Below are 72,089 nucleotides of genomic sequence, written 5' to 3' on the forward strand. Positions count from 1 at the left end.
ACTCTTCCTGATGTCTAATCTGAATCTACCTCCCTCTATTTTAAAACCATTACCTTTTGTCCTATTGCAACAGGCCCTGCTCAAGAGTCTCTCCCTGTCTTTCCTGTAGGCCCCCTTGAGGTACTGGAAGGCTGCTATAAGGTCTCCCTGGAGCCTTCTCTTCTCCAGGCTGAACAGCCCCAATTTGTCCTCATACGAGAGGTGCTCCAGCCCCCTGATCATCTTTGTGGACCTCCTCTGGACCCTCTCCAACTGGTCCATGTCTTTCTTATGCTGGGGGCTCCAGAGCTGGATGCAGTACTGCAGGTGGGGTCTCACAAAAGTGAAGAACAGGGACAGAATCCCCTCCCTTGGCCTGCTGGCCATGCTTCTTTTGATGCAGCATAGGATGTGGTTGGCCTTCTGGACTGTGAGTGCATATTGTCAGCTCATGTCCAGCTTTTCATCCACCAGTACTCCCAAGTCCTTCTTGACAGGGCTGCACTGAATTCCTTCATCCCCCAGCCTATATTGATACTGGGGGTTGCCCTGAGTCATGCACAGGACCTTGCACTTGGCCTGGTTGAACCTTATGAGTTTCCCAGAGGCCCACTTATCAAGCTTGTCCAGGTCCCTCTGGGTGGCATTTCATCCCTCAGGCCTGTCAACTGCACTGTGCAGCTTGGTGTTCTCTGCAGACTTGCTGAGGGTGCACTCGATCCCTCTGTCTATGTCATTGATGAAGATGTTAAACAGTACTGGTCCCAGTATGAACCCCTGAGGGACATCACTCGTCACCAACCTCCATCTGGACATCAAGCCGTTGACCACTCTCCTTGGGATGTGACCATCCTAACAATTCCTCATCCATCGAACAATCTTCCCATCATATCCATATCTCTCAAATTCCAAGATAAAGATGTTGTGTGGGACCCTGTCAAAGGCCTTACAGATGTCCAGATATTTGACATCTGTAGCTCTTGCCTTGTCCACTGATATAGTCACTCCATCATAGAAAGCCACTAGTTTGGTCAGGCAGGACTTGCCTTTGGTGAAGCCATGCTGCCTATCTGAGAGCCAGTTTATCTCAATTCATGGTGAAGCCTGTAAAGACCTCATGGATCCCTTCTAAAAACCTCTTCACCCACCTGCTCTAAGTATTTTTTCGGAAACACTGCTTAGGACTTGCAGCTACTCATGCTGCCTTTGGGGAATTATCCCCTCTAGAAACATGTTTATCCTTTTGGCCCCTGTTAATGATCAAGGATCTTAGGAATTTTAAAAAAGCCTAAGGCTTTTGATTTTAAACACTTATTAATAAAATGTTTGTTCTCGAAACTATGGAGGCAGATCAGCTACCGCCCCACTCCACCCGTACCAACAATAGCTTTATCTGGAAGCTAGGATTGGGACTAGAACCCACTTCCTATTTCTGATAGTTTGTGTGCACTTTTAATGAAAATTTTGAGTTGTCATGGTTGCAAAAGCATCAGTCTAGAGGTAATAACAATGAGAAAAGGCCTAAACTAAACTGACAAGGGGTATCTGGGCAAGGGGGTTGGAACAGATGATCTTTAAGGCCCCTTCCAACCTGAACCATTCCATGCTACAAAGCACTGGCCTCCTGTTACCGAAATCCGGAACAAAACTCCTTAACAGCAATGAGAAGTTAAGAAGCAGGCACTTCTTTATTGCAGCGCTGGGCGCACGGGGGATCGCTCCACCTAGCGTGCGCACCCATTTGATCAACAGCATGGGTTAAATACACATTAATTATACATATGTATTAAATTCCAAGAAATAATATGCATAAACATAAATTTTCTGAGAAACCATTACATCATTTCCCCACCCACTCGCGCATGCCCAGTCTTTTGAGTCGAGGGTCTTTTGGTGGTCTTGGTGGTCGTCAAAACGCCCCCTCCTCAAATTCTCTGGTCAAACTCCTCCTTGAAATCTCCATATATGGTCTTGAGAACAGGTCACGATGCTCCTTGATTTTCCTGGCTCCAAAGTGATGGCTCAGGGCCTATTTCTGCAGGTGGTGTTTGGGACTTACCATTGTATTAAAGATATGCTAGGCTAGCTTCTAACAAATGCATATTATAATATCTCTAGGGTCCCACTCCCTTTAGGAACAAACAAATTTTATGAAGATTTAACCTATGTGACTACAGTTCTACAGTTAGCAAGAATCACCTCATATTGATATTTAATTTTCAACGTTTATGTCATGTAACACTCCTGCCATGCTTACAGCACAACTACATGACCCGTTGGTGCAAACTGTGAAATGCAAACAATAACAAGCTGTGCTAGTTTGCGTGAGGTTGTATTGACTATGATAACATTTTAATGTTAATAAAAATCATTATAAACAGAAAGGACAGGCTCAAATAGGTAACACGGGAAGACACGGCATGAAACCACTTGTTCTGTGACAGCATGCTTGGCCTATTGCAGTTTGCAAAGGCTGCTGAAAGCCATCTCCCTTCACACAGCTGGGGTCAGAAGACCCTTTCCCCACCTCCCCTCCAAACGCATGTCATTTTGGTTTACTACAGAAGTTGTTGCATACTTGTTTAGATGAAGCTGTGGATGACCCATCCCTGGAAGTGTTCAAGGCCAGGCTGGATAGGGCTTTGAGTGACCTGGTCTGGTGGAAGGTGTCCCTGCCCAGGGCAGGGGGGTTTGAACAAGATGATGTTGGAGAATGGATCGAGAGCAGCCCTGAGGAGAAGGACTTGGGAGTGCTGGTGGACGAGAAGCTTAACATGAGCAGGCAATGTGCCCTTGCGGCCCAGAAGGCCAACCGCATCCTGGGCTGCATCAAGAGGAGCGTGGCCAGCAGGTGGAGGGAGGTGATTCTCCCCCTCTACTCTGCCCTGGTGAGACCCCACCTGCAGTACTGTGTCCAGTTCTGGAGCCCCCAACACAAGAAGGACATGGACCAGTTGGAGAAGGTCCAGAGGAGGGCCACGAAGATGATAAAAGGGCTGGAGCACCTCTCTTATGAGGACAGGCTGAGAGAGTTGGGGCTGTTCAGCCTGGAGAAGAGGAGGCTCTGGGGAGACCTGATAGCGGTCTTCCAGTACCTCAAGGGGGCCTACAAGAAAGATGGGGAAAGGCTGTTTAGTAGGGCCTGTTGCAATAGGACGAGGGGTAATGGTTTTAAAATAGAGGGGGGTAGATTTAGATTGGAAATTAGGAAAAAAATTTTTACAATGCGAGTTATAGAATACTGGAACAGGTTGCCCAGAAAGGTGGTGGAGGCCCCATCCCTGGAAACGTTCAAGGCCAGGCTGGATGAGGCTCTGAGCAACCTGACCTAGTCAGGGATGTCCCTGCTCCTTGCAGGGGGGTTGGACTAGATGACCTTTGAAGGTCCCTTCCAACCCTAACCATTCTGTGACTGTATAACTAAGAATACAGCCCCTCTTCAAATCCCGACGTTGGAAGATGGCTTCAGCAGGGCAGTCTGGATGCAAGCATGTTGTGGTGTAAATATACTAGAGAAATAAGCAAAATTGTAAAATTTTCTTTTAAGTTTGTTTGGTTTTTTTTTTTTTCCTTTTGCTTGGACGGCTTTTAAAAAGCAGGTGTTTAAAACAGGAGCTGAGGTTGTTTTAACCCCCAGTCCCCAGCGCTTCGGACCAGCGCTTGAAGGGAGCCCCAACGCTCACCCCACACCCCCCAAGCCGCCAGGCCCTGCAGGGAGAAGACCAAACCCCACCCCCCGGGTGAAAGAAAGGGGAACCGGCGCTTTCCTCAACAGCGCCCGGGGTGCCGCGGTCTGGTCTGGGTATGCAAAGCCTCCGCCGCGCCCCCGCCGCTGGGCGCTCCCGCGGGCACGGCTGGCGGCTCCCGGCGCGGTCGAGGAACCCCTGCAGCCTGCAAAAGAAAACAGCCATTTACGAATTTATTTATTTTTCAAGCGTTTCTGTTAGGCACTAGGGACCCTCCGCCCGGCCCTCTCTCGCAGCCCCACAGCGCAGAGCCAGCCGCCCGGTGAAGGCCCGGCCCCGGCGGGGCCTCCTCTCAGCGGGGCCGCAGCCCCGGCTGGTCCCAGCTCCAGGCTAGGCCGCGGCGGGGGCGGGGCAGGGCCCTGCCGTCGACCACACAGCTTTCCCTCGGAGGACTCGTTTCTGCCCCCCTCGGTGCTCGGCTGGCGTGAGGGGGAACCGCAGTCACCGACCCCCCTCGGGAGCTCCCCAATCCGCACGGGAGCGAGTAACAAAGGGACGCGTCTCCTTTAAGAACCCCCGCCCCCTCCCACGTGGTGCAGGGCGGAGGCGGGGATTCCGCGGTGCGTCACTTCCGTTTCTCTCGTGGAGCGGAGGAGCCGCGCGCGGAGCAAGACGTGAGTGTTGGGGTCCCCCCCGTCGCGCCCCACCGGGGCCGCCGCCATTTTCTGCGGCCCCCGCCCCCGCTCGCTGCCTGTCGGGAGCTGGGCACCTCCCGGCCGGCGCGGCGAAGGTGTGCGGCGCGGCGCGGGCAGCCGTGTGGCGCGGCTTCCCCTTTTCCTCGAGTGCCCGCTGTGCCCCGCGGGAGGGATGCCCCGCCGCAGAGCGGGCCTGGGGCGGGAGGAGGAGCCGCCGTCGAGGACAAGCTGCCATGTTGGGGGGGCAAAGAGGATTTGAGTGAGGGAGAAAATGGCGGCGGGGAACCGCCCGGCTCCGGTCCCCCCACGCCGGGATCTGACCCTGCCCGCTGGCGACCCCCGACCCTTATTTTTTTGTGCTGCCTTTTCTCTCCTCCGCCGCCTGTGGCCTGCAGCCCTCTTGCAGCCACCGTGCCCCAGGAGGACCTGGGCGTCCTTGCCCACACTCCCCTATTCGGGTCCTGGCTCCTTTTCCTTGGGGGGCAACACGAGCCGTGGAAAAGAGGAATAGAGAAGGAAAATGGCGGCTGGGATCCGCCTACCTGGTGTTCCTACCTCGTCCTCGCATGTCGTGCTTCTCTCCCTTTCCTTCGTCCTCGCTTGGCCCGTCTCCTTCCGCCCTTGCTCTCACCGGTGCTTCGGGGTCTCCCCGCGCTCTGCCTGCCAGCCTCTCCCGAGGGACACTCACCACCCCTCATTTCTTTTTTCCTCCAGCTTCCGCCCCCGCCTTCCTCCATATTGTCACTCCCTCGTGCTGGTGGACCCTGGGGTTATCCCCCGCTGTTGTCCGCGCCCCCATCATGCCAGTCTCGTTCGGCTCCCCCATTTCATGTCATCGCTGTGCTTAGTTTTGCATTGTCCCGTTTCAGCTTTCCTCTGCCTCCATCCTGCAGCATGGCTTATGTTTGTTACCTCATACCGTGTTTCATTTTCAGTGCTACAGCTTCCATCGTTGTGCTCCAAGCTATTACGACAGAACTTGCCCTACTTTACAACCACGTTGATCCATTAGCTTTATTCAAACTCGGTTTTTTCTTTATATGCTGTTCATTTCACTGCTAGTACAAAACCGCTGCTATTCCTTTTTCTTTCCTGCGATATGTTTCTTTAATCTTTTCTTAGCCTTTCCTAGCTGTAGTTTATTTTATACAGTTTCTCTCTGGGATGCTTATTTTTATTCTGAAAGAACAAATGCACTATTTGTTTCTTACAAAGAGTTTCTAGTAGCAGGCAAGATGTGCAACTCTCTATCTAACCACATGTTTGCATACTAGAGAGATGTAGAAGCACACCTGGCAGCATGCATTCTAGGAAAGTTGAATGTCCACTTGTCTGGCAAATGAATAGACTCTAGTGAGTGGTGTGTTGAAGCTGCAGTGGAAATGTTAATTGCAACAGTGTAGTTCACTGTAACTGAGGTGTTTTTTCAGACTTTTGTAGTACTGGTGGGCACTTCAGCTTCATATGTGACAAAGTGTTGTTTCCAAATCTCACTGGGTGAAATGCGCATGTTGGAATATAGATAATGCACGTATAAGAGTATAGACAATGCTAGAGCCTTAATATTCAACTGGAGAACAGTATTGTATTTTTTACATTATGATTTCTGTTGTACCTGGCAATATATGGTGAAAAATTGTCCCTTTAAAAACAGTTCAGAAACTAAAACACTGCAGTTAATGCAGTTGCAGCAAAAAGGGGAAGAGATATAAGAGGGAAGGGTGTTTGAGATTGCATCTACAACCTGTATTAACACTTATATGAGAAGGCAGGAAAGTCTTAGGAGGGTTTTGAATAAGATGAGCCTTTACAAACAGATGTGAAGTTGATTTTCCAGCTGTAATGGAACATATTCCTTGAATAATGTTCTCAAATTATTTTTCTCTTCCTAGAATGCCTAAGTCAAAGGAACTTGTGTCTTCAAGCTCATCTGCCAGTGATTCAGATAGTGAAGTTGATAAAAAGGTGAACATTATATGCAGTTTATTACCACTGTGTTAACTTTTATATTTCAGATTGAGGTTAAACGAGTATTACGTCACAAACTGCATGTCATTCCATATGATATATCAGACACTTGAAAAAAAACCCAAAACTTCCCCTCACCCAAACCCTGCTCCCCAACAACTACAACAGCAACAACGACAAAAACACCCTCAAACTACTCCTCAAGATTAGAATTTGTGTGGATAGAATGTTTTTTGCCTTGCAGTAAACTTTTCCCCCCTTAAGTTCCATTTTGCTTTCTTCAGGATTTTCATTTGATATGTCTAACCACAAGCTTCCTGGAAATCTTTGCTGCTTTGTGGCAAGTGATAGAAGGCTTCTGTATAAGCTGCCCCTGGTGGCAAGAATTTGGACTAATTTTGAGAACAGCCACCCCCAGATGCACATTTTGGTATCTGGATTATTTGTCCAAATCAAAACCCTCCATTTGCCCTGTTCTCTGTGTGCCACTTGCCAAATTTGGCATTATGTCAAATCTTAGTGTAAGAGAAAATGGTTGGATGATTTTCTTGGCAGGGAAAAAATGTGTTCCTGAAAAGACAAAGTCTAGCAGTCTACTTTAGTGGGCAGTGAGATGCTTTTTTGTTGTTGTTTTTCTGTTAAAACCTCCCATATTTGTTGGAACTGTTTGACTTTAAAAGACATTATCCACTATATGGTTCTAGCAGGTGAGACTAGTTTTTGGTATCATTATATCACTCTCTTTTTTTTAGTGCAGGCGTGGTTACTATATGACCAGTAGCAGAAGTAGTAGCTTTGTAGCATCTGCAGGTAATCTAATTTACAGATGGTATCATCTGGATGTTTTAAAAACATATTTCATTTATCATGCTGTGGATGGAAATTTGACACTGAGTTTAAAAAAAAAATAAAAACCTACTCTGACAGATGTGATTTCCAGCTCCTTTCCTCATTATCTCATCTTTTTTTTTCTTTTTTAGAGGAGCTGCAAACTGTTGGGCATTTTTTGTTGTGCTCGGTTTTTATTAAAACTACTGAACCAACAGTATTACTGTGTAGAAACAGTAGGCTTTTCAAAATGTGTTTTAATCTAATTCAATTCTTTCTAAGCCAAATGATTATGATAAACTTAACTGGGAACAGAATAAGGCTAATTTGAAGTTGTTTGTGGTTTTTTTTTAATTCTGGTCTAAATGTATAATATTGCATTCCTGCTTTTACAGAAGGAAGGTCATAATGTGCATTGCGTAGTAGTAGTTTGTGACCTCTAACGTAAACTTTTTTGTAACTTATCAAATGAGTTGTGATTCATGCTTTTCTTCTGTTATTCTTGCTCCAAGGCAAAGCGGAAAAAGCAAGCAGCTCCAGAAAAGCCTTTAAAGAAACAAAAAACTGGTGAAAGTTCAAAAGGTGCAGCTTCTTCTAAGCAAAGCAGTAACAGAGACGAGAATATGTTTCAGGTAAAACTGATGAGTCTTAGAGCCTGATTAAGGTGACATGTTATGTCATATTCAGTATGAAGTGATCTGAATATTTTGATCAGCATAGTGCTTGGTGTCCTGAAGCTTTGGCTGTGGGGGATTGCGATGCTAGCATGCAGATGAGATGCTCAGAAAAAGCATTGGCGGGTTTTACCAGAGTAAAAGAATCTGAGTTGTACCAACTGAGCTAACCCTCATGTCTTTGCTGATGGTAAGTCTCTGGGTAGTCATTTTGTCTGTATGTACAGCACTTACTATGAATATAATATAAATACTGGATCAGGACTATCTCTACATGGAAATGTTTTTTTAATTAGGGGTCTTGAAGTAAAGGTTCTTGGCCACCAAAATTTGGACTCTTCATTCCTATTTGGAGCCAGCTTGGCTCCTGTGTTGTAAGACAGTGTCTTGGAATAAGTTTTGCTTATTCCTTTCTTTCATGATGCAGGTTTTTCTCACTGAACATCCAAAAAGATTGTGATTTTTGACGTTGTCCTTGTTTTTAAGATGGGATGAATGTAGATTTTTTTCAGTAGCAAGATGCATTTATGAATTTAGGATATTGCAGTTCCTGGGGTTAGCCAAGGCAGTAGCAGTATGTGCTGAAAGCTGTGCAAGAACATACATAGCTCAGAATTACCTATTTTAGGGGTGTGGATCAAGACTTACTAAATGTCTCTGACTAGCTGGCTGGAAAGGAACTTACATTCTTAGAGACTTTGATTCTTAAGTTTGTGAAAGGGTGTGGGAGAGATGCCTAATAGGATGGCTTCAACACCAGCCAAGGCAAAATAAATGGTTTTGGGCTACAGCTGTGCAAAGTAATATGGCAAACCCTCCTCCTTTATTCTAGAGAAGACCTGCTTAACGGATACCGTAATACAGAGCAGTTATTTTTAATTTATCAATCCTCACTTTCCTTTTCATGTGAAGCTGAGAGGGAGAGCCTGGACTTCCCATTGAAGGAAGAATATAATATTTTTAGTTCTGCTGGGGCGTGCTTTGAACCATGTAGGTAAAATGAGTTAGTGTCTTCTGCACTTAATTAGGTGAGCTGCAGTTAGAACTAGAAGGCAAAAATACGTGTGAGCTCTAAGCTCTGTTTGTAATAATTTCAGCCTCGGGGAAAGCAGTTAAAATTTGTAATGCTCCCCTGATGCAAAAAAAAACCCAAACCCTTTCAAATAAAAGCAAAAATATTTGTGTGCTCTGATTTCTTTCAGCCTTTTTGACCTAAGATAATAAAATGTTACTAAAAACAGACGGTAGAAGACTCCTACTAGTCTGATAAGAACAGGATTCTTCCACTGTTGAGTGTAATTCAGAAAAAGTATTTCAGTATGACCTTGACCTAAAACATCAGTCTTACTTAGTCTTTGCCTGCCTTGTAGTAAAGAAATTTTTTTTTTGGTTGCTTATTATGTTATGTGAAGCATTGTGAGTTTTTTTTTTCATGTTACATCAGCTTATATGCATTAACTAAGATGCAACTGTTTCGGTGTAAAAATAGCACTGTAGGTCTGAGAATACTTCCATTCTTCTCACTCCCCCCCAGCCCAGGAGAGCATGTTCTCTAGTTGTATATTAATTGTTTAGGTATGGTTTTGTTTGTTCTAGGGCTACTAGTAATACTGTGAACTCTCCTTTCTGCTTTCCACTGGCAGTAAAATGATTTGTGATGTGCAAGTTACTTTGCAGTATAACTTACAAGTGTGACTTTAATTAATGGCAATCGAGCTGTAAAGCATTCATATGATAGTGAGTTCTGTGTCATTCATATTGTGTGTGGGAGTGGCAAGAAAGGATGTGAAACTTAGAGGCTTGTTGTTCTACACCTTCAGACTGTGTTCTTAAAGTGTACAGCTTTCTTTAACGTAAAGCTTATTGTGTCAGCTGCCCTGAGAAGAATCAGCATTTTCATGAAGATGTATGTTTTATTATTTTTGTTTGAGACTAATGTTGCTGTAAAGATATTCTTGAAACAAATTATGAAGAATAGTGTAAATGTAAGAATGGAATTAATAGAGTGTAAGAGACCGAGTGTATTTTATTTATTTGCATGTCTTGGCCTTTTTAGGTTTTATTGGTAGCCTGGGATACTTTGGAATTTGTTAAAGGATTTGGGTGCAGTTGGGATGCAGAAATTTACGTGATATATTACTAGATGCCCTAAGGACAAGCATTATTCATGTGAATGTGGAAGGGTTTAGTGTTTATACATTAGATTGTGTTCTTCAAGCCAACCTGAGCTCTGCATCATGTACTTTGGTTAGTTTAACAAATCCTGTCATCTGCCTATGCCTGGTTTGGATAAAGTTTATTAATGCTGTCAGGATACAATATTAATGACTATCCAGAGTGAAACCACATTGGATGATCAGGCATTTCACTGAACTTATTTCTTCAAAAGTGGTTTGTCTGTATGTTATTCTGCCCCCCCGCCCTATTTTTTTTTTTTTTTTTAAAGTTCACTTTGTGATTTCTGAGAAGTAAGTTCTTCAGTTTCCCACTGTAGTGTTTTTATCTATTGTAGGCTCCTGAAAGTAGATAAATACATAAGTTTGTGATGCTCTGGAAAGGTGATTGGTTTAGCCCATTAATTCTGAAACTTAGGTGGTCACTGATGCATTTCGCAGTCAGTTTGCTTGTTGCAGATCTCACTGTTTACCGGACTCGTTATTGTGCTCCTTCTAATGCTATACATATAGTTACTAGCTAAGAAAGAAGGATACATTTTTACTGTTTCTACTTCCACTGTGTGTATATAGTTTAATCAAGACAAACTGGAAATAGGAGGAAAAATGGCGAAGAACATGGTTGCTGAAACTAATACAGGAAGTCAGTTGCATAGCTGTGAAAGGAACTGAGACACAGTTCAGTGCGTTTTATTCTAAGAAACAAAAACCTGGAAATGATGCTTTTAGTATCTTCTGGATTATGTAATTCAATAGAATAGTATAATCTAAGGGGCTGTAATATTTAATAAAAAGCGTATGAACTTGTCTATGAAGGTTGAACTCTAGTTAACTGATACAATAAGTCAATACAACCCTGTGGCTATAGAGATACAAAGGTGTCTTAGATCAGTGAAATTATTCTATGACTGTTAGCTGCTATGTGAAAGAAGAATTGTTCAGAAATGAATGTGTGCCAGAATTGCAGGTAACTGACCATCAAGAAACATCAATTTACTTAAATAATTACATCTAGGTTTTTGTTGAGGTTTTTAGCCTTAGATGTTAATTGAAGCAGTACTTCAGAAGCCTATTGAAAACTTTTAGCAGTGATAACTGTTTTGCATAGAGTTCAACTAAACATTCAAGATTTAATGTGAGCATTCAGCTGAAATCTAGACAGTGATGTAAAACCTAATTTTGGCATTTTCATATGGAACTGTTTCTATTTAAGGTAGACTTACTGGTTGAGTAAATGTGAACTTTGCTTTATTGCCGCTTGCCTTACTGTAGTTGAATTAAGACCTACTGTCATATCCTTAAAATTCAAATCTTAAACCTTTTAACTCTATTTGCAACTGTAATCCACTATATTGTATCAGATTTTTCTTCCTAGAGCAAAGCTGGAATTACTTGGCAATGTACTAATAATCTCTGATGGCCTTAGGGAAAAAAAAAAGATGTTGCCGAGTACTACTACTTGAAGGTGTTCTTAGAGGTGACCTTAATATTCACTGAAGCGTTAAAGGCTAAAACTAATAAATTAAATACTGTTCATGTAAACTGTTTAGGATATCCTTTGCCAGCAGTGCTGACAGACTTAGTCACGGTACCAAGTTTGGTCTGAAAGAACTAAGCTGTGAAAATATTTAATAAATCAATCAAAAATGCTATCTAAGGAACTCTAATGTCTTATTCATTTTAAAGGATACTTTAAAGTAGGAAAACAACTGCTTCAGGCTTATGGTATCTAAAGATGTCTTAATTGTTTAAAAATCAATTTGAGAGTTAATTTAGCATGATGTGCGTAAGAAGAGAAATTACTTTAAGCAAACATAAGGCTTTCTTGTTTATATCTACTTTGTGAAATAACAGCTTATGACTTAAACATCTGTGGTTGATTTTATTTGATTAGAGAGTTCGAGTTAGACTTACTGTTAGTAAGATGTGTTTGGGCCCTTGGTAATTGTATGAAGATGCAAGATGCTTAAACAACTAAAGTTAATGTTTTATCAGGAAGGAATATCCTATTTAAAATTATTCACTTCAGAACGTATTCATTCTTCATAAAGTGTATCTAGAAGGTGCACACAGAATTCTAAGAATTTCTTACATGGATTGTATTTGTGTTTGTATTATCTAATTCTGATTCTCAAATTCCATTAATTTGATGGGAACAAATAGCTTTTTATCAAATTTGAAAAGATGTTTAGTAAGCCTAAATATGGAGTGTAATATATAGTCGGCAATGTGCCTGCTGCACCCCCTCACCCCCCCCAGTTTTTTGTTTTTATTTAAAAGGGTCCTTATAATTCAGTTGACCTGCTGCGGTGCAAAAATTATGGAATTCCAAAGTAATTTCATGCTATGCTATATGCTGGTAAACTTTGGACAGTGTTTTGGAGCACCTGATAGGGTGAGAGAGTCTTTTAACCACTGTTCCAATGAAATGCTGTGAGGACTTGGGAGCAGGCGTGGGGACAGCTGATGGCTTGCTTTCATTTAATTCTGCATTTACTGTGTTTGAAAAAAAAAAAAAAAACAACACTACAAAAACCCCCCCAAAACCAAGAGACCCTCTAGAAATTGTGGTTATCTCATATGAATATCTGATTTTATTTCTGTGCATACGGAATGGACTAAAATTTAGATTTGAGAGTAGAGCTTCCTCTTTCCCTGTTTGTTTACATCTGCTGCAACCAAAGATGGTTATAACACAGGAAAAAATGTATTTCAGAAAACAGTAAATTAGTGGCTTTTTAAAGAAGTAAGCTTGTTAAGAATATAGGTATTTTTAATCTATGAGAGCTGCTTTTGCATTGAGCATTGAATGCTGAGCCCATTTTAAGTAGTTCATCCATTTATGTTGTCATTACTTGTTAGCCTACTGACGACTCTGGATTAAGCTTTTGATCTAGTTGTTTCTCTGGTGTCTAAAATAAGCTGCGGTGTGCAATGTCACATGTCTGATACTGCTGGGAAAAGCGAATGCTGTAATAATATCTAAATACCTAAAATACCCTTATATGTGTTTTGACAGATTGGCAAAATGAGGTATGTCAGTGTTCGTGACTTTAAAGGGAAAGTCTTAATTGATATTAGAGAATATTGGATGGATCAAGAAGGTGAAATGAAGCCTGGCAGAAAAGGTACTGTTCTGCTTCATGTTATTTTGTATTAAAACATTGTATTCAGTTTGCTGAACAACTTTGTTGCTATGATATTTTTAGAGTAATATTTTTACTTTTTTATAATTTGTATTTTAACGAATAATTACTTTCATCTGGAGATTATAAACAAAAGCAAGGTGCGTTCGTTGACCTGAGTCTGTTTCCTAAATGAATCCTCCATGATTTATGCAATAAAGTTTGGTATGGGGATTATAAACATAGCTATACATTTTTTTTCCTCCTCATTAACTTAATTAACTTCATTTCTTTCTTTTATTACAATTGTATTTCTTACTTCAAAATTCACTGAAAAGATTTAACTTACTTATGTTAAGTTGTTGATTTCTTTAAAATAATTATGTCCTTCAATTTCTGTCAAATTTTAGATTAAAATAATTAAAACATTTAATGTGACTAATTTTGGAAAAAATATGTCAAGATTTTAGTTGAGGTGAAAATACCTCAGTTGTGCAGGTTCTGGTAATGTGCTTCTAATCTGCAGCACAGTGTAAGTCCTTGTGCCTTTAATTGCCATTCCCATACCTGCTTTTTATGGCATGCATTTGCTGACCCATTTTCAGAACTTTACTACCTGGAAGATGAGGATGCGAGGATAGTTGCAGCATTAGTGCTTTGCTCAATGTCATATTACTTTGGTTAGAAAAGCCTGTTTTTAATTGTTTTGCATATTGTACCAAGGATAAAGGTAAGTATGAACGTTCTGCCCTGGAGATTGAAGACATGTAATGCAGGATCAGCAATTATAAGGTTTGTTACATCCTTCTGGAGTGTCCAGGAGCTATGTTTCTTAAATAACCACTGAGAATAGATTTGTATGAACAGGTGTACTGGTACTGTGTCAGGGAAATTTCTTGTTTTGGATTCGTTGTTGCTACTTAACAAAAAAAATTACTCTAACTTCTAAGGATTTTAACCTGCTGTGTTTTGAGGTAGAAGTCAAAAATATGTCAATATAAGTGGCAAACTACAAGGAGTGACAAAATGTGGCCAAGTGACAAAAATTACATGATGTAGATAGGTGTATTTATCAATGTGGTAAAAAGGTCTGAATTTTATTAGGATAAAATTAATAACAATATGATACAATTTGCAAGTCTAGTGTTCCATTAATGCCCTTATGAGCCTCTTATCTCACTATCCTAAAAATGGTATAAGCAGTTGAAATAATTTAACAAAAAAACAGAAAAAAAATCCAACTGCATGCAGTTCATCTGGTGTGTGGTTCAGGGGCATCTTAATGACATTTGATCTCCTAATAACAGTTAGCGCACCTGACCTAACTGTTTTCAAAAGTAACCTGCTCTATATAAAGACTGATGGAAAACTGCTTAGAATAGCTGAGTGAAGACTGCTCGTTAGTCAGAATTATGGTGGTGCTCTGATAAAACAGTGATGGTAGAAGAAAAAAAGGCAATGAGCCCCAAAAATGACATTCAGAGTTTCACCTGTTTTCAGATCCTGCTCTACCTACAGGGAGGAAACTATGAAGGAAGCCTGATCACTGAGCAGGGGGAAAGTGAGGGTAAATAGTAGAAGAGCCTGGCTGGAGAGAGTGTGAGAGGTAGGACTGTGGGTCTGTACTTGCGTTGAGTTGACATAGAGGTTGTAGGGAAAGAGTGAGGCTACTAAAGCACAGGGGAACGTGTGCCTGGACTTAAGCTTGACAAGTACAAATTTAGAACTGAGGGGATGAGTTGAGAGGTACTGACTGATTATTAATTGAATTTCAGTAGAAACTATAATGAATTTGAAATGAAAAAATAACTGCCGTGGTGGTTTGTGAGTGCTAGGGAGTGAAAGAGTCTCCAAAATTTTATTTATAGTAGGTGTTATTTACAGTACTTTAAGAAACAAGAGGGGGAAAAAACCCCCCAGAATTACAGTACTTTAAAAGTGCCTGTAAGTTCAGTCCACACAGGTATGAGTTTTGGGAGCCAACAGGAGTATGAATGATTTCTTATTTCTCCCCCAGGGCTTTTGTGCTTCCTTCTGTCAAGTCTCCCCTAGAGCTGTATTTAATTTCTGTGCTTAGCCTAATACTTGTGAATGGATTTGTTACACTGTGGTCATTTTCATTGACTTGTCGAAAGATAAACTAAAGTCTAAAGTTGAACTGAAGTGTTCCAAATGAGTAGTTTCACTTTGTAGCTGGGGTGGTTGTTGAGGTAGCTCAAGCATTAATAATTATGACATAGACTTTGTGTATGGAACCGGCCTTGATGGTTATTATGCAAGATTGTGCACCACAATTTTCTTTTTGTCTTAAGTGTTTCTTTTTAATGCATTTCAGGTATTTCTTTAAATCCAGAACAGTGGAACCAGCTGAAGGAACAGATTTCTGATATTGATGATGCAGTAAGAAAACTGTAAAGACAGAGCCATACAGAAAGTTTTGTTATTTTAGTTGTTTGAAGCGGTCTTTTTACATTGGCTTTTGTTTTCTAAAATATTGTTTTCCAAGCTATTGTATATTTGGATTGCAAAACGATTTGTAAGATGAATACTTTTTTTATGTGCATTAAAAGTGTATTCTGAGTGAGGCTATTTGTGTATACTTTACTAAAAAGAAGTGTGTTGCTTTCATCTCATGGTGTAAAATAAACAAATCAAATAATATGTAAAGCATACTTGTTTATGGCCTTTTGATTGATGATGTTTGCTGATAAGGCCACCTGATAGCTTTAGTCTTTGTTTTAGTTTCAGTTTAGTTAACAGTTAATATGAATTTGTTTTCTGAGGAGATTTCTTAAAATATCTCCATTTAATTTTTTCTTTCATTACATAATGTTTGCTATTGCCCTGACAGCTTTCTGCTTTAAGACTTGGTACAAACAGCAAATACTTCGTAAAACACATTTTTGTAGATAATTTTAAATACTGTATTTGCTAATTTATGCTATTTATTCAGATGTAAACAGTCCTGAGTATATAGACTTTTTTGCATTACTTGCATGAAGTGTTATGATAAACAATAACACTTGAACACAAGCCACGTGCTGTTTCTTCCCATTTTTCTATAGCTTGCTTGACTTAGAAAATACGATTAGCCTTTTTTCTTGGACCCTAGATTTTAGAATGTGATACATAAACTTTTACAGTAATAGACATATACCTCAGAGTAAGGTAGTATTTAAAAGCTCCAAATATGGTTATTAGTTAGGTACCCTTTTCAAAGTTTGCGTTAAATTTGTTCTTGAACACATACTGACTAGTTATACTATGGGAAAGAACAGTTAATTGGTCTTTGTAGGGCTTTTGTTCATTTGAGAGTATTGTATAAACAATGATGCTTAAACGAGGCTGTAACACAGGTTAAACAGTCAAACAGGGTTGAAATTGCTTCAGCCAAAACGTCTCACTGTCATGCTTCTGCCCTGTCCGTACTGCCTGCCTGGACCACTTAACTTGGCTTGCTTTATGTGGCTTACATGTGCACAGCTGTTGTATCGTTTGTACAGAAGATGCCTGGCGCTTACAGTGCAGCGCTGGTACATGGTGGATCATGACTCCAGCTAACTTTGCTTGTCAGCCGTTGTACTATTCTGGTAAGAAAAGCTTCTGTCCAGTGGAAGCTCTGTTAGACTAGATGCTGCCCTGGTTGAAGGGCTTCTTGGTAGGTGTCACAAACAATGGCACGAAGAAGGGAGAATACGGTATTTGAGTAGAACTTGGAAAGATAAAAGGCATGTCAGTATGGAAGTTAGTGGTGAAAGATCAAAGTTAGCTGACACACAGTAACTACAGTGAAGAAATGTACATCAGCAGAATTGGAGAAGAGTTCATTTTCTGACTTTTCTCAGTTAGTTGAAGGAAGACGATGAAACAAACTAATGAAAATTGACATGTCAAGACTATGTAGTGAATGTACAAATTAATTGGTTCAGCTGTAATTTTCCCATTTGATGTTAAACAATGTATTTTTTAAATTTTGTATAGATAAATAGGATTTACTACTTGTTTAATTTTGAAATATCTTAATAAAATTGTTTATATTGCAGACATGCATGGAAGTGCCATGCACAGACTGTACCTGTGCTCTAGAGTTCATAATTCAATACAAATAGGTATTAAAGGGTGAGGAAGGGTAAGTTCATCAAATTAAGTATATATTATTTAATTTAAATAGTATGTCACATACCTCCACTTACTTTCTAACTTGCCCATTGTTGACATATTATAAATAAAGTTAAGATCTGTTTTTGTATAGCTCAGGAAATCGGAGTTTGAGAACTACTTGAGAGTGAAGAGATTGTTTTGTGGTAGCAAATGCATTTTTTACCACAACATTATTTTCCGAGTGATTCTTAAAGGCATGTAGGAATGTTTGGACCAAATAGAATAAATATGAAATATCTGCTAAAATTTCACAGATGAGTGAATGAAATAAATTGCTTCAGATCACTGTCGACAGATTCTAAGTGAGGTGTTTTTTTTTTTGTGGTATGTATACATGATTTTTTTTTTTTTCCCTTTACATCTGGAATTTTGCGACCACATTTCACCCGTTTTACCTCTAAGCTTTCATGTAGCTACTCTGAAGTGCATGATTGTATTAGAGGGAACATTGTCCTCACCTAGGTTACTGTGGTAGTAGGTCATTGGATGGCAGTTGTGTATCAAAATATGACATAATTGTGTTCAGGATGGTGAAGAATTAAATTCATTCATTTAGTGGGGAGTAAGTGAAAAAGTTTTAATATAGTGATTAGTTCTGTTGTGGAAACTGATGGTAGAGGTGTTAAAGGAAATTAGTATTTGTTATCCAAGAACTGTTAGTTCCGATTATAGATAACCTGCTTGCTGAATTTGTGGTGATAGTTATTGGAGCTGTTTATCCCATTTTACTTGATAAAATTGGAGGCAATTTTATTTTACTCAGCTTACGTGTTTAAAAACAGTTTTCCATCTGGCAATTGTATTTCTGCCTGTAATAATGATAAAATAGCAGATACTTTACCTAAGCCAATCTTAATATCTGCATGACTGTCCGACAAAAAGGGTAATTAAATAAACCAGTTTCACAAATAAACTCAGAATGGGATGAGTTGAATTATGAGGGAATTCATTGCACATCAGATGACTGATGTGTTTGTCACTTGATAAAAAATTGACATATTTTATCTTATTTTGAAATAAATAGTTGGTAGTGATCTGTCATGTAATTATCTATAGCTGTAGTCTTTCTAATTTGAGAAGATAATTCAGATTTTTTTGAATAGAGACTTATTTTCTTGCAGACAAAATGGTAATTAGGATATATATAGAAGTGTCCATGGAAGGAAATTGTGCATGTATGGAAAGCCTGTGTAGTGAGATAAAAACACTGCTCCCTTTCCCACTGAAGTGGGAAAAGGAAGATGCATTTGATTCTTGATGTTTATGCAGGGCATATTAGCAATACGTTTTATAAATTAAACCTACTATGGAGCTTAGTGGGAAAAGTACATCACAGTTAGAGCTGCCAAAGTACCATATGTGTGATAAACTGTCATGTACGATGTCACTTTTATGTGGAGATGTTCATATTGAAATTAAACAAATGCAGTACTAAGTTTGATATTTCTGTTAAATGAAATGCCCCAGTTACGTACTTATGTGATCTGTTAACAAGAAAACTGATTACTGTAATTCTGGTAACTCATATGTCATATTGTTAACTATGTGGAATGTTTCATGTTTTGCTCTGGTGGTATCGACTGCAGAGAGGCCACTGGAAATAAGAGCCCTCCAACTGTAATTACCCTAATGTTCAAATAAAAAAATAATTGAATGGCATATGTGTAATAACAATTTGAACACTTGGAAATAAATTAAGACATCTCTTGGCATAGTGTTATTTTTAATAGAAATTTAGCTGCACTAAAATTTATTTTTTCTTAAATTGTTGCAGAAATTGCTGTTTGTTTCTTGCAACTGTTGTAATTTGGAAATTTGAAAACTTGATAATCTTATACTTGGTCCATGTTTGTGGGTGGGGGACTGATTGTGCAGCCTGGAGGGATAGAAGTTTTTTGTTATGTTAGAATAAGTGTCCTGTAAATATGGAAGCAGCAGTTAGAAACACTTTCAAACGTCAAACAGAAGGAAAGTGCCTGGTAAGTTGCTACTGTTAAAGTGGCTGATTAACTTTTTCAGTAGAGTTTCTTTTTTATCTGACAACAAATGTAACCATAGATGAGATAGAAACAAGCTTCTCAGCCATTTATTTATCACTGGTCAGTTAGGTCAGTGTATGGAGTGGATTAATTTACCTGTCGCCTTGAACCAAACAGATTAGTTTAACAATTTATAGCTACAGAAACAGAAATGGCTCACTCAAAGGGAAGAAATGGAGTTTGGGGCTGATGAAGGGTTGTCATGTCCTACCTATTTCTCATTTTCTGCTGTCCATTTACTGATAGGAGTCATCATTGACTGTAGCTCTGGTAACCATGTGTGGAAGAGCAATCTGAGCAATGTTTTTCCTGTTTGCATCAAGCCTCTATGTCCCCTGATCTCAACATTGTTACGTAAAAGTGTGAAGATAGCTGCTGAAGAACTGAAATAAATGGTCTGTGGCTTAGTGATGCTTTGTCAGGGATGCTGAAATCATGCTGTCTTGTGAGCAGAGGGACAAGCCATTAGTCATGGGAATAACTTAAAGGCTAAGAACTTAGCAACAGCTGTTCTCTTGGTATTGTGTTTCATTTAACAAAAACTTTGCATTTTTTGGTAAGATCTGCTTAATTTGGTTTTCATTGTACTTCCTTTCTGCTTTCAGTGAATCCATATACTTGCCATTGATGGGACAGCGAATGAGGTAGGAATTGAGGCTGGATTGAGGACTTAAGTTTTGAAAAACATCGTTATCTTTTGGACGGGGATGGCAATCCTGAAGGTGAATAGAGCTTCCTGTAAAGCTGCAAATGTTGGTGGAATGAAGAGACAGTTCTTGGAAATCTCTAGGTGTGTTTGATAAGGCTAAACATGAAAAACATTTTAAACTTATTTGGCCAGCATGCCTAGTAGACTACTATTAGTTATTAGTTCACCTGGGCAGAAATTAATGAGATAAAAACTGCTATAGTAAAGGATTTTACATAACCCTATTACTTGTGTTACCTAAAGTTGTGTTACCTAAAGAAGAACTGTTTCAGACCTTAAGAGTTTACATGTTTTATGCCTTCACTCATAGGCTAATGTGTCTTTGAAACTGAAAGGTTTTATATAGCTATAAAACTTGTCAGTCTGTTTTTGGTGTTGGTTTCAGTAATCTTCGAAGCTTTTTGCTAGCTATGTCAACATGAAATGGCTCTGCAGAGCTATGCTGTTTCCTCTGCTTTGCATTTGCCATCCCTTACTGGGCTCTACAGCTCCCTTTGCATTTCCTTTGTTATTTGTATTCTGACTGGAAGCATCCTTCCATCTCTTGGAACACAAGCATCTCTGGCTCCACTCGTGTTACTACAAGACAAGGCATATTTTAACAATTGAAACCTAATGATTGTTGGCAGATACAGCTGTTATTGCTAAGACAGACTAATTAATGGTCATGTCTTTATTTTTTTTTTTTTGCTTTAGCATTGTGATAAAGTATGCTTGAAATGTAGTTGGATTACTCTTGCTAACATGCATACTTTCCAAAGGAAGTAATTTTCTTCATATTAGCTGGGATTATTGTCTGCAATGAAAGTACTGGACAAATGCTGTTTCCCCTGAAGTGATTATTAACAACTTGGAAAATACCACAGTAACGGTTCCTGGGGTAAAAACGAATAAAATTGCTACCTGGACATCTCTTCCCCGTAAGCAAGGATATTTGTAATTGCAGTGGTTTGGTTAATGGAAAGAAAATTCAATTGCTTGGGTAGTCTGAAAAGTGCCTGAAGTGCCATGTAGGACATGAGTAGCATTTATGATGATGTAAAGATGGCCCTCCCTTTATAGAAACCTTTGAACAATATTAATTTGTAGTAAGCTTGTCCCTACATATACCCTACTTTTTTTGTTGTTGTTTTGAGATTTGTCAGTGTGTGTTGTATAGTCCTGTTTCAGTAGTAGTAGAACAAGCGAGTCACCCTGATTTACTTGTGAGTTACTCCTCTGAGACTGTGTAGGTAAAGTGTAGATATTTTTCTTGTTTTCACAAGAAAACAAGATAAGCCACATTATGTGGCTTATCTGTTAAAATGTCTGGAAATGAACATTTTGGTTTGGGGGGCAATCTTCTGTAAGTTATCTAGGTACTTCACCTGCTCATCCTGTAAATTTGTTTCTGCCTTGGTATTTTAATTTTGTGGCACTGTTTTGCAGGAAACCAATTATTTTTTTTCCAGTGATCATTAAGGACTTTTGCAACTCCTTATTTTTAACATGCTCCAGTTGTTGCAAAGTCATGCTTGGATTAATTTCTTACTAGTTTTTGTTAGATTCCTGAGACTGGCTTTGTAGTCTGAGCACCTGTTCAAATGAGAGAGAAGTGCTTGTCAGGATGAAATTGCAAGCTTGTGAGATGTCATGTGAAAAGGTGAGGAGAGGGGAATGTGCAGCTAAAGAAACGAGTTATTCTCCAAACTTTTTCAGGACATGTTCCAGAAACAATATTTTTCTCATTTTGAAGGCAAAAACTAAACCCAAAATGTTAAAAAATGCTAAACTTAAATTTGAAACTGCTTCTGCTCAAACATGGGTTTATCAGACGTGCCCTTTTTTATGCAGTATTTTTAAAAAATTTACAGCAATGACTTTTTTGAAAATAAATCTGCTTAGATAAACAATATGTTTAGCACCACAAAATTTTTAAAGCTAATTGAATCTATACTAATGCATAGTTTTAAAGTGTTTTTATTGGTGCCCTTGATCCTTTGAAGCATTAATCTTAACTGAACATGTAAATTTCTATGAAGCTTTGTGAGAACTTTGGGGCCTTCCATGGCTGGAGGTTGCATCCTTGGCTGAAGGAAGAGACCTGTTAACTTCCTGTGTGGAAGTTCTTGGTTTTGGGGAATAAGTTTGATCTGCTTTAGGTCAGTATTGCCTCAAAGTCTTGGTATTAGGGGTCTGCTACATTAACGGACATAACTGACTTTTTTAGAGTTTTTTGTGTATTTATGCTGTTGAAGTAAAATTTGGATGGATATTTAGCTTTATTAATTAAACATTCTATTTTGTGTGGTTTGTCTTCAATGGGATTGAGATTAGCACATAATCAAGAAATTTATAATTCTGCAATTGAAATATAGTCTAGATAATTTTCAGATCCATTTTGCATCTGGCTACATTTGAGTTGTTGGTAATGTGCTTCCATAGGCATCATTGATTGGTACAGCATTTAGGATGTGAGTCCTGGTGCAAGGTCAGGTAATACTGTTCTGTTGCCAAGCAGATCGTTTTTTTGTTATGAATCTATTGAATGCAGCATGCATTAAAGATGTGAGGAAGTTAAATAAAGTAACTTGTATCACTGCTTTTCACAGTAAAAGTATACAAGATCTGAATTGAAAACCTTCCTATAAATAGTTTGACAACCTGTTGGTAGGTCTTCAAAAATGAATGTAATATTGCAGAGAAATTAGTTTGGGTTTTTTTTTGTTTTGTTTTTTTTTTTATAACCATGGGTAATTACTTTTTAATAACTGTTATATTTTCTCTAACATATTCAAACAAATCCCTCTGGCTATTAAACGCAAGTTTGGTGCTGGCAACAATACTTAAGTAATAATTCAGTATAGATTAGTGCCGCTTTTCTCAAGGGCCTGTAATGACAGAACACGAGGTAATGGCTTTAAACTGAAAAAGGGTAGATTTTGATTAGATATAAGGAAGAAATTAATCATTTATCGTGAGGGTAATGAGGCACTGGAAAAAGTTGCCCAGAGAAGCTGTGGATGCCCCATCCCTAGAAACATTCAAGGCCAGGCTGGATGGGGCTTTGAGCAACCTGGTCTGGGGAAGGTTTCCCTGCCCAGGGCAGGGGGGTTGGAACCAGGTGATCTTTAAGGTCCCTTCCAATCCAAACCATTCTGTGATTCTATGTGTGTAAATGGTACTGTGATGGATGCCCCCGCTCTGAGTGAGCAACACTTTGGTTCAGGCATCACCGACGAGCAGGCCTGACTGATACCAGCCTTGTTGTGGAAACCATAAGAACAATGCGAGGCCGCATCTTCTCAGGGACTAAGGAGTCTAGGCCACATCTTCTCAGGAGATAACAGCACCGGCCCCAGCTGGGACTAGGCAAAACTAAAACAGCCACAGCTGCACGCCTGCACAAACACCAAGGGGTGGGTTTGACTGCGAGGCCATCACTTTACGCTATAAATGCCTGTAGCCCTCCCTGAGCCCACTGCGCTCTCCTGCATGGCAGCGGGCTGCCCGGCGGCGATCCTCCCTTCAGCAGAGACGCCTCTCAAGGTTACTCCTCGAGGCTGAGAGACACTGTGCCCGGCATCTGACCGCTGCTGCGAGGTAAGCGGCACTTTACAGTGACATTTATATACATGTGTATCCAGCTATAGCTTAGTTATTAGAAGTGTAGTAAGTAGCAGAGTGTTTGACTGCCATCTAAATCATCATTTGATTACGGAGTTAAATCCAGTTGGTGGCTGGTCACAAGTGGTGCTCCCCAGGGGTCAGTGCCGGGGCCAATTCTGTTTAACATCTTTATCAATGATCTGGATGAGGGGATTGAGTGCACCTGCAGTAAGTTTGCAGATGACACCAAGCTGGGTGGGAGTGTCGATATGCTGGAGGGTAGGAAGGCTCTGCAGAGGGACCTGGACCCATGGGCCGAGGTGAACTGTAGGAGGTTCAGCAAGGCTGAATGCCAGGTCCTGCATGGTCACAGCAACCCCGTGCAATGCCATAGGCTTGGGGAAGAGTGGCTGGAAAGCTGCCTGGCAGAGAGGGACCTGGGTGCTGAACATGAGCCAGCAGTGTGCCTACGTGGCCAAGAAGGCCAACAGCATTCTGGCTTGTGTCAGGAACAGTGTGGCCAGCAGGTGTAGGGAAGCGATTGTGTCCCTGTACTCGGCACTGGTGAGGCCGCACCTCAAATACTGTATTCTCTTTTGGGGCTTCTCAGTACAAGAAGGAGGTTGAGTTGCTGGGGTGTGTCCAGAGAAGGACAATGAAGTTGGTGAGGGGTCGGGAGCACAAGTCCTGTAAGGAGCGGCTGAGGGAACTGAGGTCTGGAGAAGAGGAGGCCGAGGGGAGGCCTCATTGCTCTCTACAACTCCCTGAAAGGAGGTTGTAGGGAGGTGGGTGTTGGTCTTTTCTCCCAACTAACTAGTAATAGGATGAGAGGAAATGGCCTCAAGTTGCAGCAGGGGAGGTTTAGGTTGGATATTAGGAAACACTTCTTTACTGAAAGAGTGGTCAGGGACTGGAACAGGCTACCCAGGGAGGTGGTGGAGTTACCATCCCTGGAGGTGTTCAAAGAACATGTAGACCTGGCACTCCAGGACATGGTTTAGCAAGCATGGTGGTGTTAGGTTGATGTTTGGACTTTATGATCTTGGATGTCTCTTCCAACCTCAAAGATTCTATGATTCTATCATTCTATGATAGTCACTGTTTAATTACCATTCAATTATTGCTTAATCACCATTTAATTTCCATTCAATCGTTGATTAATTATCATTTGACCATAATTTAGTTCTTAATAAAACCCTTCTGTTTAATCACATGACAATGACTTCTCTTAATAATTCACCTGTGACAGATACTAAGTCTCAATCTGTGCACTTGGATTTTTTTTTTTTGATTTTGTAGAGTAGAAAGGTTATTGCAAGTATTTGTTGTAGAAGAACTGGAAATCTACATGTGTATGGCCTATAATGACACTGCATTATTGAGTTGGAATCCTTCACTCTGAAAGTGTTTCTAAACCTCCTAGATACTTTCTTGATCTTTTAGAGGTCAACCTCCTCCATGTTTTATGGAGGACTCCGTTGTGAAAAGAGTAAAGTCAGCTCAGAGTATTGGGTTATGGTGGCAAATAGGTGTGAATAAAGCTTGTCTGAGTGCCCTGTACTGCTGGCTGCCAGTAGTGCTAAGGTGCTTCCAGCACTTAGAAATGAAACGTCTGTTGGACTGCCTTCTGCCACTTCTTGACACGTGAACCTTCAGTCAATACTGGGGATATTAAAGAACAGTTGTCTTCAGCCCTTAGGAAAAACGCTCCTGTGTCAATTCCATTTGATAACTTAATTTGCCAATGTTTTGCAGATACATTTTTATCTTGGTATGACTACTTTGAGCAATATGTTAAAAGAAGACAATGTTCATTGTTGAAGATATTTAGAATAACATATGTGTTTACTGTTGCTAAGAGTTTTGTTCCAGTCTGTAGGAAAGTTGGCAGAGCAATGAGCTGAAAACCAGCACAGATCACAGGGACCACATGTGCCTCCTCTCACTAGAAAATGGCACAACTCAATTTCCAGCATGAGGAAGGCTGACTTGCTCATCTCTGGGTTGTCTGTTTCACTCCTGCACCAGGTAAGATGCAGGATCAGCCTGTGCTCTTCTATCACCAAGTACTCTTCTAACAACCAACGCCTCAAGAGAATTTCAGACCAGCTTTGCACAACTCAGAAGAGGGGGAACCATCTCACAGTTTAGTCAGCATGTGAGGATATACAAAGCTTTCCAGTCTCATCTTTAGGGGCCTGATGTTTAAGTTATACTGGAAAATTTAAATTTGTTGCATACGCAGAGAGTGTTCTTACTTTTTAATGCATCAGGAAGCAAATGCAATGTGGGAGTCCTGTAAGGGCAGTGATGTTCATTTGTTGGAGATGTATCTATTAAGATTTTTCCGGTTTTCTGGCAGTTAAAGGGAGCAGAGCTGCAGTCCAGGGCAACAATTAGATCCACACGAGTATCTTTGCAGAACTTTCTTGTGAAGAGGTTCCTTGTATAGCTTTATTTGATTTGTAGCTTACAAATCTCTTAACAAAAAGTTCACTGTCCAGATAAGACAGGACAAGACATTGTTAATCTTTTCCCTGGCCAAGTTTCAGGCTCCTTTCTTGGCTATCTTTGGAGTGTCTCATGGTCTGTTGTCTTCTTCTGGTGTGTATAGGGGAAACATAATCCCCTTTTTTTTTAAAAGCGAAATGAGGAAGACCCAGGGAACTACAAGGCAGTCAGTCTCACATCTGTTCCTGGCTAGATTGTGGAGCAGATCCTCCTGGAAACCTCAGTTATGAGGAGGATAGTGAGACACTGGAACAGGTTGCCCAGGGAAGCTGTGGCCCATCCCTGGAAGTGTTGAAGGCCAGGTTGGACGGGACTTTGAGTGACCTGGTCTAGTGAAGATGTCCCTGCCCAGAGCAGGGGGGTTGGAATGAGATGATCTTTAAGGTGCCTTCAACTCAAACCATTCTGTTATTCTTTTATCTTCTTTGTCTATGGGTCACTTCATTTTCATTGTCTATGGGTTAGTATTCCATCTGCTTCATACCAGCTCATCAAATCTGACAATTTTCAAGCACTTGGTGTTTCTGGAAAAGTCTCGACTCTTCTTTAGTGTTCTTCAGCTCCAGTTGGCTGCAGTTTTGACCCCACCAGCTTTTCATCATCTAGCTTCTAGTTTCTTTTATCTTGCAGTAATTTCGGTTGACAAAAGAGGAATAATAATATCTTCTTCCTCTCCTTTTTTTTTCCCATACTTTTTTATTTATTTTATGATCTCTACAGAGCTAGGATGCATTTTCTTTGTTTGAATAGTGCACAACTGGGACGTGACACTTCCAGTTGGAGTCTCTTGCCCCCAAAGAGTGAGAAATTATGCTGGACACATACAAAAAACTTTTATGACCTGCACGGATGTGTATAAGCGCAGCCAGCCACTAGATGTCAGCATTAATTTAAATATTAACAGCTGACCTCCGAATCGGCCATCCCTGCTTAAAGTATGCTGATGTGAAGCTGATTTCTGACAACATAAAACTTGGTAACTAGTACCAAGAGGGTACAAGCTATTGTATTTGTGACATGCTCGGTGAAACCCATGTTGCTAGCACCATACCATGGTGAATTTTCCTAATAATTTCCCACATTTTGTCCTAATGAAAAAGATCTTGATACTTGCTAAAACAGCTAAGAACCAAGTGAGATTTAATAATAAGACTTATGCGGTTCAGCTGTGCTTGTGTTGAAGCATGGATCCATCAGAGAGGTGAGGGAGGCAGGTCTCTTCCAGCCAAAATGCTTTTGCATCATGGAGCCCCTCAGGAAAGCTGAAGAGCTTTTGTGTGCAGATTAGGGCTGCACCTAGGGGGGAAGTTGGCTAAACCAATTTAATGGCTTACTGATGCAGAAAAGATACAGTTCCATTCCTCTCTCTGTTGATCTTCAAGTGGCTAATTTGGAAGGAAAATAACCCGACAAGAACAATCAAGTATTTTTCTTTTGCGGAGATGATGATCACCCTTTCATCAGACAAGTGCCTGTGTCAGCAGGTGAGACCGTGCAGCTGAGGGCAGGCAGGAAGACAGAGGCGCAGATCTTTGTGACAAATGCAAGTCATTAGGTTTTTCCTAATTTGTTTGCTCTCTGCCCAAGAGGCACAATATCCACCTGCCCTGTATAAGACTCGATTTCCAGCCTCCCTTGCTCATTTTGCTTTTCATAGCAGTTCGTTTTCTGCTCTATCGAAGATGCTGGGTAGAGCTCTACAAGTGTCTTCTGCAGTTGTAAAACTGTGCCAGTTTTCTTGTTCTCAAGAGGGGACTAATTCATTGTTTCCCTAATCCATCTCTTCCCATTCAAATGACTCTTAAACATTTCCTTTTTGAGTATTTCCCACAGCAAGTGATTCTTAAAAGCGCAATTAACTCTTTCTGCATTTCTAGCCTTATATAATTTCTTCATTGTGGTTTTTTTTTTTTTTGTGCAGTCATTGGATTTGTGTTGCCAAATCTCTTGATTCATCTTGACATTAGGAGTTTGAGAGGACTTAAGAGTTGGCTGGAACAAATGGCAGAGGGCCTGCAATGGTAAATCCATTAGGACAAGGGCTCTCTGACGAAGAACTGAAAACAACACGAGCGCTTAAGAACTAATGAAGAATAACATGATAATAGCTCATTTCAGGGTCTGCTTCATGTCAGCATTGAAACCACCTCTGCTGACGTGCAAAGGATGTATAAACTCCCATTCTCTTCCTTTTTGGTATATTGTTATGGCTCCCATGTTGCATAGTTACTACACAGTTCGTCATTTTAAGTGGTTTGTAACATTTTGGATTTTATGTGGGCTTTCGAACACTTCTGCTAGGCAGGTCTTTTGCTGAACTCCTATTTTATCTATTACCATTATTCACTTGCGGTAAATCCCACTTGAGTTCCTGGAGGAAGGAATCCCTTTGTCTCAAATATATCCAAGATGAAGAGGTTTTGAATTGTTGAATCCTATACTCCCTGAAGCCCTTGTATGTTTTGCAAAATTGTTATGCTTGGTAGAATCCAGTAAATACCAGACATATACTTTATTCTGAGTTGGGAATTTCATATCCTTCTGGAAAAAAATACATTATTTCCCACATGTTTTGACTACATTATATTGGCGCCATTTGTGTCAGTCCACTTAAAATTGTGTCAGCATTCTCATTATAAGTTGTTTTTCAGAGGTTGTAACTTGGATGTAAAAATTTGCTTCCACTTAAAAACTTGGTCTCAGCCCAGAAGTAATTACAAAAATATAAATACAGACTTTTCCATATAATTTATTTTGTTGTTTTGGGAGGGAATGGGAGAAGAACAAAAAATTGCACTGAAAAGTGGCAAAACGTGCATTATGATTTGTTCTACTTTGACCAATTAAATGACAGAAAAATTCAGAATTTGTCACTCGTGTTAAGCTGTAGAAAATGGCGATATCTTTTTTAGTTTTATAGGTGTGTTAAGTGGAGAGATGAAAAGAAATAGATCTGAATGTGTACGACAAGATGCATCTAATTCCCACCCTTATGGGTCTGCAGGTAGAATCCCTTCAGCATTTTCCAAAACCTGGGAGGACTGGACATGTTGAGAGTCTTCCCCGCCTCACTCTGAACTTAAAATCCCATCAATTTCAAAGTGAGTTTATTACACCTCTTATGTGTCTCAGAAGTAATAACGCATGTACCTTTCCCTGGGGTGCACGAAGACATTACAAGGTATGGTGTAACTAAGCAACTCCATTTTTTGTCGTAGGTACATGTGGGCCGGCTGCCTGGGGGTAGCAGATGGCAGAAGGGATTTGGGGTGCTCCAGGTGGGCCATGTCTCTGGGTGAATTGTAGCCAGGAGATACTGTTTGTAAGGCTTCACAGTACCTCTGTTTTGTTAGTGATAACAGGTTTACTGACGTTCCACTGATTCTTGGGTTTTGTAGGATTGAAGACAGGAAAAAAAGGATTGTATTCTGTGTAGTTAAGAGTTTCAGCAGTGGTAATTGCTGAGGATAACTGGGCAAATACCTTTACTGACCAACAGAGACTTCACACACACAAAAAAGATCACTACCTTGTTAAAGTGAAATCTGAAAAAATAAAGCAGACTTTCTTCAAATTTAAAACTCAGTGGTTGTAGAGTGTTTTATCCTTTCTTGCTTGTATAGAATTCAGGGAGATAAAGGGAGAGCTGGCATTCAGTGTGAGGTCTCAGGCAATATTTGTTCTTTTTTTCCACTTTTCTAAACATAAGGAAGTACAAAAAAAGAGTATATTCTAAAATCATCAATCTGAAAAATGCACCATCCAAAAAAAAAAAAAAAGGTGAAGTTAAGCGTCATTCTGAAGGAAAATCAGACACCAGTGAAACAAAAAGCTGTAGCTTCAAGAATGCAAGTGATAATGGATGGAGCTAGAGAAACCAGTGTGGAAAGATGCCTGCCTTCCCATCCTGGAGTTCTGGATTTGCTGTGCACACTTGGGTAATTTGTTATGCCAAAGTAATTTCTTTAGATTGAAGCAAGATCTCAGGTTAACTGGTAATTACCTCATGAGTGCCCCAGTCAAGTAAATGCACTGTCAAATAAATCTACAGCAGGATCAGTTACCTGGATTTTCAGAGACTCATGAGAACAGGTGAGGAACTGAGATCAGAGGGAGAGTCAGTTATGTGGCTTTGCTCCTGATGACAATAGGAGCTGGGCATGACCCTAGGCAACTGCGATGGTTTAGCCCGAATTACCACAGTTTCTCGCTCCCCCTCCCCCTCCCTAGTGGGATGGGGGAGAGAACTGGGGAGGAAGGAGAACTTGTGGGTTGAGATGAAGACAATTCACTAAAATAACAAGGGAAAACTACAATGTTTTCTCACCACCTGATGTCCCAATGACCGATACAGCCTGTCCCGAGCAGCGATCACAGAAACAAAACCGAGCAGCAAGCAAAGGAGCAAAAGGGAGCCAGCAAGATAGAGGGAACGATGCCAGCAAAACGAGCAGGAAAGACGGATGCCAGGAAGGCAGATACCCACCCTCCCCTGCCCACACTTATATACTGAGCATGACGTTGATGGCATGGAATACTCTCTTTGGCCAGTTTGGATCAATTATTCTGTCTGTCTTTCTCCTAGCTTCCTGCATCTGCAAATTAGCGAGACTTGGAAAGCACGATGGTGTCCTTGGTCTCATTCACAATAACTCGTATCATCAGGGTGTTTATCAACATTCTTCACACAAGAAATCCAAAACATACCAGCTACTGAGAGGAAAAAATAACTCCATCCCTGCCAAAACCAGGACGGCAACCTACTCTAGTTTTCACCTTTGAGGAGGAGGATTTGGCCTAGATCACCTCCAGAGATCACTTCCAACCTCACCCTCTCTGTAAAACATCGACTCATTGAGAAGTAGATCACAGAGCTGGGGCCAGACAAGCCCCTTATGAAAGATCTAACAAGTGTAAATTTCTACTAAATATTTAGTTTCCAGAACCAGTTTGTGAGTCAGGACAACAGATTACCTTGATTCTCACTATCACAGCAACAAAGGGAGTGAAAACCAGGCTCAGAAACCATGGAGAGTCAAGGATCCTCAGTGTCATGATGCCAATAGTTTTGCAAGTTTGGCCTTGAAATAAAATGTTCAAAGTGAAGGCTGTTATACCAAACTTAAAAGAACCATTCTGCTGCTTGCACTAGAGATAGTTTTTCTTTAGAAATGCATTTTACAGAACTTAGTACAAACAAAGTTTTTTAAGCTTAAAAACAAATCCATAAGAAGTTTATTCTAGAATAGAATTTGACCATAAACATGTCTCCCCAAAGAGTCAAATCCTTGTCTGGGGAATCAGATCTAATGGCTCTGTTCTAGTTCATGAAGCTGTTAGCTATGATTCAGGCCTGGCTTAATTCACAAGTGAAGGTTGTGATGTGCTGAGGCTGCTTCTAAGCTGACCTGCTGGGGAGCAGACTGAGCTTCTAATGGGGTTAAAGAGGTGGCTGGTAATGAGGAGAAGAAAAAACTGATGAGTGAAGTATATGGCCTTCTGAGTGAAAAGATGGAGAGTGTGGAAGCCTGGACTTCAGTGCAGAGAAATTTGGGATATGAGCCTTGACTGATTGACTGAGTTGAAGAGGAGGGATGTCTTAGGGGGAGAGATAACTAAGGCCCAGCTGCAGGGAGGAGAGGAGACAGAGATGAAAACGCACTTAAGTGCAGTCTCTTAGGCTTTGCTTTTGCAAACTGATCTGTTCAGGCAAACCCTTACACCCACGCAAAGCCCCGCTGAAGATAATGGGAGTTTGTGCAGACTCACATGCATCAGCTTGCAGGAATGGGGCCCTGAGTCCTCGGGAAGAGTTTACATGGAGTGCAAGTAACACAAGAAATAATTGGAAATGGCATATCTGAGCAGTTCTTGATTTCGAACCAGAAATTGAGAGAGCTGATTTCATGAAGCATCCAGGAAGATGGAGTTGCATTTATGGTGTTGTGCTGTCAGAGCTTCTGTTATAACCCCCAATGGAATTTACATTTGGTATTGTGACCCCCGCCTCCAAATACCTTTCAGACTAAAATTTGGCAGATGTGCATTCGGCCTGGGAGGCTGATATTTTCTGAAATGTGAATGCGATTGGTTTAGACACTAATCTTTGCAGGGAATCTGCAAGGGAAAAAAATATCAACTGGTTTCTCATTTGCTTTGCGAAATAATATTTTACACTAGAAAAGCTGGATGATACAAGGAGTGTTGTTAAGGTTTGTCATTAAGCTAAACTAGATTATTCCTTGCCACAGAACCTGTCAAGACATTTGTGACTTATTTTAGAAATGCTGTGGACTTCAATGCTTTGCAATCCCTATACTGTGTATTTGAATCTCACTGACAGTTTATAACCAGTAATTTCAATTAAAGGACATTCATACATTACATTTTACTGTGATTGCATTAGCTAGTTCTGGATGCCTTGTTAGGCCCAATTGCAAAGGCCTAATGTGACAAGGTGATGAGTGAGAGATTTTATTACAATTTGATTGCTCCCAGGACAAGGCTAGTATTTGAATATCATCATCTTTGACAGCACAACTCGCGTCCAGGTAGGCAATCTGCTCCTGAGGGATCTGGAGGGGATGGCCATTCCCACTGGCTTTTTTGTGATCACAGCTTCCCAGAGTTTCTGTGGAAGATGCTCTAACCTTCTGTTTCAGCTAAAATACATCTTGTCTGTGCCTAAAAGCATAAAAATTCTTTCAATACTGGTACATTTAGAGCAAGTCCATAATTAGGAGTGATGATTTTTTTTTTTTTGTATGCTATTAGAAAAAAAATGTCAGTGATGTGATGAAATCTTAAATATTTACCTTTCAAACCTTATGTCTGTCTGCTCTCTATCTGGGTTTCATCCTGAGAAATAGGCAATTCCTGCCTATTTCTTTTTGCCACAAACCAAGGAGTTTACTAGTTTAATTCAAAGAGATGCTCTTGGACATCTAGAAAGATCTATGGGGTTGCTGTGCTGTGCTGTGCCCAGTCTGCAGGGAGATAGATGAGGAGGTCTACAATTAAGTTTAAGAAATCTAGACGGTGATGGATAAATGAAATGGAGGATTATTGTTCTCAAGTCCTGCAACACAGGAACTAGGTGGCACTGGGTGAAGCTAGTGGGAGAGAGTATTAAGCCAGGAAAAGGAAAGCACTTCTGGAGGCTACTGCCACAGGGTGTGGTAGAGGCAAGCTCAAAAGGATGCGACAAAGGCATGTGCATAAAGGGATACTGAAAAAAAACAAGGTGAAATGCACTCTCCAACATCCCTGGTTCTGGATGCTGGCAAAGAATGGAGGAAAGGACAGCTGAAAGTGCTGCACTTATGAGGCTGTGCCCTAAACAGTGTCCTCTTTGCCACGGCTAGATAAATAACACCGGACTAAATGGACCATTCATCTGACTTGAGAAGGCAGTTTTATAACAGAATCAGGGCTGTTACAGATCCTGTCTCATATCTTCACTCGTTGAAAAGCAAAGAGGCAAGGTCCTCATATGTAAGAATCACAGAATCATTTAGGTTGGAAAAGATCCTTCAGATTGAGTCCAACTCTAAACCTAACACTGCCAAGTCCACCACTACACCATGTCCCTATTTGCCACGTGTACACATCTTTTAAGTACCACCAGGGATGGTGACTCAACCACTTCCCTGGGCAGCCTGTTCCAGTGCTTGACAACCCTTTTAGTGAAGAAATTTTTCCTAATATCCAATCTAAACATTGCCTGGTGCAGCTTGAGGCCATTTCCTCTTGTCCTATCACTTGTTACCTGGGAGAAGAGGCCAAAACTCACCTGGATACCACCTTTACCTTTTTACTGCCTTCTTATCTCCAGGCTAAACAATCCCAGTTTCCTCAGCTGCTCCTCATAAGACTTGTGCTCCAGACTCTTCACCAGCTTGGTTGCTCTTCTGATAACTATGCGGTGACAGAACTGGAGCGCAAAGTTTCCTTTCAAGTGCCTGTGAAAGTGAATGAATTTGCAGGACAGTAGATCGCATCAGAAATGTGGCTCGTTGCATTAGTTCCTAGTTTTGTAAGACGTAGATACACGGCTGGCAATGCTGATGCAAAACTTGCCAAATGCGATTCTGTTGTGGTCAGTGTGATGGCAACAGAGATTAATTTGGCCCTGAGGATCTTTTCTTAGCTTGTTGAAATATAATTCTAAAATATTTTCTTTCAGCTTTTAATAATATTTTCCTTATTTTTGGAAGATCTGCAACTTAAGCAACATATGACTGATTGCACATAAACCTGCTGTAGCTAGAGAGCAAGGCCTTAGTTCATTCTTAAACAAATATTAGCAAACAAGCATAAAAATCTATCCTATACAAATAGATGGAATAATGCTCAGATGTATATTTGACTTTCTGTGGCTCTGTTTAAAGCCAGTTTCAGTTTAAATCTCTTATCATTTGACCAAATGCTTTGACTCTTCACTCTCTTTCTTGCGCATAGTTGATCCACGATCCCATGGAATTTGATTACTGCTAATTTGTGTGATTATTCTTAGATGTTTTCTCAATAAGTTTATTAGCTGTGTAATAATGAGATCCATGTGGATCGTTTGTGAACATTTTAAATATTGAGTATACAGCAACTACTTCCCCTCTTCAGTTACACACACTACCTAATTAAATAACCTGGGTCCTGAAGCATCACAGTAAAAAGCAGGCATTTAAGTATAAAGTTCTGTCTCTTGTGGTGCAGCTTGTAACCCTACAGACTGCATTTACATTACTGTTAGGGCAATTTACTGACAGCCAGGAAAACAAAGAAGAAATAAATATTTTCTGATGAAGGAAAGGAAAGGAAGAAGGCCTTTTGGGGTACAATGGGCAGGAAATTGCCATGACCTCTTGGGGCAGCTTCATCTATTCTGTGCTTTCACTTCATAAAAATTCTCTTATTTGTTGCTGCATTGAAGCTGGTGGATGCAGAGATGGTTCCCAGTCATGACCTGGAGATGGAGCAAAGCTGCTGCAGGGCAGTGTCCTTTGTTTTTGGGGGAGGGAAGGCTCATGTGGACATCCTGGGTGGCCAGACCTTAGGCCATACCCAGCGTACAACTGCTGCTTGCCCTAAACACACCCAGTGCTGGAGGATCACTTGTGTGAAACTGGGAGGGTCACAACTCCCTTCCAGGCTTTGTAGGTATGAGTTTCGTTGGCCTTAAAATCTGCAGGACAAGGATCCTCTCTGATTCTGTGGTTTACAGTCAGTGTTAACTGGCAGGAAGCTTTTCTGTAATGCAATGATGGAAGGGTCTGTAAGAAGAAAAAGAAGAGAAAGGGCAGCTTCCTCTCGTGGAGCAAAAGCTAAGAGTGCTCAGGATAGGACATTTATCACAAGGACATGCAGTCAGTTCGTGGTGCTTTGTAACCAAGCAAGACAGCAAAGGCCTAATTCTGCAGGGTACAGGCCAGTAGGTAAGGGATAGTGTGTAGGAGGCAGCTTTCCTTGGAGTGAAGTGTCCTGTTCTGCTTCCATCAGAGAGGTGTTTGAAGCAGCTGGTATTTGAGACAAGACGTTGAATTAGAGGTCAACAGGCTGAACTGGGCTGGGAATTTCCTGGCACCAGAAACTACCACTAACTGCAAGCCTGTCCAAGCTGAAAGGAAGGCAAAGAATGATTGTGTGGTTAGAAGGAAATAACACTTTTTACATGATTTCTGATTAAGTAATATGTAATTGCATTAATAAAAGTGATAAGGAGACCTTGTGACATCTTTGAAAATGAATGCTGTTTTTTTTCAGTAAGTGCAGACTTAATGTGACAATGGCACAGTCAATTCTCCTCTTCCAGATTTTTATGTTACTGAACGTACAGTATGTGACCTTTCATCACAATATCAGATAGCATAAGCGTGACAGAATACAGACAAGGCTGCCCATAGGGGAAATAAACTTACAAATAATCTTTCTTCCAAGACATAGTTGAGATGTCCTTTTGATCTTCTCAGCCCTTCTAACAACTGGTCTGCTGCCTGTTTCCCATAGGAAGTACAGGTTGCCAACATCTTTCACTCTTAAGTTTGCTGGGTAAGAGAACTGCTTTTTTTTTAGCTAGAAAGTTACTTTTCCCAAATGATAGACTTGAAGTTAAGGGAAAAAGAGAAAGAATTTAGCCTAAACAGTAATTATCTTCAGTATCTCTTAATAATTCAAATGGCTTTCTCTTCTTCCCTGAAACAAAAAACCCTAAAGGGGTTCTTCCAGTACCATTTTATTTATATTTCTACCTTTTTGAATTAGTCGATGTTGATCATCAGTGTTCAAGTGCAAAGTCAAACACTGAACAGTATTAAATGGCAAAAATCCTGTTGACTTCAATCTTATTGACTTGGACACGTCATAATCTTTACTAGTATCTCCCCTCCATGACACAACTGAAAATAAGCACACACGCTGTGTGTGCATCAGTGTATGCTTTTGAGGGAGTACAGAGAGAATATAAGTGTCTGTCTATAAATAAATGTGTTGGGTATAAAGTCCATTAATCAAGCTGAGCAATGTTTAGCATATTCTCGTTCCTCTTTTTTAACTAGTAAAATCTATCTCTGCAAATGGCCTTCTCTGGCTTTTCCTCACCTCTGTTCTGAGGAGCTTCGCTGGCTGCTTTTCCTTGCTTTTGTTTCTTGTGCATTCAACAAACTGCATTTCTGTCCATACTATGCACAGCTCTCTGCCTCCTTCCTTCTGGCAAATTATTTTCCCTTATCGTCCTGTTCCTGCCCTCGCCTATTCTGTCTTTCTCTTGCACTAGTTTCGATTTGTATCTTGATCTCTCATCCTTTCCTTTCCTTTGCTAGCTGTATCTGATGTGATACATATTCTCACTTGCCATCTTCACCTCTTCTGTGCTCTCTGACCTTGTCTCTGCCTGTTTGGGAGTGCTGGTCCCAAAGCTTTTTGTCTGCAGAATCAATAGTGGGCTCCCAGGCTGTGTGGGCGACCCCAGAAATCCTGAGCACAGACAAGAAAAGGATGATGGGTTCAGATCAACTTCAGCTGAATCTAAATCTGTATAGCTGAAAACTAGTCTTTTTTTGTTTGTTTCTTTTGTTTTAGTATTCAAATTATTTCACTGTGTATCTTCCTGTGTATATAACTGTGGAGACTGAACCCAGAGGAGGAAAGAGCAGGAATGTAGACCTGGACATGGGGTGGAGAGTGAGGTCACCCTTTTTGGTAATGGTGTAGGTATAGTTCAGCTTTATCTGATCATGAAACCACATCCTGAAGTTCAACCAGTTTAAGGAATATGATGGATGAGTAAAATCTGGCTTCTGGCTTTGTCGTAGTGTATTTTGAATAGCTAAAGGAATAAAAGCCTTCAGAAGGAACATGGTAACCTGGAAAGCAAATTCTTTTGACTGTTTATATGTGACTGAAGTCCTGTTGTCCCACCAAAATATGCGTCTGGGCATCTCACAATCTTTCACCATGTACTTGTGCTTGTGAAATACAAAAAGACAGAGAAATAATAGCATGCTTTCTTGGACTCCCTCTTCCGCACAGTCGGTAACTGACCTCCAGCACACCTTAGATGTGTGGGAAGCCGCTTGTGGGTTCAAGTGGGAATGAGAAAGAAAACAACTGTTCTTTCAAGCAGATTACTCTGGTGTAATACTAGCCACATAGCACCATCTACCCTGTTTTTAAAGAATGGTCTTAGGTCAATGAGATATTTCCCAGGGGCTAAAATGCTAATCTTCAACTCCCTTAACACAGGACCTTAAGGAACTTTTTTTTTTCCCAAATCCCTCTGGCATTCATTGTTAAACCAGCATCAAATTAATAATCTGATTTGGGAATTACAACCCTTATTTGTGAATACATGCATTAAAGTAACTGACCACCTATTAGTTTTCCTTTTTTTTTTGCCTGCTAGATGTGTGCTACTTAAATTTGGTTTGCAAACAGGAATCAAGAACAGTGTTTGGCAGCTTTTTACTAGCTAGAGTTCGTATCCCAGTGAAAGGATTTATCCTTCTATTTATTGCTCTGCAAAGAAAAGCAATTACTTTTATTAATTATTTCCAAAGTAAAAATTGATGGAATCAGAGCTGCTTTTCCTATCGCTAAAAGTGAGTCTCCATTACTTGATTTTCTGTTCATGCTTGTAATATCAGTCCTTCAAATAAATCATCAAACTCAGCATACAGGACTGTTGCATTGAAGTCAGACTTGAATCCCACCACTCACACTCCATTCTTTGCCACTCAAATTACTCAAACACTGCATTGCTGCAACAGCCCCTCAGCGATCAGAGCTGTTTGTTCGTCTTCTGGCAACAAGTGTTATCTTACTTACTTTGAAAATAGGTCCTATTACAGCGTATTGTTTTGCATAAACAAAGAAACCGAAAGTCTGCTGCAGTTCCAGGGGGAAAGGCCAAAGCCAGTGTCTGATCAGCTATTCCGGTCAAACGGTCTTGAAACAAGAACTTGTTTTCTCAGTTGCAGCAGTTTTTAACGTAATCTTTATGGCTACATGAATCTTCAGGACTCAGTGACTGATGGCGTCTCATGTGGGTTATTATTTTATTTTCTCTGGACTTCAGTGCTGCTTTGGGCACAGTAAACCAGGCTCTTTGAAAAATCATCTGCGAGAGTACAAGGTTGTCTGAAATGCTGCTCAAGTGGCTTTCTGCTTTCTTTAGCCAAGGTTACACTGAACTTCAACTGTGTCCAGACTGTGTCAGACTTTTTCCCAGCTGATAAAATTCAAGATGGATTTTTATTTTGGAATCTGAGACCTAATTACAAGTTAAACTTACGCAAACCTTTCTTTGGTTCATATTTGTATGGCAAAATGTTATACTTTCTGAAGTAATGGCTGTATTGTGCCTATCTGTAATGTGCAGATAATTAGCTGTGTAGCACAAGTCTCATTGCTTAGAGAATACTACTAGAAAATAAGACAGACTAACTCCTCTCTGATGGGGCACAGAAGTCCTGAAAGCTGTTTTCACTTTGTAATGCCTTTCATACTCTACCAAACTGCCTTCAGAACATGGTTTTATTCTACCTGTTTAATACATATTCTAAGAGACTTTAGCTCTTTGATCTCTTGACATTGCCTTAATTTTTAGGCCCAGCATATGAACTACATACTACAACATTTTGTACATATGAACCTGCAACAAAATGTACGTTCTTCCCATATACATACTAATGCTATTAATAGAGGAGAATAATCATTAGACCACAGTTACCGTAATCGAAATACCAAGTAATCTGGGTTGTCAGAAGAACATTGTTGCTAAACTTACTGGAGAATCACGTCACTGTTGCTGAGAGCATTTGTTTGGCTCTCCTTGGTCTGCAGCATTGCCTTGCAGACAAGACTCGAGCTAATGCATTGGAATTGCGATCTATTCACATGCAAGAAACCCAAACGGGTTTAATTTCCAAGCTTCTTCCTTTTATTCCTGAGCTTAGGCTTTGGGATCTTTCCTGGTTCTTCTTCATGGGAAATAAGGCTCTCCGAGCCCAGGACCCAGGAAATATAGATGCACTTTTGGATTCTGGCATGCAGCAGTGTGCGGACATATCTCAACTCTGCAGTGATGCGAGACTCAAAGTTTGTGGCCAAAAATCAGATGCCTCAACCAAATCTTTGCTCTCAGTGACCAATCAAACAAAAAACTAAGACGTGCTTCAATGCACTCTTCACTACTCATTCCTGCCTAGGCTACCATGCTTGCCTGGAGAGAGACAGATTAGTTAGATCAGATTAGCAATGTGTGCACAGCAACCCTGGCTAATGATAGCTTGCCAGCTGCAGAGACATGATGAAAGCATTGCCAATAACTGTCGTAAGTTTGCAGATGCCTTTGCAGGTGTACTGACACATGGCAGAGATTTTATTATACTATTATGGCATCCTCAGTAACTTTTAAATTGCCTTCTAAGTTCCAGTGTCTGTCACATATCTGTCCACCACAGCTGTTTCTGTGGTGGCAGCAGTGTGCAAGCCATGCCCAACAGCATCACGTGGGCTTATGAAGCAGCAGGGATAATTTTTGCCTTAATACATCTACTTGGGCATCTTTCTGCTTGAAATCCAGCAGGAACATAACCTGTACCTATGCATAGGTGAATCTAAAAGGGGGAGTAGCAGGGCTGAGCTCTGACTGCACTTGATGCAGCAGTGATGTGGTGCCCTGAGCAGGGAGGGCTTGCCCTGTGGTGGTGGCTGTGATCCCAGAGCGTGCAGAGATACCGAGACTGGTGGCCTTGAAACCCCTGACACTTGTAAACCATGCAAATATATTTCGCAGCTGAGATTGTGCGTGCATTGCGTTCAGCTTGCTTTCCTTTCCCTTTGCTTTACTGCTGAATGACGGTGAGGGGAAAAGTGTTCTCCTTCATCTCTTCAAATTAATTGAAAGAACACGCTGGAGCAGTTGAGGAAACATTTTTTTTTTTGTGAGACACCTTCCTGTAGGAAAGGTCAGGCAGTTCAACAGCTCTCCCACCATCTCCTTCTGCTGTTCTCCCTTCCCTCTCCTTCTGCTCTTTCCCCTGCCAGCAAGGAGGAGGAAGTAAGGAGTGCAGAAGAAGCAGAGAAGAAGGAATGGTGTTTGGTAGGAGAATTTAGAAGCACAAGAAGTTTGCCTGGAAAACTGCAGCTCCACAAACCTTCCCCCTGCCCTCTTTCAGTGTGCCGGGTGGTTCGCATCATGTACCCTGTCTGTAGGCAGCTGAAGGTTTATCTGACACCTGGAAGAGGAGGCACAGCCTGGCTTGAATCACATTAGGGAAAGTTAGTTTTAGGGGTGGGGTGAGGCATCTACTTCTCCCCCAGATTTATGGCTGCAGTGGAAGTTCCTGTCATCCCTCACTCTGCACCTGTGTTTCCAGCCACTTCTCCATTGTTGTTGTTTCCAAGTGACAACAGATTTAATCTTCCTCCTAATGCAGAATGCGGGCTGGGGCTCCTCCAGGTGCATGCTCCAACCCTGTGAGATGTCCACTGGCCACGGAGGGCCATCTGCCTGTAGACCTAGACCCGTTTGATTAAGAAGAACCTGCCAAAGCCTATATTGTTCTATATTGTTGGAGTGTTTATGTTCTAGGTTTTTTCAAGGGTTTCTGCCCAATAACAAGATATTGGTAGATAGCATATGCAATGTGTTTATTGCTGGTGTGAAGGGGGCCAAACAGATGGAGAGCTGAGTCCCGAATTCTGGCTACTGCACAGGTTGTGGAGGAGGAGGTTGTTTCTTAGCTACAACAGATGGTGGGAGCCTTACAGATTGTTCTGGCGTTGTTCTGGCATCTCCCTCAGTCCAAAATCAGAGAGTGTGAATTTTACTGGAACTAGGACATTGCACTAGCACAACTCTTGTGTATGTGGTTATGATTACAGCTGCCTGCGATTTTGGGTTAATGCAGTGCTCACCACCCCATGAAGGTTATGTCGCTGTCCTATGACTTGCCAGCTAAAGCAGTTAAACTCATAGTGAAAAGCAACCTCTGGTGAACCTTTGCTCAGTTCTGCTGTGGTGTAATTGCTTGCTCCGATGTGACTAATCATCACCGGCGCAAGATGTCTTTGCCTTTTGTTCGTCTTTCAAGCCCCAGAGCTCTGTCTGCTGATTGGCACTGGAGGGCTACCAGCACAGCTCATGCAGCTTGATGGCCAACTTGAACTTGTGTGAGGGAAGTCAGAGCAAGGCTCTTAGTGCCTTGTAACTCAGGTCAGCTTCGAGGATACACCCAGAGAAAGCCACCATGTCCCCCGAAAGACAATTTAGTAGCAATCCCATGGTAGAGCACTTGCTATTCATTTTCGTGATTAATGAAAGGGCTATAGCTCCTTTTGACAAATCTGCCACATTATACACAGTCCATCTAAGCTTATAATTACCTTTTACTTTGTAATACTAATTCCACTGCAATTTGTCAGCCACTTTATGTTAATGGTCACTCCCACCATCCAAGTAAGGGTCTAGCCAAGGCTGAGCCCTGTCACTCTGGGACAACCCAGGTGCAGAGCAGGCTGAAATTAAGCGTGCTGCTGAATCCCTTACTGCGCGTACCTCTGTCATGCAGCAAGGAACAAACAGAAGGAGGGAATTTGGGAACTCCTCAGAATTCAATGAACAGTTGAGACTCTGTTAGCAAAATATGGCAGAAATTCATTGTGCAAAGCAAAGTCAGATTCACACTAGCAAGAATTTCTAATTTATGTGTGTATTTACATACATGTGTGTATTTACACATGTAGAGATGTGTACTTGAGCCGGGCCTGGCCAAGGAGAGAAGACTGATCTGCGTAACCAACACATTATAAGGTTATAATCTGCTGATTTCCCTCTGGCTGGGATGGGAGACAAGGGCTCCTCTGTGCTTACTGGCGTTATTCTGGAGGCCACCTTCCCACTGATAACACCAAGCAGCACTCTGTCAGCTGCACATGACTGCTGGAAAGTGGGTCTTCGTGCTGGCAGGCAGGCACAGGCTCTTTTTCTCCAGCAAGAGAGGGTACTTGAGAGGAAATTACTATACGTAGGGTAGGACAAAATATTTTTCCCATTGTGCTGGAATGTATCTAGAGCAGGGAAACTACACTTAAGATGTGAAAAAAGGGGAAATAACAACATGGGGCTGTCTGCAGTGCAGTAAGGGAAACAAAAAACACCAGGAGAGGCATCCTGAAGTATGCTTCCTGCATGTATTGAATGCTTTAAAACATGATGCTTTTCCTTCCAAAAACAGTGAACACACTGGCATTACAATCTTGTATTTTTTTTGAGTGGAGTGAAACATTCCAGTCTTCGTAGGACACTTTGCTTCAGCTGAGATGGCATTTGGCTGCAGTTACTATGACAAATAGAGAAGAATTGGCATGTAGCGTCCTTGGATGAATATGCAACCAAGTTTTGTGAGAAAAATATCTATAAAAATGAATCAGATACTGCCTTGCCATCTATTACCTGTTCAGTGGTCCATGGTACTGAAAATAAACAATATTTATAAACATTTCATGGGTTATTATAAAAACACACTGCATTTTACTTTGTAACTTTATAGGATGTTTTTCAGCTTGTGTTCCTTTACAAAAAAAAAGCTTTCTTTATTAATTATTTATTTTCTTTTAGTGGAAAATGGTTTCAGGCTCACCAAAGACGAGAACACAATACAATATTTGATTAATATTCTTTATTATTGTATCTTGTTTCTCCAAGATGAAAAATGTACTGTTATTCCCAAAACTTGGTTAGAATAGCAAACCAGTCTCTGCAGGGTAACCCTGAATCAAGCATCTTCTTTCATATGCCCAGTCATCTGTCAAAAGGAGGGGACAAAAACAGGACACACAGTGGGACATATGGCATTAATGAGGTTTCTAAGCACAACTCATTATTCTATTATTCTTAGTAATAATATTTTTATTTCTTTATGTCTAGAGGCCTCAAGCTAGATAGTGGGCTGAGGGCACAGTAGGCACATTCCTTACATGAAATAAAGGTCAGTCCTTGCCTGAAGAATTTTGGACTGAATAAAGCAGAAAACGTACAGGGAAGAAGAGTTAAGGATCTAGAAAGAGACACAGAGGTCTGAAATAGGTTGACCGTAAATGTCTAAGAACAAAGTTCTTCTTAGCTTTTTGCATGTCTTTTGTGAAATGGTAGAATCATAGAACGGTTTGGAAAGGGACCTTTAAAGGTCACCTAGTCTGACCCCCCTGCAGTAAGCATGGACATCTTCAACCATATCAGGTTGCTCGGAGCCCTGTCCAACCTGGCCTTGAATGATCTCAGAATCTTTTAATAATGAAGTAGTGATCCATTTTTCAGCAGACTGCCAATTGCTATTTGATTTTAGGCATTTTACTGCCCTTTCAGTGAGCAGTTAGGGATGAACTTCAGCAGTGCAAACCATTGGTCTTCATGAACAGTTTAGGTCAGGAAGATGTTATGGTTGTAACCCTCCACAGGTGGCGTGATTGGTAAAAATATACCACAGGTGGTAAAAACTGAGTGGGTCAGAGTTTCACAGTTACTTATGGGGCAATTTAATGTATAAGGAGTCATCTCAGCAACAGAAAACATTGCAGAAATGTTATATGGTATTTTTACAGTGAGAAAAGCTGAAGGAAAATTATAGACACTTTGCCCCTCCAACATTTTTGGCATGTCATTAGCCACATTGAGAATTGTACTAATAAGGCTGTTGGATTGTCTGTCCCAACTGTTTATGGCAGGAGACAATGCTCTTTTACCATGATTCAGTATCACGGGCAATGTCTCCTTCTAATTATCAACCTCATCAATGTATTAATGTACTAATTGCTCCTAAACAGGGTTTGGGGTGTCATACAAGGCACCATGTATGACATATGCAGATGGCTTCAGTATTAATTTGTGTGTGGCGGAATGAGATGTGTCGCCTATGTCTGTCCAGATCACTTACACCTGACCTCCATGGTGAGCTCTAAACCTGCTGCTACCTAAGAGAGGGGCTCCCTCAAGGGAAGAAATGCACAACAAAGAAATTGAAGCTGCATCCATTTCAGTGTGTGCCCCTTCCACATGGAAAAGGCCAGTTAACAGAAGAAAGGTGGTTGAATTCCATGATATTTACCTGTGGTCAACTGGAAGTGTAAAGAGGCAACCTGTTACTGTCAAGATCAATAGATAGCAACCATGATGGATATCTCAAATGATGGGAAGACTGAGTAAATTAAGACTATGTAAGTGAAAGAGAGAGAAAAGGAGAGGAAAGCATCCTTGGAAAAATATACAAAGTACTATAGGAGTCAAGAGAGGAGAAAAAACTGCTGAAGTAAACAAAACCGTTACCAGCCTCAAACAGAAGTCTAAAAAAAGTGAACAAGTCTATGAAAAGTGAACAGAACAAAGAACACTTTGGATACATGAACTTTAGAGTTGAATCTGCAGCAAGCCCTGCAGTCCCCAGCTTCCCGAGACCTGCCCAGAGTGGGAGACTGCACATCACTGCCTAGTTTGCATAGTTGTGTGTGTATCCAAGGCAGCTGGCTTGTTAGTGGTATGTTTTAATCCCAACTGCTGACTGCTGCTCAGTCGTGCCCTACCTGCACTTACCACTTTGGCAACCCCATGCCTACATTTTGAACATTCCTGGTCCGGGTGTTTGAGATATTGCCAAGGTGCCATCTGAAATCACTAATGCTGCTCAGAAAAAGATGCAGTAATAGTGGGTGATAACTAAAGACCCGTTTTCACTTGTAAAACCTAGATATGATGCCAGCCTAGAAACCATTATTAATTGGTGTCAGTGTCTGCCACATGCCAGGCACTTTACAGACAAACAAGAAATGATGAATTTTTGTGCACGGTTAGACAGAGAAGCAGAAAGCTGCAGGAGTTGGGGAATAACAACAGATTATTTCAGTGTAAAGTTAGCACAAGCCCCTTAAAGCAGAAAGATTGGGGCGAATTTTCTAAAACTACTTGGAAAAAGGTGCAGAAGTAGTGACTGAAGAGACAGATAAAGGAGCCTGGAAAGATGGAGAGGCTTATGGACTAGAGAGTGTTTGGGACTGCTTCAAGTGCTGTGTATGCAAGAAGAATGGCACCAGTAACATAAATATGATCAGAAAGCAGATGGTCAGCTTTTTTTTTTCATTTGGTTCTGTAAACCTGGGAGGTAAGCACCTTATTTTGGTGTTACTAGCCACACTAATAGGATATGCCAGTCAGGCTTTTACACTCCTCTGCAAGCAGTCAGCCATTTAGGGTCACATCTTATGGGATATTTGATGAAATCTGAACCTAGCCTAAGCTAAATTGTAATTGCAAATATAGATAAATATGGTTTGGAAGCTCTCGTCCACAACCCTTGTCTAATGGAAACAGAATGTCTTACGTGAAACTGTGGTCTTACGTGATTCACTTACTTATCCCCACCCTTAGAAAAAATATATGTTGGATGCCTCTCTTTTAACCTGACTTTAATTTTCATGAAAACATGTCTGATAGCTTTGGAGACAATATTGGTATGTTCTGTACAGAAATTTTACTAGCTGCTTCTTTTTTTTTTTCCTTTGGCATCAACTTGAAAGAATTGTTAGAAGATGATGCCTGCTGGAAACATTTATCCATTTCATTTTAAGAATGTGAGTAATTGTGTAGTGTATGTCATGCATATTAAATGTTTCACTATGAAAACAAATTTTACTCATTATTGCTTCTTATGACGTTCCAATACGTTCTCTTAGAACATGCTTCACTTTCTGCTGTCTGCCCAGTTCTGGAACTAGGATGCAGGACTGATCCAATACTTTGTACAAATCTCAATGTTTTTAAGATTAGGCTGTGCAGGAATGCATTCCACTAGCTCTGCAGCCTGGAACTGACAAGAAAATAAGTATCTGGTGGCAGGAAACAACATAGCCCATTGGAAGTTTTGAATCACGTGATCTAGTGATGGAAGAGTGTTCCCTGGCAGACAAGTTGTCAGTGTAAGGAGCAGCTTAAACCAAAGGCATGTCCTATTGGCATTGGACTGGTAGAGCTACTGATTTTTTCAAAATTTTTCACTGAAAACTTAGATCTTTTTAGTCCCTGTGCAGGTTTTGTTCTGAGCATGAGCAAGTATGCCTAAGACAGCAGAAAGGCTACACAAAGTTACAGTTCAAAGACTATATGATGCTGTAGTTCAGAGCTTCCAAATGTAGAGTAACAGACAGAAAGCGTCCTTACAGATGCTAAGTCATGTAGGAGTCACAGAAACAGTGATGGGGAGAGACCTATGGAAGTCCTATAATCCAAAAATGTAGCTCAGTCTCCTGCTTAGATCAGGACTATGGCCAACACTAAAACTTATTTCTATGTATCAGTCCAGGTGAATCTTGAAAACCTCCATGGATGGAGAATCCACAGGAGGGTGACTAACAAGGCAACAACAAGAGAAACTGCTGGACATGAGGAAAAGCCAGTCCAACCTGGGGTTAAACAATAATGAGTGAAGCTTTTAGACAAAAGATGTGAAAGGAGACATTGGTCACTTACTTAGGTGAAGAATGCTGAAAGACGGTAAAAGCAGAGTCCAGTTGCCAACCAAGGCCAAAATTAAAAACAAGGGTGTAAAATAAGCAAAGCTAGAACCAAAGGGGAAAGTTTAAAGCAGGGTGGGTTGTTTATCTAGGAGGGGGAGAAAGGAACTTAGGCAAAGAAAAGCAGCCTAAAAAATTAGGGCTCTGCAGGGACATCCCCAGCAGTTAGACCTGTGCATGATCACCACAGTCTGGAGAAGGACAATCAGCTTGTTGTTCTCACCATGTATTGTGCATCTGCCCTACTTGAGCAGTCAAGAGACAAGGTACAAGGATTGTCAAGGTACAACCCAGAAGATTAACCATCAAGTCTGGATAACTGAGTGCTGGAATAGGTGAGACCTGTAGGAAGATGTGCTCGCTGGAATTCCATGAGGCTGGCTTTGCTGATGACCAAGCATGTGTCCTACAGTGAAAAGATACCTGATTTCAGAGCCCCGTCCCCAGTTTATGCAGCTTGACGTAAGAAATTAAGTGAAGAAACCAGTCCATTCTACATGTTTTCCAGGAAAACCGAGGCCCAGAAATGAATTTCAAGCATAACACTGTCACAGTTAATATATAGTGTGAATACACTAGAGTAACCTGTAAATATAGGTGTCTAAAGGGTGGACGTGAAACGGGGAAACAGAACGAATTTGTCAGCTCTCACAACTTGATTCAAAAAGCATGAGCAATGTAAGTTAATGATACAATAAATCAACGAGACTCAGAGTCATTGGGTATCAAATACCATTCCCAAATCTCACCAGACATTAGCTGTGTGAGAAAAACTTCGATTTCAGCTAATGGCAGATACCCCATTCACTTCAGCAGGAGCTGAACACAGTGGTATGAATGTGCAATCCTGGCTTTGTGCCTGCTCATTTCAACGGGAGTTTGGTGAATGTTGATTTTGGAAAGTAACCTGAATTGAAGTTAAAGGTCTGATGTCCCTGTCTCTCTCCAAGTGCAGATGAATTAACATAGCTATCAGTCCAGATGGTTGCCACTTGGGTTTGTTGCTTGAAATAACCTATTTCTGGATAATAATTGTCACAAGGTATGTGCATTTTATTCTCTTCTTGCCGTATTTTTTACTGATTGTTAAGCTTCTTCCTTTGTCACTTCTTTGGCAAAATCCTGTTTAGCGTCCAACACTAACAAGTGGCTTTAAAGGTTCATAAAAAGGATCATAAACATGATTTCCACTCATGGAATTACTTCTTTTTAGAAATAAAACAAAAAGCCTTCACATAAAATCTCCTTATGTCCCATGCCCAACTGGCGCTGGGAGTGTAACTCTGCACTCTTCCAATCACCGCCTATGTGTTGGTAAATTCTTTTGTAAATCTTTATTTTCCTAATGAAGTCACTCATGGGTTCTGCAGCCTGTCTTCATCCAAAAATAGCATGAACCTTACCTGACCATATAATGTGAGTAATACTTCTTTCTTTCCTAGAGAAGATCTGGGATTGTACTTGGTAAGGAAAGTGAGCAACTACTTTTCATTTGTGCTGGTCAAAGTACGAAAGAGTTAAGTCAATTATATTTAAATCTTTGTATCTACTTGTCCAATCTTCTCATGTGTTGAGGAAGAGGACTGTGCTGTGTTTATTGTGTATTAGCTTCTTCCTTCTCCATGGAGTTAACTGCTATTTTGCATCCATCCAGAAAGAGCGGAGAAGTCCCAGCTCTTTACAAGTGCAGTGTTCAATTTATAACCCATCCTGCTGATGTTAAGTGCACTTACTAAAGATAAACATTTGTATTCCTTTTCCCATGTCCTGCCTGCATATCTTCCCAGCTGGAAAATGAAGTATTCAGGGCAAGCAGGCAAGAATAAGAACCTGAGGTAGATACTGCTGAGAAACTGCCTGAGCAGCCAGGCATGGGTGGCAGGACCAGCAAGGTTTCACGTGCCCAGAAGACAAATTGCAGTCAGATACAGATTTGCCAGGTACTGTAACAGGGGGCTGCATAGTGAAGCCATGTATTTCTTATTTACACATATACTGAATGCTTTTCTGATTCTACATTTGTGTATTTGAGGGAGAAGAGGGTGCACAAAAGGGTGTCAAGGAGAAGAATGGCATGGTGACAGATGGTGAATCCCATATCAGGAGAAAGAAGAAAGCTCCATTTCTTCCAATGCAAGAGGTACAGCTGGCTTTGAGGGGAAATGGGAAAAAGCAGGTCAGGAAAAGGGAGTTTGGCTATAACTGAGTCACTGCTTGGAAATGGCCTCTGAGGTACACATTGTGGCAATTCATGGCTCTGGAGCCACAGGTGGCTCTACAGGAGTGGTGGCTTGGCCACAAGGTGGGCAGCTGTGCTGGCACAGGGCTGTCGGGCAGTGGCAGTCCCCTGCTGCAAGAGGCAAGGAGTCACCAAGTCTCCCCATGTCCCATCAGTGAGTCATTTCTTGAGTCAGCTATGCAGCTATACAAAACCCAGATCTTGCCCTCAGGAGCTCCCCAAAGGTGGGCTTCATGGGGTTGATCAGAGGCATCTCAGTTCTATGAGCACTGCGCTGTGTAGTGCTCAGGGTCAGGAAGACTGGCTCTCTCTGGCATTTGGCAATGAAAGGGCTGATGTTTGAGGATGGGGCCCCACTAGCCTGAAATACATCCACATATTGGGAATCTGATCACTCTTTTAAAAGATTTGTCCTAAAATACAGCAGCTCCTGGAACATCTTGGTGGTGCTGGAAGCCCGGCTGAAGCCTTGCACATAGATCTTCTCCTTTTCAGCTCTAGCCTCCAAGGTTAGTTTACTTTTTAAATTAAATATTTGACATTATTATAAGTGCCAAAACAAGTTCTTATCAGTGAGCACCTAAGTGCTCTTTGTTCCCGATAATGAAGATCCGTTGTGGCTGTTCCTACTGTAGCTGCTGCAAGCTCTTGAACACTGGCTTCCAAAAGTAAGAGAGTTGTGTCAGTATTATGGCCCAGGGTGTTGCAGATGATAAGCATAAAAATAAGCACAACTGGACAGTCTGCAGGTCAGAGATGATGGTAAGGTGGTACTCTGAAGACACTCACCACGTGTAGGCTGTTTTTCTGGAGTGCTCATCCACCCTTCTTTGAAGGCAGCAACTGCACCGAGCAGTTCTCCCCTGAGGTCTTGCATTAGAGGGGGTAACACTGAGCCTCCAGAAAAGAAAACCAACTTGAAATCCTGTGGACTGTAATATTCTCCCTCTGACACATCAAGCCTTAAGTGCCTTCATGTTCTGAACGCCTCTTATCCCTATCCCAAGTCTCCGAGGTTAATATGAATATTTCTTTCTTGCACTGACCTCTGGGAAAATACTTGGATGGATGTTATTAATTCCTTTGGTGCCGTGCATGTCTAGGAGATGTCTAAAAAACAGGATGCAAGCAGTGCTTGGAATGAACATAATGAGGCAGGTTTGATCCCAATAACAACGGAAGCCGGTCACACACCTAAATAAACAGGCGAGCACGCCAACAAACACAGTCGTTTGCAGGGTGGTGTGGTAGGAGTAGCACATTGCTGCCTGGATAGCCAGGCTGAAGGCTCTATAATACACAAATGACATGAGTTGTTCCGCTGGGCTTAGCTGCCAGACTCTGGTTTTATTCAGAGCACCACAGAAGAGCTGTGGCACTGCTGCCGATCTTCTTCAGCCTCTCTAAGCACTGAACGGACACTGACATCTGTGTCCCTCTGCACACTGGATGATTTCCCGTTCTGCAGATGGGGTCAGGAAGCACAGCTATGGTGGCTGCTCTGTAAACAGAGCAAAACAAACAAAAAAATCCCGACAGCTCTAAGGTGGATGTAGGGGAAAGTGTCCAGAACCAGCAGCAAGGAGTTAGTGCCTCTGCCACAGAGGGTCACAGCATATACCTCAAGCATAGGTATATGTGTCTCATACGTGTCTGGTCACGCTCACTGGTCTGAGTTGGAGACTTTCCAAACAGAAAGCAGCAGAGGAAACACCACCCTAGGTGATTTGTACATTCGATGTATCTGCAGTTCAGCTGAGGAGCAAGGAGCTGACTCCTAGCTTTGTCAGGACCAACCTGGGAGATGTTGGAAGGAAGATGCCAACTTGAAATGAAAGAGGAGAAATGGGTGAAGACAAGTGCAGGGTTTGGGTGCCCTGTTGCACATAGATAGCAGAGAGGAGCAGCGTGAAGGGGACAAGGAATCACACCTGCTAATCTGCCATGCATCTGGTTCTTCCATAAGGCAAAGGAAAGCCTGGGAAAATCTGGTGGCAGAGTACAAGCACCAGCACTCTGCCTTGCTCCTGGGCCATATGCAGAATGTATATGCACACAGCCTAAACAATCCATGTGCATTTCCCCTTGCCCCTGTAGCCAGTCTAGAGAAGACGAGAGTCTACTATAAACTATTTGAGTAAAAGCCTGGCTTTTTACCACCCCTTTTTTTTCTCGCCATGCGAAATGGAGCCTGCATGTGTCTAGACAGCTCTAGAAACTGCCACCTCAGAGTCACAGGTGCATCCGAAGGAAGATGGGAGCTTATGGTGAACCCTGGGAGGGTGTCTTGCATGACCAGCAATTTATGTTGACCTGTATAAATAAAGCAGCCAACTTTAGTGAGACAGATCTGGGAAAGCAATAACATAGGATTCACCCCTAAAAGCATATTTTAAATTGATCAATTAAAAACCTGTCTCTTTAAATACAGAAGTGTAATATGTTTGGTATCAGCTCAAAAGCAGCTTTCATCTGCAGCTGTACATTGAACTGAGGACTTTGTCTGTAATAACTCAATCTATGTCCCTGCTCAATCACATACAGCACCTGCATTTTAAACATATATTTCCTGTTGTGGATTTTTGCTTCCAGCCTTGTTGTCCCCAGTTATCTCTTCTGGACTATATTTGATAGCTGCTTAGTCCAAATACTTGAATAGATTTTCACATCCTTTTGCATCTGAGTATATATTTGCTAAGTCCAAATAGCAAACCCAGAAACCTTGCTTTTGTGTTTGCGCTATTTAGTTAGACAAACCAAGAGGCCAGGACTTCGTAGTGATTCTGTACTGTCCTTTGGTACTCTTATTTCATCTCCACATACTCTCTGTTAATCTACGTAATTCAACCAATGCTAATTTAAACCTCTACTTGTGAAAGGCATCAGGCAGCCTTGTGACAGCTGCAGATCTCTAGGCAGGAATTTCAACCAGATATCCTGAAATGTCCTTTAAAACGTTCAGTTTTGATCAGTCAAGGCAACACAGCTACAAGAACTATGCTTTGAAAAACACCCGATCTGCATGGCCTAAGCCCTTAGCATGGTTTATAAGTGTTTTGTCACAAGTTAAATCAAGCTAATCCTTTCACTTCCCACTACATTCATATTACTGGGAAAAAAGTTTGTTTACCTAGCTCTTAACAACTTTTACAGGGACCATGAAATCGGGAATTTATGCAATTTTTGTGCTCCTTCAGCACCTTCCTTTTCAGGGTCACACCATGTCCGCTGACTGGGTTAAAGAAACTTCCTTTATTACTTGCATTTAATTAAATTACTTGCTCATTGCATGCATGTAGGAAGGCAGCCCCTGTCTGTGCACTCCTGTGCTCTTACACAGGACTCACCAATTTAAAAACTTTGCACAGGAACTTGGTTTAGAAACTTCGGTGGCGTATTCCTTTAATTAAAAATCCTTTAATATTAAGTTTTCCTTTACTGTTGTAACAGCTTAGAAAGAGCCCTCTTTTCTCTGCTGCATATAACTGCATAAAACCAATGCTTCAGAATTCAAGCTCTCAGCACCTTGACACGTTACTTCACATATTTACCCCTTGCCCTCTGGAGCTGCAGCTCACTTTCCCAGTGTGAAAGCAGCAGCAGAACTGGCTTGATGCCCTTTTTCGTTTACTGTCATTTTCCTAGGGTTCCTTCTGTCCACATGAGGTTCCTGCTTGTCTTATTCCCAGCTGTGTTTTAGCCTATGTGCTATCCTGCTAATGATCGCTTTAAGCTTTAGACCCTGGGAGTCAGGATTTCCTGGTGCTGGCTACAAACACAGATTCCTGACGCTGCAGCACTTGGTGTGAGAATAGGGGAAATCTGTGACTTCTGAGGGATAAGTTATTGCTTTTTGTTTACATTGGCTTTTGTTTGTAAGCCACGCAACATGCTGTGTGTTTCTTTAACTCTTCTATCACTAGTTTTCTGGGAAATGCAAAAGATGCTGATGTCTCCTCAAGTTGCCTGTTCATCATTCTTGATATGATGCTTGCTACAGCGCTGCTGTTAATCTGCCTGCAGGTGAATGGCTCTGCAGTGAGCCCCATGGTCCTGAGCCTGGACACACATATGGGACCAAACCTTCCCAGCCTGTTACGCAGTGCATCTGCCTGGTATGTGATGCAGGAGAAAGCCCCTAAAAGAGGACCAAGGTTGCATGGTGCTATCATACCCACAGGCCCCTTTGCAATCCCCATCACGCTTGTTGTCCCTCCGAGCCCCAGAATAACTGAAATCCCATGTGAATTATGCACTTTTTTTTTCCCCCTTTCTCTGCAAATCTCTTATCTGTATAAACACTTCCTGGACTACCAGAGTTCTCATACTGCCCAGGAGCTTGAACACAATTTGACTGAACAGACTACTGAACTGGGAGATTTATGATTTCTGTGAGTGAGGCTGCAGGTTGTTTTTGTTCCTATTAAACAATGGAAATAAGGAAAAACAAATGCCGCTGTTAAAATAATCACAGAATCCATGTGATGTGGGAGACAGAAGTGAAGTTCACTGCTACTTTGCATATATGTGCATACTCCACATCCCTGCATACAGATGGATTATATATGACAAAAAATTAAAGGTATTGCTTAATGATCAAATAGCTGGGGTTGCACTACTTGTCTACACTTCAATCTGAGTTCTAAATTCCAGCTTTGAAAAGAGAACTTGAACACTTGTTTTTGGTTTTTTTTGTTGTTGTTGTTTTAAATTTTATTGTAGTGCTTAAAAGCCCACAGAACTACTCCAGGTTTTGGGAAAAAAAAAAAATCAAGGCCATCTTGTGCTGTATTGCATGTTCCACTTACAGTTAAATGAAAGTTGAGCCACGCTTTGAGTGTTCATTTAATATTTGTGTGTTCCCCCATTTTGTTGCCTCGCCTGTGTGTGGCTGTAAGTCCCTGCTTGTGCCGTTGGTTTTTTGTAGCTATTTTGCAGACATCTTCTGGGTGCAGACAGCTCCCACTGGGACGTGCTATCCTAGGCCATTTGTAGGGAGATTTTTACTTGTTTGGGGCTTTGTTTTGCCTGGCCCTAATGAAGTTTGTTTAGTTGGGCAGGAGTAAATGAGGTACCTGCCTTTTCAGGCAGAGCAATAAAAGAAGCAGTACCAGTAAAAGCAACTCTGCCATAATTCACAGGACCATGCCCATTTGCAACTTACTGTAATATGCAGGAGATAATGTAACGTATGTCTATAGTATACAAAAATACCTCTGCAAAAAAATTGTGATATGATAGGATGAGTTGTGCAAGAAAACAGAACATTTGACTGTACAAAGAATAACTAACTTACACGTCCAAGAACTGTTCTTACCAAGACCACCATTAGATGTCCTCTCAGATGAGCTCTTTACAATACTGTATCATTTACAGCATTTACAGGAGTCAAATTAGATGTCTAGTTTTGTAATTATTTGAGACAATAAGGTATTTAAACTTTCATGTGTAATTCTCAAAGAGATAAGAACTTTGAAAAGTATTTCTTTATTGTCTTATTTGTGCAGTAAGATTGGAAAAGGTATTAGGACCGAGATTTATCCTACATAGCACTGGAACACTGAAGGAATGGTCTTTATGTGATGAAGAGAGGAAGATGAGTCTCGGCTGAGCCTTTCACTCAAGTTTATATCTCTTTAATAACTCTATAGAGAGCCTGAATCACACCTAATTTAAAAGGGATGAAGCTGATCTTTTAGTGTGACTAGGAAGTTCATCAAAGCAGCTGTCCTGGGTCAGACCAAGGTCTCCTCCAGCTCAGTATCCTGTCTCCAGCAGTGGCTGTAAGTGATAGACAGGGAAGAGCAAAGCCAGGAAAAGCAAATAGGATGCTTCCCTGGAGCAGCTCCTAACCTCCGTCTTCAGCTTGGGAATTTCTTCAGCTGGTTGTGTTTTCTGTGTATTTAGTAACTCTCAATGGATTTCTTTTCTGTGTACTTGCCCAGTCTCCCTTTGAGCTGAGCTACATTTCACATGTGTCACAGCATCTGCTGGCAGGGACTTCTGTGGGGGCAACAAGTGCCAGTTCCACGTGGGTGTTTTAAACTTCACTGGCAGCAGCTTCTGCTGAGGTATTTAAATCTAGTGACCCTAAGAGATGTATGTGAGCAACGTCGGTCCCTCTCTGCCCCTTCCATCCCAGGAAGAAGCTGGAAAGGCATCGGGTGATATGTGTTGCCCACGTCCTGTGTGAATCAAGTGGCTCTGTGGCCTTGTCCCCCTCTTCCTGGGGCTTGGGCTGCCTGTGCTTATGGCCAGCTCCCACCTGAGGCAAATGGGCAACCTGGGATCAGACTGCTGAGAAAAAAGTCAGTGTGAAATAGCAGTGAGAAGTTTGCCTGGGATCTCCTTTGCTTTGTGCAGCAGCTGCGGTGAAGCTGAGACCCTTACCCTTGGTGCCTTCCTGAGCTCTGCTGTGGGAATGCCAGTGTCCGGTCTTGCATCTTGCTCATCCTCATCCCAGCTTGCCTTCTCAGCTTGGCCCTGGCTCTGCCTTGTCACTGTGGACGTATCTGGCAATCTATGGGCTATGGCTTTGTCTGCCCGTAGGACAGGACTGTTGGCATTGTCATCTCCGTAGTGGCCTTATTGTCACCCTTGGCTCTGACTTGCCATCCCCTGCATCCCCAGCTCTTACTGTTCCCTGTCATGCTTTCTGGTCTCACCACTGTATTATCATCTCTTCAGATCATTCTAGATTGACAAACAAATCTACATATGTTGTAGCAATGTCCCCCCCTCCCCTTCCCAACTCTACTGCATGTACAAGACCTACAAGTCAGTCACTGGTCAGGCTGACAGTTTTAATCCCTTACCTGCCTCTTGGTCTCATCCCATTTTACCCCCTACATGAACGACACAGCCTGAGTCATGCGGTTTGGCTGTAGGCAAGCCTAATAAATGCAAGACATAAAATAAAGAAGTTTTAAAAAGCAGATTTCATTTCAGTTTCAGCAACTCAGAGACATAAAGAGAATTATGATGACTATGAATAAGTGTGAAAAAATGGCCCAGATTTATGAATCTGTTAATGTTTATAACAACATCATTGCATTATTGTATTAGTTCTCACTGTGGAAACCAAGGGCATGGTAAGGTGACGATCTTACTGTCTGCAGTATATTTTAATACAAAGCAATTAGTCTTTAAAAACTAGATTTTAACATGCTGCTGAAAGCTATATTTTCTTACAGTTCTGATGAAATGGTAAGCATTTGAATTTATGGAGTTCTTTTATAGTTATTAGATTAAAAGAGCCATTCTTTTTTTTTTATCATTTTACAAGTTCTTGTCTAAGCTATAAAGTGCAATGAAAGCATGGGATCTGTTTGCTAGTTTGAGAAGTTCTGTCCTGCTAGTTTGCTCCAGCTCCCTGTTACAAATCCTCTGGCCCTGTTATGGGTTGCTAGGCGGAAGGGAAATAATGTCATTCGTTAAACAAATCAGACAACGTCTTTCTTTGTAGACCTAATGCATTCTTTCAGTGGTGTGAAATCCATGTAAACAATATACTTACAGTGAAAAGGTCTCAGTTAAACATTACCACAAAACTTGTGAGGTTTATTTACCATCTGAGGGCACAAAAAGGATGGCATTTCCCAAAACTTCACCTAGATCCTTAAGCTGGTCAACGAGTTTGTTGCCAAGGTTTTCTCACCAGGAGAAGCAGGAATGTGAACCATGCTGTGGGTGGGAGAGGAGAACACAAGACAGACGTCTGGCAGGGAGGACGATACAAGCCCAGCCTTTCACCAGCTTAATTTTTTCTTTCCTTCCCCTCTGTTTGAGTTTTGCAGGTGTTTTTCTCATTATTTTAGATGTTTTATTCCACTACAGTTTGGTTAAGGAGAAATCCCAAGTGGCCTATGATAGCTCCTCTGTGCCCTATGAACTCTACTTACCGCTGGGGTGCCCTGTGCAGTCCCAGCTGATAGATGGGCTTCATGCTTTGCTGAAAGAGGTCTTCTGGCACTGACGGAGAGGGCAACTGCAGAAAACACCTTTTCGTAAAGTTCCATCTTTTGAGTTGTCTTTCCTTGCTGAAGCTTTGCTTTTTCCCTGCCTAGACATCTTTGAAAGGGAGGCAATTCTTTGCCTTTGGAGGGAATGATTTCAGGACAGACACACATATTTAAAGCACTTATATATCAACTGTCAGAATGGACAGAGCACAGGTCTTTTACTGAGACTCCCTCGTGCCCAGATATATCTGACTTGAGGCTCTGCTATGGTCAGCAATTATTTGCGATGTGCTGACACCATCATGTACAGGGAATGTTGCATCTCTCTAACAGCTTCAGCCATACCACAGTGTGACAGCAGAAGGGAGTTTGAATAAATCCTCAGAATCCACCTAAATGACTTCTCAACACTTAGGTAGTAGTATAATTCCCCTGAGTTTCAGAGCTATGGCTTCAGCTTCAGGCGTTAGGGACGTTAGGCAACTTAAACCCAAGACCATCTTCTATTGCTGCACTTTCATTGCAGATTTGTAAGTAAGACCAGAAAGTGCTGAGATAATTTAGTTTAATCTGTTTAAAATTCTCTGTATTAGTAACTGTTTTGAGTCAATATTCCTGAGTTGGAGGATATTTTTAAAGGAAAGTCAATTTTGATTTACATTTCCAGGAACACAGTATTCACCTCACTAATATAACTGCTTTGATGGATAGCTGTGTTCATCATTAAGCCTTTATTTCCATTTACAGTTGAAGCTGATTTAATGCTTATGTTCAGTAACTGGATCTCATTCTGTCTCAGCTAGGATGAATAACATTCTCTCAAATGCACTCTTCCTTCTTAACACTTGCAGCTAGAGATTGCAGTGAAGTTTCCCCAAGCCTTCTGTTTAATAAGCTGTATAGATTGATCTGGTCATTTGACAGCAGTTTTTTTTTTTTCACCGAATCATTCTCTAGACTATTGTCTATACAGTTCCACCATTTTTCTGAGATTGCAGGTGACAAAACATCTCATTCCTGATCTCAGCAGTGTCTATGGTAGGTCAGTATAACACCATTGTTCTAGTTTATATGGCCAACAACTGAGTTAGCCTCATTGGTCTCAGATTTGCTTTGGGAAGTGTGATCCATCCATTGGCTAAAGGGAGCTTCCTTTGTTGTTTTTCACTAATTTTTTTTTTGCCAGAAGAGCCCCCATTTTGTTTACACATTAATACAAATATGGTTGTATGTATATGTGTATCATTAGTAAGCTAAGTTGCCCTGAAAAGGAACACCTAATTTATATATGTAATTTATATATGTGGCATCTTGCTCACCTCAGATCACTACACCAAACACTGTTCCCTGTCAAAGTGTATTCCCAAGGTCTTTGTGTTTTACCATCTTTTGTGTTTCAACCTGTCACTCTCAGGGAGCCTCAGTTTGCTGCTACACTGCATTGGCGACAAAGCAGGCTGGAGCGTTGTACGCACCTCATCTCCAGCATCACCATAGGCAGTACAGATGAAAACACTGTCAGAAAGATTGGAGATCCCCTACAGCACTGTTGTACAGTTATACTCGTCGCATGTCTTAAAGCAGCTGGTGAACTCACTCTCTGGTCTGTTTGCTGCCAGGAGACTTTCCCATTCAAGTTCTGTACTCTCTGCAAGTTTTGAAATTGAGCAGGATTTTTAAAGCAAAAAGCTGTGGTTCAGAGCAGGATATTGAAGCAGCTTTTACACATTAACTTGTTCCTTGGGGTCAGTGGCTCCTTCTTCTCATTATGGCAGTGCTGCAGCTTCTCTAGCTGTGATGTGTGGATGCAGTCCAGGCCTGGCCACATCTCACTTTCCTCTGAAGTAGTCACAGCCACTGTGCTCTATTCTTCGAAGTTGACTTTGGCTTTCCTTGGAGTGTGAAAAAAGCTCTAACACTGCTACTACTGTCTCCTAGAAGAGGCTGTAGGCACATGCATCCATGTTTTTTCTTGCAACACACTGAACTGGCAATATAGGAGCAAAAGCAGCCTCATTCTGATCACCTTCATTAACCCCCATTGGCATGCATGGGGTAATGTGACAATCTATGTACAAAGCAGATGACAGTTGGGTACTGACCATCTCCTGGGTCATTAAAAGGACAACTTGGGCATCAAAGTCAACCACCCACCCGGGGAGAAACAAATAATAAAACCAAACTGAAAATAAGAAGACAGAGCAGGTGTAAGCAGCCACTGCAGACTTCCTGGCCCCACCCTGTGAGCCACAGAAAGGTTGATGTCCACCACACTTGGCATCTACATTTCATGTGTTTGCAGTCACCAGAGTGGCTATATTCCCTCTTACAGGCAACAACAGGAAAACAGCCTCTTCTGGGGAAAGTTTGTAAAAACTGCAAGTAACCTTTGCTGTTGAAATGTTCCCCAGGAGACTGGGCGGTGTGTGCCAGGTGAAGATGTAATGAGTGATGTGATGTAGCTGCTGCACCTACTCTCCAGCAAAACAGTGCCAGCCATGTCTCAGTGCCAGCCAAGCTTCATCCAGGCTTTGCTGGGAGATGGCATTTCAGTTTTTGCTGCAGAGATAAAGCCAGCTCAGTTGTGAACATAGCAAAAAGACCACCCTAATGAGTGCAAATGCTAAAGACCTGATGCATGTGCTCCACAGAGCAGACAGTCAGCCTCATCGGAAAACCCTTCAGATGAAAAGCTTCAAGATATGTGACTGCTCATCCTCAGCCTCAAAACCAAAGGGTGGCCTTTGAAACCTGGGATGAAGGACTGGAATGAGGATCAAGCACACCAGTGCTTTCATCTCATTTTTGATGGAGGAGCTTTGAGCTGATGTGGAACTCATTTGATCTGCCTGACCTTTTGGAGAAAAATTGCTGCTTAGAATTTACAAGTTGTTAATAATTTACTTCAAGAGAAGGTGCTGCAGCAGCGAGGCAATGTTGGAGCAAGGGGAGGGTTGAGTTTGAAATGGGAAACACAGCTGCCAAGGGCAGAGTTACTTTGGATGCCTCTGGAGAAGAGCAAGCTGGATTAAGGAGGGCAAAACAAAAAGAGTCATCCTCGTCCACTTTCAATTGATTTCTACACTTTAAATCTTTTTAGGATCTGGAAAAATTACGATCGATTTTTAATCAAAAGAAGTTATTCTGGTTTCCAAGCTGATCTCATGGTATTTTCTAGTAAGCAGAGGAAATACTGAAAATCTTGTAAGAGATCCTGTTCTCATAAAATGCCCGGCCCAATTTTGTAAATTCAGGAGGTTTTGGCTAGGCCAGATAAGCTTTGGAGAAGCATCTGAATTTTCACTCAAGCTGAACCCACACTCCAGACTGTGGTGTGAGCAGTTTCCTGCACTTCTGAACTCCTGATGCTTTGAAAAAATTTACTGACTCTGGAAGAATGAGGACAGTGAGAAAAAAAACAAAAACAAAAAAACCCTGTTACCTCACTGGATAAAAAGAAGCACAGATGGTTGCCCAAAGACTTATGGATAGGATAAATTCAGCATGGTTAATGTTCTCTCCCCAATGGCACGCAAATAAGCAATCATGAAAGCCTCCCAGGTCCAGAGGTCTCTTGGGAAATAATAGTTACAAAGGCTGCTTTGGTGGTGATGGTTTAAAGTAAAAATTGCCTAGTAATTACTGCCACTCTTGCATATATAAGACAGGTCTCCCACAAGAAAAAATGTGTCCCCTATTCAGCCTCGGTGCTTGTGTAGTTCCCATCACATAATATTTGAGCACCTCCCAACCAATCAAAAATAACCCAAAAATAAATGTAAGAAAAAGGTGTTTTCTCCTCAGCCCAGTAAGAACACAACAGCCTTCCAGGCTGGCTCTGACCTTGCACCGGTATGACTGAGGGCAGGATTGTGTATTAATGTGCATCTCTGAATTAATATTTTGACAAATTGCTATTCCTCCCTCTGGCTTACCCAGTTAGTTGCCATGTCAATAGGCTCTCTGGTGTCCAAGCCGATAAGGGATGCATGTCAAGCCACTTAGTAACGCTTAAAATCTTCCTCGCTTATTTTGGACCCACTCAATGCAGAGGAACATTTCCCATCTGGGAACTATTAGCATATGCTAAATAGTCGTTAATGTATGCTAATGATGTCTGGAGATTTTCAAAGAAACCTTGAGTCACCAAAGCATGCAGAATGGCTGCACAGGAACTTCTGAGTCAGCCTTTACACGTCGGCAAGAGATTCGAGACGCCAAGCCAGATTCCTCAAACAGTGTCCCATGTCTTCACGGTGACAATTGCTCCCTTAGGGGAAGTCTGTAAGGGCAGAAAACAATGGTCTTCACAGGCACTGGCTCTGGATCTGGGCCATCAATGAGGCTAGCAATGTGGGTAGGCACTGCAAGAGATCTGGATTAAAAGAGGATATTTTTTTCAGAAGCAGTGTGTGGCTGAGAGTACTAGAATCATAGAATCATAGAATAATGAAGTGTTGGAGGGGAACTTCAAAGGCCATCTAGTTCAACCTCCCTGCAATGCGCAGGGACATCTCCAACCCGATCAGGTTGCTCAGAGCCCCGTCCAACCTGGCCTTGAGTGTTTCCAGGGATGGGGCATCCACCACCTTTCTGGGCAAACTGTTCCAGTGTTCCACCACCCTCATTGTAAAAAATGTCTTCCTTATATCTAGTCTGAATCTACTTCCCTCTATTTTAAAACCATTACCCTTATCCTATCACAACAGGCCCTGCTAAAGGGTTTCTTCCCATGTCTCCTATAAGCCCCTGTCATGGTCTCCTCGGGACTCATGGTGGTTCTTTTAGTGCGATATCAAAGTGCAAAACTACGGCGAACACGCCAAAGGGGTTGGTTTCAATCAAGCAGTGCAAACTGTATTATTTTGCCTGTAAACACCATGCAATAGATTAAAGGGAGTGAAAAGGAAAAGTAAAGAGGGAAAAAAGGGATAACAGCTACCACCGTGAGTCCAAGGTCTCCCTGTGGTCCGAGATCCAGGCAGTGTCCTGCCGGTCTCCACGATTGATCTCGATGGCCATCCTTGGTGGGGAAAGCTCTCAGGGGTCTCGTTGTTAGGGGCTGACTTTTAGGCCAAGTAGCAAACCTTGCTCATCCTTTGCTTTGGGAATCTCTGCCTGTTCTCAGCCCTTAGGATAGAAGTGTGTTTTTTGTACATTGTAATGAGTGAAGTTCAGTTAAAGGGCACTTTCCCACTGTAGTTTTTGAGACAGCAGTTGTGATTCATCCTCCTTGATACCAGCTGCACAATCATCCTCACCAGTCTTGACAAGAGGGATGAGCTGTGGCACCTCCGCATCACTCTGTCCGTCTTCTCAAGGATGTTGTACATTTTGTTGTTAGGCCAGGTAATTGTCCATAACAATAACAAATGTGTCTCAGACAGACTGCTTGCAGCAACTTCTGTTAAGTTGTGAGCCTAACTTTTAGGCCACATCAAATCCACAGTCCATCTGGAAGTCTTCGATGGCAAGGTTGAGACAATACTGATTTTCTGACCGACCCTTACATCCCCTTTTAGGTACTGGAAGGCCACTGTAAAGTGTCACTGGAGCCTTCTCTTCTCCAGGCTGAGCAACCCCAACTGTTTCAGCCTGTCCTCATAGGAGAGGTGCTCCAGCCCTCTGATCATCTTTGTGGCCTCCTCTGGACTCGCTCCAACAGGTCCATGTCCTTCTGATGTTTGAGCCCCTAAAGCTGGACGCAGTACTCCAGGTGGGAGTTGTTGCACAGGAGGCTGCAGGAAGTAGCAGGGCTTGATGGAGGTCGCTCTTCAAGACAGGAGTTTTGTGCCCAGTCATTGAGGTAGGACACATAAACATCCCATGGACAGTCCAACAATGAGAAAGTCCCCTTCATGTCACTGCTGCAACTCTGAAACATCAGCTTCTCCCTTTGTTTTTAAACTGTATCTTTGGTATCAAACATTAACTGTGCTACCAGCATTCTTATGTTAACAGGTTGTTGCCATGAGGCCGTTCTGCACAATTTTGAGGCATTGGGTTGTCCTTAGCGTCCCCAGTCCCTGTCTTAGGAAAACATATGTGCCCATGGCAGAGCCATACACATTTAGCAAATACGGTACAAAATACTTCAGACAAGTACATGTAGACGTCTTAATGCACCCTGGTGCCAGCACACACATTTTGGTGTGTCAAAAGTTCTTCCCCAAAAATGTTAGTCAGATCTTTCAATGCTTTTGTTTTGTTTTGTTTTTTTTTAATTTGCAGGAGTCTAGAAATTTTCTGGTGGAAATGCAAATTCCTATAAAGTGAATTCAAATCTAATGTTATGATGATAGATATGCTTCTTTTACTTACATTTCTAAATATCCCTGGAAAAAAAATGTTTGAAAAAAATGCTATAGAGAGGAGAGTTCAGGATCATCTCCTCTTCCAAAGTAATCAGCTCTTTCTTCAGTCCATATCAGCCTTCTAGAAGATACAGTCTAGTCTTGCTTACCTTTCTGAATGACTTCTGCCCCAGATTTTTCATCTCTAAATAACCAGCCCAACACCACATCCCAACTTTTATCTCCACCCGTGCTTGTTAGTGTTCTGCATTTTGAAGCACAAACTGGCACACACAGTCAGTGCCTATGGACAGTGCCAGCACTGCCAAGAAAATTAGACAATGAAAAAAGATAACATTACAAGCATAACACCTGACTTTGATACCTTAACAGCAAACAGCTAAGGAAATGCTGGAATTAAAGATAGCTGTGGAATTTCCACTGTCCTCTACTATAAAATACCTTTTTATTATGTCCCACTATTCAAGCTCTTCCCTAGATCAAGAGTTATCGATTTTCTAATGCACTTTTTCCCTATGGCACTCTGTCCTTATAACCAAGCTCTCAGATGTAATTGGTCTTTAATTCATTTTTACAGCATCATTCAGAGGTGAAGGAAATGAGTACGTTTTTACTGAATAGCGGCGAAGATTAGTGTAAAGGGTACATATTCATTTTTGTGTTTCACACATTCTCAAGTGGGAAAAGGCTCCTCTTCCTGTCTTCTTCTGCTTCATTCCACCCATTTTCCAGAGCCACTGTGCCCCTCTGTCTCACACCACTGCCCTGCTCTCCAACCCATGCTGCTGTTCCACATCCTCATGCCATCACCGGTCCTGTCTTTCTGCTTGTCTTGTCAGGTGGATTCCTGAGTCTTCACTTCCCTCACCACCACCCACACGCCTGGCTCTTGTCCCTTCTGTGTTTGAATCCAGGAATTTTTCTCGTCCGCTTTGTCTCACCCCAATGAATATCATCGATGGGTGCAAAAGAGACAGACTTGTGGCTCTCCTTTCAGGTGCCTGGCCCTGTTGTAGACTTGAAACCTGCAGCTGAAAGTGCGAGGGAAGTCCTGCTTGACCTGAGGTTGAAACTTGGTAAGGGAGAATGAAAACTTTAGGGGTTCAACTGGTACAATGAAAGAAATCTCAGTTATCCACTGAGCCTGTGCAAATTCAGCTTTCTGTAGGCATATACTGTAGCCAAACTTGAGCAGATTTTGAGGAGGACAAAAGGGATATCTCTGAAGACAGGCAACCCTCTGACAAGTTCCTGCTCCAAGTAAGAGGAGTGCCAGAGCTTTTCAAAGAAAAGGTCACAATTGCTTTTTAACTTGGACAAAACAATGAATTTTTCCTTACTCTCGTTATTGGAAACGGCTGAGTTTGTGGACATTTTCCAAAAACTTCAGCCTGAGGCAGATACCTGGCATGGAAAGTTTCATTCCAAATGGTTATACTTTGGCAACGTTGTAAGCACTTGAAAATAGGGTCTTACAATGCAAGGGATCATGCTTTCGCTGCAATGTGAAAAGCCAAGACACCAGTCCGGCCTCCAGTCACAGCCCAGCACCTTGGGTTGTCACCCGTACCGCAAACAAAGCAGAGATATGCATTCAAGGTAGGGCTGAAAGCCTTTCAGGGGTTTGTGTTCTGACCAGAAGCAAATTACAGAAGCAAACACCAAAGAAATGGGTTAATGTGAACACTTTGCAATGTAAAGAGAGGCTTCAGACAGCACAGTGTACTGAGATCTTTTCAGAGTTCTGCTTGTCTGCGTTTATGTGCATTCATAATCTTCAAATAAATGTGTTTTTCAGTTTTCTGACAAATATGTTAGCAACAGCTTATCCTGCATCATCCAGTTTCCAGCTAGCTGGAGCTGATCTGTCATTACCGGTAACTCAGCCATCCATTTCCCTCTTTTGTCATACGCCCACCACCACCTCTCCCTTGTCATGTTCTGCAGAAGCGAATGTATAGACACTGGCAACCCCCAAGCAAAATTAGAGCAGCCGGCTGCTGATGTTGTGTAGCATGTGATTTTCCAGGGATAGCCCATCAGCCCCCTCCCAGCCGGTCCTCTTCTGAGTGCCAAGCACAGTCCCTGGCTTTTTGGCTGCATTTCACTCACCACGGAAGATGCATGGGTCATATTCTGCAGGTGTAGACCAATTCCTGGAAAAAGCAGAGGAATTATGAGTGGCTAATGAGCTCCAACTGAGTTACAGATATTTCACATCTGCCATGTATGAATCAGAACGCACTGTCTGTCCCCATGGCCAAACCATTGACAGCTCAGGATACTTCAGGACAAATGAACCATGGAAGAAACTCCAGCATCCTCTGTTGCTGTTGTGAGACCTCTCTGAGATCACCTTATGTTAGTTTTTCACCATGTAGGTACACCATCATCACTGAACAGTGCTGCACTGGATCCCCTTGGAAAGATATTTGTCCTTTGCAAAAAGCCCAGCACGGTGGATGTTATGGCAGGGCACACTGCCTGTGTAATACTAGCTCTGTTTGCACAGGTGTCGGATGGCTTTAGAACCTGGATCCTTGGATGGTGTGAGCATCCAGAAGGTCTTCTGTAGCTTATGGAGCCTGCTAGGAGGTGAAGGCTTTCAAAATGAAATCCTTTTTAGAACTGCTGAAACTTTCATAAGTAACAGTCCTCATTTGCATTAAAAGGTTTTCTTACGGCCTGAGTTATTTCACATATTGTTTTTGAATAGTGACAGAGAAATATCAAAATTTGGGTACATAATCCCTTCCTTATTATCAACTTACCAGGGCATCAGAGCCATGGAAGAAACCCTGGCATGAGTTTTTGTTCCAGAAACAAAGGCAACAGGTACAGTTGTGCTGTCACTGAAATCCAGGACTACCTGGATTGCCTGAGGAATGGCCCTGGCTATTTATTTTTATGAAGGTACTGGAAACTACCACACAGGAGCTCAAGTCTCTTTTGTGAAATGAACAGTTATATTTATTACCAGGAAGGCCAAAGGGAGGGGAAAGTTGGATGATGGTGTACAGGTAGTGAGAAGGGTGAGGGGAATATTTCCAGTACTGGTGGAAAGAGAATTAGAGGCAATTGCAGCAGCATCTGACTAAAATCAGAACTGATTAAAATCAGAAGAAAGGAGGCAAGCATGATGAATAAAACAAGAATGAATTGAAAGTATAATAAAACACAACTGGTGCAGAAACACCAGCCTTTTTTCTCATGCCTAGAGTGAAAACAAACCCATTTTCCAGCGAAAGGAATAATAACCAGAAGTTGTTTTAGGAAGGTCCATGCAGGCTGACGGGCCCACCACCACGGTGAGCATCACGGGCAGGCAGGGCGGCAGCTAGATGGCGGCGCTGGCTGCGCTATCCCCTTCGCCTTCGCTCCATACAGAGGCTTTCAGCTTGACTTGCCCAGATATTGTTTTTGCTAAAGGCTCTGGCTTTGGGTTGGAAAATGAAGAAGGTAAATTTTACACAGACAATTCAGCAGGACTAAGAAAGATCCCAAATGACCCAGTGATATGGCCACTGCCAGGTCCATGTTTCTGATCCTTGCTGAGTAATTTCAGTGCTCTCTGGATCGTAAGTATTTTCTAAAAGCATTATAAAGATTTAAAAGGAGACAATGCCATTGTGAAAAACGTTGTGGTTTTTTTTTTTTTTCCCTGTGGTGTTATAAGGACAAGAATTTGGTTTTGTCCATATGTCTGAGAGAGGTTAACTGAACACCTCTCTTCTTTTTACATCTTTACATCTCTACCTGTTACTGTCTACTCTTCTTAGTTGTTACTGCATCAATAGCAGAGTAACAGCAATAGCTCACAAACTGAATGGGTAGCCCTTCCAGCCATGCTAAAGTCCTGCATTGGTCCACTCAGGTGGGCACAGTCACAGTCATGAGACTATGTGGAGTGCGTTACTGATTATTTTAACACTGCTTTCCATCTAGAAACAATTTTAATCTTTAGGAGCTCCTGATCTGAGCCTGAGCTTTCCCAGAGTCAGACTCTTGGCCAGATCGTGACCCTGTCCGCGATAGGAGAGTTTAACAAACTACTTCTACGGCAATAGGATCAGTTGCTGGAGTGAGAAGCAAAGAGAGGATTTCTGTTATATGTTGGGTTTGTAATAATCAGAAAAGCACAGTTTGCTGTGCTTTTACACTCCCTTCAAATCTCTTCTGCAATTTCTTTCAGCTACTTTCCCCCTGGTTCCCACTCTCATCTGCTGCGTGCTTTTTCTGTAGGGAGCTACTAGCAGCACCCATTTATAGAGATCCACAAAGAACCTGGGAAGTAAGAACATGTGTTCAAGTGCCGTCTGGGCACTTTACCTATCAGCTCTATCTCATGGGTGACATCCCTCCAGGCCATTCTTTGCTCCATCATGCATGCAGCCTGTGTCCGTTCTCCTGGATGTGAAGCCCAGAGAGTAGTTCTTGCTTCTTTGTCCTCCTAAGAAGGATGATACTAGGGAAATGGCCTGCATCCTTCTCTCCATCTCCTGACTTCTCTCAGGGCACTGTGGGTGTCAGGGAGGCCCAGTGGGAAGTTGCTCAGGGGCAGGAACGCTTACTGCTGCCCTCAGGGCCCTGATAGCAGCCTTAAAGAGTCAATTGCTGTCTACAGGTCTTTGCAGCAGCTTCAGGGACCATGGGGATGACTAATTTTCTTAACTGTGGGACAGTGGCAGAAGGGACCCACATGGAGAAATCTCAAGGACGAAACAAACAAACAAACAAACAAACCAACCCACAAGCCCACAACCCTTGGTTTTGCTTTTGGGACATATTTTGTTCAATTCTAACTTGGGAAATTCCAGCCATAGTCTGAGTATGAGCCATGTCACAAAGCCATTTGCTGTGTGCAAAATGGTGTTGTACACCCATGACTTTCAGAGAAAGGGGCAAGAAATTAATTATGGGCTGAAAGAAGCCAAAATGAGACGTTAATGGTCTTTCAGTTGCAGTGTACTAAAGTACTGTGAAAAATGTAGCGTTTTCCCTCTCTCAAAACTCCACCTCCTTAAAAAAAGCCCTGTGGTACAAGACACATGTGCTACATGGGGAAGTGCTCAGGGGTCCCATCCTACCATTTATCAGGCGGTTATCCAAAATGCAAACCCACCCCTCAGAGATAGGGCCAAGATTGTTACACAAGTGAAATAAAATACAACCAAGCTCCAACAGAGGAAGAATCTGGATGCAATCTTGTCCAATACCAATGATTTCTCATTTATTGAAAGATTTTCTTGGCAATGATCAACAGACTGAAATATCCTTTCTTCTTTGTGCCCCTAAACCCTCTGTGAACAAGCACAAACTCGTCTGTTCCAGGCTGCAGAAGACAGATCACTGCTTCGCTCTCCACAGCATGGGCAGCACATCCAGAGGAGCACAGCTTTGCTCAGGGAGCACAGAGAAGATGCTTTGCAACTGTACCATCCCTTGCCAAGGCTCTCTTACTTTTCTCTGTGGTTTCCAGGCAAAGTTTCTGCAAGTTCATGACTAGTTTTGAGCTAGTAAATGATGTCAAACTAAAATGAAAAAACGGAGTAAGCGGTTCATCTAAGTTGGGGAAGCCGAAATATCTCTGCAGTGGAGTGTACTCCTTATGTTTTACTTGCTGTGGCTACCTCACCTTAGGAGGGAGCTGCATAAGCCAGGGTGTGAAATCCAAAGAGAAGGCAGCATTTCCATTTCCAGTGACAACCAATTGTCATTGTCCCTTTTGTTGCCGCACATGTGAACAGTTCCCCCTCACCTTCTGGCTCTGTCCTTCACACTCACTCTTTCCCTCCTAACGTAACTCATTTCCCTTCTGGCTCAGAAACATCTCCCTCAACGTCTCTGCGGTTTACTCTAGCCCAGCTTCCTTCCCACTGTTCGGTCCCCTGACTCAACCATTCTTCCCTTCCGGGAGGCCAAGAAACCCTCCTGTGCAGGCTAAAATAAAAATCCACTAATCTAGGCTAAGATCCTTTCTTGATCCTGGCTAGAAATAAACTCAAACTGTTGTTCAACAGACCATCCCATAGTGTTCCTACAGCCCTGCCCATGTTTGCAGCCCCAGCAGTAAGTGTCCGTATGGCCCTTCCCAGAAGTGACCCCATGGCCTCTTGTCCCACCACCCTGGTCGGTGACACCTGTCATTCAGAGACGTCCTCAGCTCAGAGTGAATCCTGTGGTTTGAGCTGGAAAGCAAAACACAGCTTCTTACCAGAAATCTTGTGTGTCATGCTCTTACTACATATTTAATTCGTAGGAAACTTTTATCACTTTCAGTTGGTGTAGAAAAAAAATATGTTCATACCCAAGAGATGTAGTCCGGGCAGTTTTGCATGAAGATATGAATAATCACTTTTTGGAAAGATGTGAGTAGCAGCTCTTTCCTTATCCTGCACCTTGACTCATTACTTAAAATTACTGTTTGAAACTTCTGTTTCTGCAAACTAAGCTCTTGTAGTGTTAATCTCTTATATGGAGGTACTTAAAACCTGGACTTCTCGCTTGCTGTCCTAACGGCACCAGAGAGATGCTCTGAACCATTCTCCTCAAACAGGGGAACTCCTTACTGCTGGCGGTGGCTCAAGCATTTACTACAAAGGGAAAAGGGTGCACATCTGTGCCCTAGTGAGGGCAGCAGGGACTGTAGCCAACCCCAATTCTGCGTGCTCGGCCCTCCAGTGTCACAGCTGTGCCTCATATCAATGACACAATGCTCTCTGAGCACACAATGGGATGGTGCAAACTTGCAACGGCAGCCCTTAGGCACTCTGAGCTACAGGACTTGCTGTTTTTCTCCAACAATTGCTGAAATAGATCCAAATATATTATGAGAAGTGGTGTTGCGTCAGTTTAAACAAATTGCTTTTAGGGTAAATGTTCATTTTTGCATTTAGGCTGGTTTGAAAAACATGTTTGTCTTTTTTTTTTTTAAAGTGTGGTCCAGGATGAAAAATAACTTTTTTGGTTATTGAATTAAAAAGCTCTTAGTATCAAGGGATAATTGTTTCCAACTCATGTAGGTCAGGGTTAACATTGAGTAATTCTTAGCTAGGCTAGTTAATGACTATGATATGCAAAGAATTTCTGTTTCCAAACCAATACAAGCCAAAGGTTCTCCTTAGTAGCATCATAAAATCATTGTGATGTCTCTCCAAGAAGAAAAGGGATAAACGTGCATGTAGACTTTATTAGTTTAAAAACTTTGCCTCTCATTACGATTTTCTTTTTTTCTTAATACTGTGAAACTGAATCAGAGAGTTGGAAGAAAGGCAAAGAGATTAATGAAGTTATTTTTTAATTTTGACCACAATTTTTATTTATTACTTTCAAAGAGTGACCAGCCTGAGAGAGAATCCACAAACGTATAACTTATAGTTCTGCTTTCCTGTGTCATTCCTACAGCTCCATGAAATGCTATCTCTTTTTTTAGGCAAGCCATTCATTTTTTGTTCAAATGACATTTGTCATCTCAGTCCTTCTTTCTGTTGTCAAAAAAAAAAACCCCAAACCCAAGACTTTCGCCTCCTGAGCAATAATCCATCTCCTTCATTAAGGTACTGACCTTCCCTTCCATCTACTTAAAGCTCATCAAGGAGCTGAAAGGAAGGACACAGAAGAAAGCAAGCTATGAAGCTGACTTGCTTGTCCCAGAGCCTGACTGAAATTGGAGCTGCTGGCAGGGTGACCAACACCACAAAGGATGGAGCTGTGATAAGGGAAGCCTTAAGCATGGCTGGGCATAGGTACTAAAACACCAGACGAGATTTTGGAGATCTGTACCTACTCTCAGCAACCACTGATGAAACCACAAGATGCAAAATGGCTGGCCAGTATTATTTTGTGGAAAAGTCATCAGTGAAACCTTGCAGTGAGGCATCCCATGAGGTTTTTTCTGCATATGTTGTGCAAATGTGTATTTCACAGCTTTTTATACAATAGGCAAGAAAATCTTGCTGTGGGGCAGTGGAAGAAAGTGGATAGACTGAAATTAACTCTGAGGAACCAGACACAAGGGAATTATGTGAGCCTGCTGAAGAGGCGTTGGCCTGACCCTATAGCAGTGGATGAGGACCTGTGGAGAAGGGAAGGAGAGCATTCATTGCTTTTTTCTTTTTTTTTTATTTCTACTATACATGCAGATTGGATAACAGCATTTAGTGATATTTCTAAGCAACAGTTTTAAGCTCCAACAGGAATGGATGGTGGAATGTGCTTTTCTGTTGCATCTTTCCTCATTTTGAACCTAGAAGGTTTGTGTGGAGGTAATCACCATCACCCTGGATTTCCTTGGTAGTGAAGAGGAATAGGTAAAGAAGTTTCTTAGGCTGATGCCAGGGCTTAACAGGATGGGAAAGGAATGGGAATATGAAGGTGTATTG

The 72,089-nt window shown here is 41.8% G+C and overlaps 1 protein-coding gene and 1 pseudogene across 1 annotated transcript; both read left to right on the top strand.

The window, feature by feature from the left end:
• Nucleotides 1-260: 260 nt before the first annotated feature.
• On the top strand, nucleotides 261-975 carry LOC147596257 (uncharacterized; annotated as a pseudogene).
• A 3,208-nt stretch (nucleotides 976-4,183) lies between these two features.
• Nucleotides 4,184-19,002, top strand: SUB1 (SUB1 regulator of transcription). Its single transcript, XM_086770948.1, has 5 exons — nucleotides 4,184-4,339; nucleotides 6,253-6,325; nucleotides 7,669-7,788; nucleotides 13,024-13,132; nucleotides 15,465-19,002. Exons 2-5 carry the CDS (start codon nucleotides 6,254-6,256, stop codon nucleotides 15,542-15,544), a joined length of 381 nt encoding a protein of 126 aa, XP_086627074.1. The 5' UTR covers nucleotides 4,184-4,339; nucleotide 6,253; the 3' UTR covers nucleotides 15,545-19,002.
• The last annotated feature ends 53,087 nt before the right edge of the window (nucleotides 19,003-72,089 follow it).

This window comes from Chlamydotis macqueenii, chromosome Z, assembly GCF_036417535.1.
Source record: "Chlamydotis macqueenii isolate bChlMac1 chromosome Z, bChlMac1.mat, whole genome shotgun sequence".
In the NCBI taxonomy this organism is placed as follows: domain Eukaryota; kingdom Metazoa; phylum Chordata; class Aves; order Otidiformes; family Otididae; genus Chlamydotis; species Chlamydotis macqueenii.

Excerpts from the sequence above, each read along its gene's own strand:
- SUB1 (XM_086770948.1), top strand. The coding sequence starts at position 6,254 with ATGCCTAAGTCAAAGGAACTTGTGTCTTCAAGCTCATCTGCCAGTGAT. Across the intron at positions 6,326-7,668 it reads ATAGTGAAGTTGATAAAAAG|GCAAAGCGGAAAAAGCAAGC; the intron begins GTGAACATTATA and ends TCTTGCTCCAAG. Across the intron at positions 7,789-13,023 it reads GAGACGAGAATATGTTTCAG|ATTGGCAAAATGAGGTATGT; the intron begins GTAAAACTGATG and ends GTGTTTTGACAG.